We start from the raw sequence: 60948 nt of genomic DNA, 5'->3' as shown, positions 1-60948 counted from the left end.
TAAACATGGCATTATGTTAAATGAAAAAGCAAGACAGAAACTACCATGATATATGTCTCTGTGTGTGTGTGTGTATATGCATAATATTTATATACACGTGCATGGGGGGGAAGGACACACAAATATGAGGATCACTTTGTGAGCATGGTAAAACTAAAGGTGACCTTTTTTCTATAGTTTTTCCATATTCTAAGTTTTCTTAATGTGATACTTTCTTTTATACTAAATGAAAATGTTTAATGGAGCGTCTACTACAGGTTTACAGAGTAGCATGTAACAGTATTTTTGAAAAAACAGTATATTTTATCTAGAATTGTTCTGGCAGGAGACATGAGACTCCTAAGAAAATGAAGCTGATGATTATTACAAGCAGGTTATTTTTTCTGCTTCAAGAGTTGCATCCTGGTGAAAGGGAAGTGAATACGACATGGAAGTCAAGAGCACAGTGGTCTCAAGTCATGATTTTGCTGGTGCTGGCCCAAAGCTGTGGAGCGTAGAGTCCACGGGCTGCCTGTGCCAGCCTGTGCCTCCTTCCTGGACACAGTGCTCTGGGGGCCAGCATGCCTTGTGGTTCTCCTCCTGATCATCATTCAGCTGCAAGTGAATGTTAAACTCAGGAAACCAGAGCATTCAGTATTTACCAGGCCTAAAAAGAACAAAAAGTATATTTTTGAACAAGTTAATTTTTCTGAGCGTCTTTGGTAAATTAAACATAAAATTATTATGAAGACTAAGTGTGAAAGTACACAGCATACTGCTGTATGCAAAGTAGTATTGATCACATAGTAGTTTTAAAAATTAATTCTGAATCTGCTTGAATATTGCGCAGTGCAGTATAGTAAGTGTCAGTTAAGTCGTCAACCGGAACAACAAAGGATGAAGAAGAGCTAGTAATAGTTGGATAGCCCATCAGAGTTTACAAAGGCCTTTCAAGTATATTCTACCACCTGATTCATGCAAAATCCTAGGGAGGTGGGTGTAATGAAATACCCTTTAGCTGGGCCTTCCTCCTAGCCAGGCATCTCCTCTTCTGTGAGAAGAGCACAGAGCAAGATGGTAGACAGCTCAGTGGCTAGAGCTGAGGATTGTACTGGGTGGAAGTCTGGAAATACAAGGATGGAAGAGGCCGAATCCTGGGTAATCTTGAAGGGTGAATAGTGACCAAGCCAGTCACTCGGGTCCTGCACCAAAATGAGTAAAATGGTCCTGTCCCCAACAATCTAACAATCCTCCTTGGCTTTGGAATTCATAATGTGATTTCTTCACTTGTGGATTTCCTTTCCTAATATGCTTTACTGATTCTAGAATTAAAAGTTTGCATTTCCTGAGCTTACTCTGGCCAGGTCCCAAGAGGAAGTGGCCACCAGCCATTAAGAAGCCAGGAGAGAAACTGGGCTGGGATTAAAAATCACCTGGTGTGCTGACAATCTGTATGCCCGTAATTATCAGGAGAAGGTTTATAATGGTTGTCAGTGATTTATCTTTCTTTCCCTTTCCCCTCATTGCTTTTTTTTTTTTTTTTTTTTTAATTCCCTTGAGGTCAAAAGAAAAGGACTTCTGGATGCTTTTGTGCTGGGCCCTATTTATATATGCTTTTCAGAATGGGAGCTGTAGAGACTTTAACAACCCTTTTCCTTTCTTTGTTTTTTTTCCTGCTTTTTCTCCCCAAAACCCCCAAGTAGAAGTTGTATATTTTAGTTGTGGGTCCTTCTAGCTGTGCTATGTGGGACACCGCCTCACCGTGGCCTAATGAGCAGTGCCATGTCCACGCCCAGGATCCCAACTGGTGAAACCCTGGGCCGCTGCAGTGAAGCATGCCAACTTAACCACTTGGCCACCGGGCCGTCCCCTACCCTTTTCCTTTTAAATTCCGAGGACTATCTTGTTTCTCAAATGCTAAGAATGAGCAAGAACAGGCCTGCAGTTTGGGGTTTCCTGAGCTGGGCACTTTGGGGGCTCCTCAACTTGTACCTGCGCGCCAGCCGCTCCCACCTCTCCCCATTCCTACTGCGCAGACCTCCCCAGTTGCCCAAACGTGGAGATTAAACTGCTTTGCTGTTTCTCCCTTCCAGGCCGTCCTTTTTGTTTTCCCTGCCTTGGCCTTGGTTTCTAACAGCCTCCCTCCCTCTGTTCTCATCACTTCCAATCCAGCTTCAACACTGCTGCCAAAATGACTTTTCTAAAAAGGCCAAATTTCTCAGCTGCTTGTATTGCTTCAAATGAGAGCAATAAAGATAAAAATAATAAAACTCATCTAATCACGTCACTCGTCTGCTTAAAATCTTATATTTGAGGCTAAAGTCCAAACTCCTTAGCCTGACCCACAGGGCCCTTCTCCATCAGCTCCTTATGCTCCTTCAATCTTATCTCTTGCCAGTCCTCAGCCCACACCCTGCCCTCCAGTCCAGCTGAATTTCTTAGTCCTTCAGTGCACTGCCTTGTTTCAGACCTCCCTGCCTTCCTACTTGGTGCCTTGTGCCTGGAACCCCACCCTGCTTTCTCCTTTGCACCAACTCCTGTTCATGCTTTGAAACTTGGTTCACGTGTCCTGTTCCAGGAGGCCTCACCCGATTCCCCAGTTTTTAATTGTCCTTCTGTCTGGAGCGCAGTTACAGTATGAATCTTTGTGTCGAATCCCAGGTCTCTGGCTACAAATTCCAGAAGGCCACTTGCTAACTTGGATCCTTAGGCAAGTTACTGCACCTCTAGGCCTCAGTTTCTACATCTGCAGAAAGGGACTCATAATAGAGCTTACATGATAATGTTACCATGAAGATTAAATAAGGCAACATCTACAAAACCCTTGGCATAGTACCTCACACAGAATAATGTTCAGTTAGCATTAATCATCACTACCTCTGTCATAGTTCTTACCACTATTAAAGGGTAATTTTCAAAATGGTGAATCATGATTCTCATACAGATATCAAATGAAGATATATTTATTAGCTCATTAATTAAGGAGGAAACCAGTAAGATTTTACAACTGTTTCAAATGAGAATTGGACTTACGGAGATTTATTCTCTACTAAACACAATTCACTTGCGTCACCATGGAACAGGAACACTTTGCGTTACACATCAGACAGGAAACATCCACACCATCGGCCTCCACAGGTTACCTTCTACCTCCGGGGAGGTGTAAGACAGCCCTACGAAGACAAGCCCGTGTGCAGATCCCCACAGAGTCAGATAGCCCAGCGGCCTAGATAGCTCGGCATTCCATGGAAGGAACACTCAGTACTCCTTTGCCCACTTTAAGGTCTTTCACAATTTTTCCTAGCACCACAGTGCACCGTACTCATTTGTTTGCTTTTCTAAATCCCTACCAGACTCTGAGCTTCTTGCGATGGGGAAACAACACAAAAAGTGAGAGATCCCTTTTGATTTATGGGCTCTGGAAGTTTCTGCAGGAGGGGACATGAGGTAGAGACAAGGGAGGCAACACTGCTCTTGGAGGAGGGCATCCAGAGAGAGCTGTGGGGCCACGGAAGAACCAGCTGGTGAGCATGTGGGAAACAGTGTGCCAGGCCCTGGGCGGGGCGAGGAAGATAAAAAGATGAATGAGGCCTGGTCTCTGTTTTCAAGAAGCTCTCAGACAGTTGGGGCAATAAAAGAAAATCAGTGTTTAAAACACTGTAATGAGGGCCCTAAAAGTCCCGAAGTCGAACTTGAGGAACTCGAGTGAATTGAGGGCAGAGTGCTTCCCAAGCCCAGGTCTGATGAAGGGCCTAAGACAGAGGAGATGCCTGGAGCCTCTGGGCCGCCTCGGAGGCATGAAGGAGAGGACTTGTGTTCTACAGGCGCTGTCAGGCTCCCTCCCCTTCCCACCTATGGGCTGGACTTGGTTGGCAGATGGTGGCAGTGAAGAATTAATGACCCAGTTCCCTCAAGTCTCTGGGAATAGAAGTCCTCACTAGAGGCAGGAGCAACCCTGCAGCATTCCCAGAGTCTCACGTAGGGAACTGGCACACACACAGTCTGCGAAGAAAATGGTGTTCACTTGCCGAAAGGCAATATGTTGGAAAGGGGGACCAGTCAACAAGGAAACTCAGGAAGCTATGCCCTCCCCTGGAAGGTAAGCTCTGTGAGGCAGAGATTGTGATAGCACTCATTGGGTGAATATATAAATGAATGAGTGAATGAACGGAAACTCGAGAAGGAGGATGTGTCCAGGGAGAGGCGACTGGCCCACTGGCTGCGCTGCTTGGTCCCCTCAGCTGTAGTCAGCCAAAGACTGGTGTCCTTTAAATACCTGAAGCACTTTTCTCCTCACTAGACAACCCTTGGCCTCCCCTATATTTAGCTGCCTAATGGGAAAGAACATGCTCAGCATGCTGGCAGGAACATCCAATCTGAGCGCCTGCCATACTCTCCCTATGAAGTCTGGTACATGCGTGAGCTCAGATGCGTGTCAGGCTCCCCGGCTCCATTCAAGCCTGACATATTGACAAGACCAAACCACTGTAAGTTCACCAAGCTGGTGCCACCCAAGTTGGCCTCCTGGCTCATGGGCCTGGTGACACCTCCACCTCACCATCACCTCTTTTTGACTTTACACCCATCACTGAAGTGTTTCTCCAAACCCTGCTGATCTGCTCCACCATGGGAGGTGACTGACGTGGTACCCAGACAGCTTGGCTCTCTCAGCAGCCTCCCTGCCCCACACACGCCATCGGGGTCAGCCCCAGCCTCTGGGACAGTCCCCAGGAACCTGAGCTGCTTGTGCTTCCTGGAGAAGAACAGACACCTTGGGAACCTGCTCAGGCCCTGCCGTAGGAGTCGCCCAGCCCTCTGCCCGAAAGCTCGCTGAGCCTCCTCCCACACCTGGCAACATCAAGACCTGTTCACGGAGACAAGATGGCGGGGTGGGCTCTGGGCTCAGAAAGACCTGGCTCAGAGCCTGACTCTACCACTCACTGGTTGTGTGGCTCTGGGAAGGTCACTTCACTTCTCTGTGCCTCAGTTTCCTCATCTGTAAAATAAGGATAATAATAGTTGTATTGGCCAGAGTTCAGTGCAGGAAATAGGAACCACTGGAGGTATTTTGAGCACAAAGCAACTTGATACAGAGGATTGGGTGCTTATGGGATGGAGTGGCTGGATGCGGGGAGAGGAGAAGGTAAGGCTGGGTCTCTAAAGGATGTGCTCCTTTGGCCTGGGCAGAAAAGGAAGGTGGGCATCTGGAGGTTGCCACTGGTACTATGAGTCCTGGGGTACGCTGACAGGGCTGTGACCCAGGTAGCAGGCAGGGCCTCCAAGGCTGCTGCCAGGGCTGAGGACGGCACGCTGGACACGCTGCAGGAAAAAATGCACGTCTGCAGGAAAAATGCACGTCGCCAGAGGGAGCAGCCAAAGTAGCAGGAAGGTGGCCTCTGGCTCCCTCCCACCTTCCAAATCCCATGTGAGGGTCTGTGGTTGGATCAGGCACCCGCCACTCTCGAAGGGCTGAGAAACGCAGCATTAGCTTTCTGCCTCCAAAGGACAGGAAATAGGTGGGAACGGATCCCAAGTGCTACTCAGCCCCCTGAGGATTACCTATATCCGTGCCTGGAGGGCACTCACAGTCCTGGCACCCCGCACGTGTGCATGCACGTGGGCTCTGGGGAACGTTACAGTGGTCATCACTACATGCCTGCCACGTGCCAGTGCCAGGCTAGGCCCTGGGAGACACAACAGTGAACAAGAAAGGGCCCTCCCCTGAAGAAGTGCTGAGACGCCCGGGGTGGAGCGGGTTGGGGGGGGGGGGTGGAGCATGAACAAGAATCATAAAGGAGAGTGGTCAGTGCAAAAGTGAGTCATAAGAGCACAGAGAGGGGCCCCCTGGCCAGTCCGGGGGAGGGGAGGGAGGTCATTGCCAGTTTCCAGTATGGGTGGAGTCTAATCTGAGGCTTGAATGGAGAACTAGAAATTAACCAAATGGAGCAGGAGTAAACAAGGGGGTATGTGTGTGTGACAAGGCTGAGTTCCACCTTGAGGGAGCACATACACATAGAAAACCAGGAGGAGGGAGGGTGCTTGGCATTGTCCACGAGAGGACAGTTCAGTGTGACCAGTGCTTAAAGAGATGGGTGGGGGTGGTGGGTAAGAAATGAAGCTGGAGAGGAAAGCAGGGGCAGGGAGAGCCCCCGGGGACTTTACGCCTCAGTGTGAAGAATTTGAGCTTTACCCTGTGGGCAACGGGGAGCCACAGGAGCTGTTTAAGCAGAGGGAAGGATCATCACCATTCCAGTTTCAGAAATGTCACTTTGATGTGGTCTGTGCAATAGCCTGGAAGAAGGCAGGACTACGAGTGAAGATTCCAGCCATGGTGTTTCAGCAGTCCAGGCTGCAAATGATGGCTGCCTGGAAGAGGACACGGGAAGAGGCAGAGCTGAGTGAAGGGAGTTTAGGAGGAGGCAGAGTGAAGAGGAGGGGTGGGAGTGGGAGCAGGGAGGAACCCGCGGTGGCTGCCAGTTTCAACAGGAGGCACACCCAGAAGGGTGGGAACTCTATCTACTCCTAGCACTTGTTCCGGGGTGGTGCCCACCCTCAGGCTCCCGGCCGCCAACTGAGTTCACTAAAAGCCCCTGCCCTCCCATCAACCTTGTGGCCCACTGGTTGGCAGTGGCAAACCAGTTCCACCAACATTTACTAAGCAGCTGTTATGTGTCAGGAACCAGGGGGGCTTCTCCCTGCCTCACCTAGGGGAGTTTCAACCAGATGACTGAGAGGTTCCAGAGCAGGGAGGGGAGGCTGAGGGTCGGCAGAGAGAAGGGAAATGCTGTGGACACATAGCCTCTGTTCAGGCCCTCTCTCTTCCCCCAGCACCGGAGGAACCTCACCCCTGACCTCTCACCCCCATGACAGGAAAGGTACAAGGGACATCTGCAGGGCCTTAGACAAAGCCCCTGGGCCCCCACCTCTACTGGAACAGGCAGCCACCCTGGTCTCTTTCCATTCTGCAAGTTCTGTGCTCCCTCTGCTGTGAGATCTAGGATGAAGGGGGAGAGCTGCCTGCATGCTGACCCACAGGACTTGCCACCTGCATCCAAGAGATTCACTCCATGGAATTGAGGCGTTTTCCCAGAGGCTCTCGTGCACAGGGAGACAGAACCCACCACTGCCTGGGGAATATAATTTCTTACCAGTTCACTATCGCAGGAGTGCAGGTGAATTATAGGATTGCTGTCCTCTGAGCCTAGAAGAGAGGCCTGCTTTATAGAAAGGTGAGAGGCCTGGAGCCGTCCTACGGGGGTCTGGGCACTGGAAGATGATAGTAACAGCATTTACTATTGATTGAGCACTTTACATTCCTAATTTCTAAATCTTCATGATTCTGCAAGGTAATTATTGCTCCCTTTTTGCAAATGGTAAAACTGAAGTTCAGTTAGGTTAAGTAATTTGCTCATTTAAAGTCACATGGCTACTAGGTGACTGAGCTGTAATTTTAACCAACCCAGGCCTGATACCAATGCCACCTTCTTTTTTTCTTTCTTTCTTTTTTTTGGTGAGGAAGATTAGCCCTGAGCTAAGATCCATTACCAATCTTCCTCTTTTTGCTTGAGGAAGATTGTCACTGAGCTAACACCTGTGCCAGTCTTCCTCTATTTTCTATGTGGGACACCACCACAGCATGGCTTGATGAGCAGTGTGTAGGTCCACACCCAGGATCCAAACCTGTGAACCCTGGGCTGCTGAAGCAGAGTGGCCGAATTTAACCACTACACCACCAGGTCATATGCCACCTTCTTGATGACTACATGGTCACTTAGCCTTGCTCCCTGGACACCCTGCTCCCTGCCAGCTCCTACTCCCTGGAGAAGTCACTTCCCAGAAGGATGCTGTTCTCTTGGTTATTTGGCTGGACCGGGCTGCTGAGGGGAAGGTCTGCTGGGGAAAAGTCTGGACAAAGACAGAAGGATCAACTGGAGCCCTGTGAGTTTTGGTTCTGCTCTCCCATTTCCAGCTACTGCAGCATCTTGCTCTTGTCCCCAACATGCTTCAAGACCCCAGGACTCCTGGGGCTTACTATTTCTCCTCTTAGTCTGGCTCTGAGAAGCCTCAGAATTTCCTCTTCCTCCTGCTCTGGGACACTGTCCAGGGCCGTAGCCTACTGGCCTGAGGCCCCCACCCTGCTTTAATTTCCACCAACTCTAATGCTCCCAAATCCCGGCTGAGACGCCAGACCAGGGTACAGCCTCACAGCTTATTCACGTGCACCAGCTGCCCAGAGACCATGGCGGGAGGGGGAGAAGCCTCTAGCCCCTGGTAGCTGTCCCCTGTAGGAGGAAAAATAACTTGCCTCTACACTTCTGAGTTCTTGGCTAAGAGCACCCTAATAAAAGACAGAATAATGAGAAAAACAAACATTCGTTTGTTCCTATGTATACCTCGTGTATATATGGGAGGCACCCAGGGAAAAATGAGTTAACTCTCCCAGGTGGCCTGAGCTAGCAGTTTAAATACCATCTTCAGCTAAAGACAAAAGAAAGAAAGGTGGGGGGTGGGGAGGTCAGTTGTGGGAGGTGACCATGAAAAAGCAGGGTAAACGGGTAAGTTTGTTAGGCAGATTTAAGTCTCTGCCTTTGTGGGAGATAAGATTCTCCTGTGATTTAGTCATCTTCTCTTCCTAGTTCAGAGAGGGAGACACTCAGACAAATGGAGATTTCCTTTATAAATGTAAATTTCCCTTTCTTTTCTTTTTCTTTTCTTTTTTTTTTTTGAGGAAGATTAGCCCTGAGCTAACTGCTGCCAATCATCCTCATTATGCTGAGTAAGACTGGCCCTGAGCTAACATCCGTGCCCATCTTCCTTTACTTTATATGTGGGATGCCTGCCACAGCATGGTGTGCCAAGCGGTGCCATGTCCTCACCCGGGATCCAAACGGGCAAACCCCAGGCCTCTGAAGCTGAACGTGCAAACTTAACCTCTGCGCCACCCGGCGGGCCCCTAAATTTCCCTTTCAGAAGAGTAATTTCTACTCTGTTTTCAGAGCTTCTCTCATGTCTGTTGCTTCGCAAAATAATCAGCTCAAAATAATCCTTATGCCCAGAAGGCATATTCGGGGAAGCGTATTCTGCTACCCTTCACCTCCCTCCCCAAACCTGGGCTCTCTGCCACTGCCCTAGGCAGCTTTCAGGAGAAAAAAAATGTCCTGGTCTAAAGTGAGACCAGTGTTGTTTCTTGGGTCACAAGACCTTTATGGGCTATGCCCCTGGGCACATCTTGGTGACACCAGGTTCTGGAGCAGCAGGACAGGGCAGCCTCCAGGGCCTGGCAGCTGCAGTGGCATCCTAGCCTTTGCTCGGTAATGAGCAACCACTAGCAGGCTTGAGGGTCTGAAGGCCCCAGCCAGCAGCCAGGCTGAAGGCCAAGGCTTAGCCCTCCTCTTTCAGATGCGGACCCCTCTGATGGGGAAAGCCGGCTGAATCCACCTGGGCTGGATCTTGCTTCATCTTGCTTCAGGTTCCCCTCCTTGTTAGTACCAGCCCCAGCCCTGGGGAAGCAGGAGCTACTCCTCCCCACGCCCCCTCCCACCCTCCACTATATCCCTGGAGAAACCCATATACTTATAGACAGTCACTCCCAACACAGCTGACGCATGCCACACACACCTCAATAAACAAACATTCCCTCCTCCCCACGCAGGCAGCCCTGACATACATATGCATGAATTCCTCAGGACCTGAAAGCCAGCTGTGTTTCCAGTTGCCAGAGGGACCTAAAACAGACCTCTTCAAGGTTTGGACACACGAGAAACCTGGAGAGAGGGGCCATTCTGCGGGCAGTCAGGACCCCTCCTTCCTGCTGTCCCAGCGGAAGGCCCCCTCCGGGTCTTCCCTCCGTTCCAGCCAACCCCTCTTCTCCCCCTTCTTCCCCCCCCCTTCGGGCCCCCCCCCCCAACCCCGGCTGGATGTGGCAGTGTGGGGCGCCCTCATGCGGGCCACAGCGGCCCTGCAGCCTCGCCGCCGGCATCCCAGGCTGCCCTCCTCCCCCTGCACCCACGCCTCCCTTCCTCCCGGAGCCCTGGGCCGTGCTGTCCCACGGGGGTCACGGCTGTGCCACAGCCCTCGCTTACTACTCCAACTGTCCTGCCTCCAACCCAGATTCCCTAATTTTACCTCTGAATATTTTCTCATTTATATTTTAAAATATAATGTTCCATGCATGCAAATAGACAATTTAACAAAATGTTAATCATCCGCGAGCCTGCCCCCCACCACCTCCGCAGGAGAGCTGAAACATCACTTAGTAACTTGCATCTTCCTTTGTGTTCCTCTTCAGCCACTCCCTCCTGTCTCTCCCAAGAGGTAACCACTGTCTTAAACTTGTGTTTTCTCTTGTGGTATTAAATACATTCAGAATGTTGTACAAACATCACCTCTGTCCATCTTCATAATTCTTTTCATCTTGTGAAACTGAAATGTTATGCCCATTAAACAGCAACTCCCTATACCCCCTTCCCCAGTCCTGGCAACGGCCATGCTACTTTCTGTCTCTATGAATTTAACTACTCTTAGTATCTTATATAAGTGAAATCTTGAAGGTTTTGTCTTCCTGTGACTGGCTTATTTCACTTAACATAATGTCCTCAAGGTTATCCATGTTGTGTCTTGTGTCAAAATTTCCTTCTTTTTTAAGGCTGAATGATATTCCATTGTCTGTATATACTACATTTTGCTTATCCATTCATTCCCAATGGATCTTGGGTTGCTTCCAAGTTTTAGCTACTGTGAATAATGTTTCTATGAACATGGGTGGACAAATATCTCTTTGAGACCATGCTTTCAATTCTTTTTGGTATATACACAGAAGTGAAATTGCTGGGTCATATGGTACTTCTATTTTTAATTTTTTGAGGAACCACCATACTGTTTTTCATGGCAGCTATACCATTTTACATTCCCACTAACAGTGCACAAGGGTTTCAATTTCTCCACATCCTCGCCAACACTTGCTGTTTTCTGTTTTTTTGGTAATAGCCATCCTAAAAGATGTGAGGTAGTATCTCACTGTAGGTTTTTTTTTTATAAAGATTGGCCCTCAGCTAACATCTGTTGCCAATTTTTTTTTCTTCTTCTCCCCACAGCCCCCCAGTACATAGTTGTATATTCTAGTTGTAAGTCCTCCTGGTCCTGCTATGTGGGGTGCGACCTCAGCATGGCCTGATGAGTGGTGCTAGGTTTGCACCCAGGATCCAAACCAGTGAAACCACTTGGCCATGGGGCCAGCCCCTCACTATAGTTTTGATTTGCATTTTCCTAATGGTTAGTGATGTTGAGCATCTTTTCATATGCTTATTGGCCATTTTTATATCTTCTTTAGAGAAACGTCTATTCAACTCCTTTGCCCATTTTTGGATCAGGTTGTTTGTTTTTTGTTGTTAAGTTTTAGGAGTTCTCTGTATATTCTGGTTAGTGATCTCTTTTCAGTTGTATGATTTGTAAATATTTTCTTGAATTCTGTGGGTTGCCTTTTTACTCTATGGATAATGTCTTCTTTTTTTTTTTTTTTGAGGAAGACTGGCCCTGAGCTAACATCTGTCCCCACCTCCCTCTACTTTATATGTGGGACACCTGCTGCAGCATGGCTTACAAGCAGTGCGTATGTCCACACCCAGGATCCAAAGCAGTGAACCCCAGGCCGCTGAAGTGGAACATGTGAGCTTAACTGCTGCGCCACTGGGCCGGCCCCCCTGGATACTATCTTTTGATGCACCAACTTTTAAAATTTTCATGAAGTCCAACTTATCTATTTTTTCTTTTGTTACCTTTACCTTTGGTGTCATATCCAAGAAATCATTGCCAAATCCAATGTTGTGAAGCTTTTGTCCTGTTTTCTTCTAAGAGTTTTATTGTTTTAGTTCTTACATTTAGGTCTTTGATCCGCTTTTGAGTTAACTTTTGTATGTGGTGTTAGGTAAGGGTCAATTACATTCCTTGTATGTGGATATACAGTTTTCCTAGCACCATTCGTTGAAAAGATTGTCCTTTCTCCCACTGAATGGTCTTGGCATCCTTGTTAAGAATCGCTTGACCATATACACAAGGGTTTATTTCTAGCGTATGCTGTTCCATCCGTCTATATGCTTGTCTTTATGCCAATACTACATTGTTTTGATTGCAGTAGTTTTGTAGGAAGTTTTCGAGTCAGGAAGTGTGAATCCCCTCACTTTGTTCTTTTTCAAGATTGTTTTAGCTATTCAGGGTCCCTTGAGATTCCATGTGAATTTTGGGATGGGTTTTTCTACTTCTGCAAGAAACATCATTGCGGTTTGATAGGGATTGTACTGCATCTACAGATTGCTTTGAATACTATTGACATTTTAACAATATTAAGTCTTCTAATCTATGAACATAGGATGTGTTTCCGCTTATTTGTCTTTAATTTCTTTCAGCAATGTGTTGTAGTTTTCATTGTATAAAACTTTTATCTCCTTAAGTTAATTCTTGAATATTTTATTCTTTTTGATGTGATTGTAAATGAAATTGTTTTCATAATTTCCTCTTCAGATTGTTCATTGTTAATGTATCGAAATGCAACTGATTTTTGTGTGTTGACCTTGTATCCTGTTACTTGGCTGAATTCATTTATTAGTTCAAATAGGTTTTTTTGTGTGTCTATGGAGTCTCTAGGGTTTTCTACATATAAGGTCACATCATCTGCAAATGATAATTTTACTTCATTCTTTCCAATTTGGATGCCTTTTATTTACTTATTTTTCTTCCCTAGTTGCTTTGGCTAGAATCCCCAGTAATATATTGAATAGAAGTTGTGAAAGCAGGCATCCTTGTACGTTCCTGATCTTAGAGAAAAAGCATCCTTTCACCATTGAGTATGAGGTTTGGCTGTGGATTTTTCATATACGGCTTTTTTATGTTGAGGTAGTATCCTTCTATTCCTAGTTTTTGGAGTGTTGTTGTTTTTTAACATGAAGAGGAGTTGAATTTTGTTAAATGCTTTTTCTGCATCAATTGAGATGATCATATGGGGTTTTTTTCCCCTACATTCTGTTAAAGTGGTATATTACATTGATTGATTTTCTTATGTTTAGCCATTCTTGCATTCCAGGAATAAATCCTACTTGGTCATTGTGTATAATCCTTTTAATATGCATCTAAATTTGGTTTGCTAGTATTTTGTTGAGGATTTTTGCATCAATGTTCATAAGGGATATTAGTCTGTAGATTTCTTTTCTTGTAGTGTTTTTGTCTGGTTTTAGTATCAGGGTAATACTGGCCTCAGAGAATGAGTTAGGAAGTGTTCCTTCCTATTCAGCTTTTTGGAAAAAGTTTGAAAAGAATTGGTCTTAGTTCTTTTTTAAATGTTGGTAGAATTCACCAGTGAAGCCATCACATCCAGGGTTTTTCTTTGTCAGGAGATGTTTGATTACTAATTCAAACTTCTTATTAGTTATGGGTCTATTCAGATTGTCTGTTTCTTCATGATTTAGTCTTGGTAGGTTTGCTGTTTCTAGGAATTTGTCCATTTCATCTAGATTATCCAACTCATTGGCATACAATTGTTTATAGTACTCTCTTATAATCATTTTTCATTTCTGTAGCATTGGTAGTAATGTCCCCACTTTCATTTCTTATTTCAGTAATCTCAGTCTTCTCTCTTTTTTTCTTAGGCCATCTAGTTAAAAGTTTGTCAATTTTGTTGATCTTTTCAAAGAACTAGCTTTTGGTTTCACTGATTTTCTGTATTGTTTTTCTACACTCTATATCATTTATCTATGCTCTAATCTTTATTATTTCCTTGCTTCTGCTAGCTTTGGGATTAGTTTGTTCTCTTTTTTCTAGTTCCTCAAGGGATAAAGTTAGCTTGTTGATGTGAGAGCTTTCTTGTGGTTTTTTCTGAGGAAGATTAGCCCTGAGCTAACTACTGCCAATCTTCCTCTTTTTGCTGAAGAAGACTGACCCTGAGCTAACATCCATGCACATTTTCCTCTATTTTTATATGTGGGATGCCTACCACAGCATGGCTTTTTGCCAATCGGTGCCATGTCTGCACCCAGGATCCAAACTGGCAAACCACGGGCCGCTGAGAAGCAGAATGTGCAAACTTAATCACTGCACTACTGGGCTGGCCCTGGCTTTTTTTTTTCTTTTTTGAGGAAGATTAGCCCTGAGCTAACTGCTGCCAATCCTCCTCTTTTTGCTGAGGAAGACTGGCCCTGAGCTAACATCCATGCCCATCTTCCTCTACTTTATATGTGGGCTGCCTGCCACAGCATGGCTTGCCAAGCGGCGCCATGTCCGCACCCGGGATCCGAACCGGTGAACCCGGACCACGGAAGTGGAACGTGTGCACTTAACCGCTGCACCACCGGGCAGGCCCCGCTCCAGAATTTCTTTTTGGTTTCTTTTTATGGTCTCTATCTCTTTATTGATGTTTCCATTTTGCTCATTTGTCATTGTCTTGACTTTCTCCACATCTTTCTTTGGTTCTTTGAGTATCTTTAAGACAGTTGTTTTAAAGTCTTTGCCTAGTATATCTGCCATCATGTCCTTTTCAGAGACGGCTTCTACTATTTTATTTTTTCCTTTGAGTGGGTCATATTTCCCTGTTTCTTTGTATGCCTTGTAATTTTTGTTGAAAACAACATTTTAATCAAATAATGTGCTAACTCAGGAAATCAGATTCTTCCCCTTCCCCAGGTTTGATACTTATTGTTTTTGCTTATGGTGTGGTTTTTTGGAGGCTGTCTTGTGCCAAGGATTAACCTGAGGTGTAACCTTAAGGTCTTTTCAGGTATTTTATGAGCCTTTCCCTTGGCATGCTTGGTCGATTTCTAATTTTTCTCAGATATGCAGTTGTTTTTTATTTTTTGTATTTTCATGGTGAGGGAGATTGGCCCTGAGCTAACATCTGTTGCCAATCTTCCTCTCTTTGCTTGAGGAAGACTGTCATTAAACTGACATCTGTGCCAGTCCTCCTCCACCTTGTATGTGGGACATCACCACAGCATGGCTTGACAAGTGGTGTGTAGGTCCACACCTGGGATCCGAACCCATGGACCCTGGGCTACTGAAGCAGAACATATGAAACCAACCACTACACCACCGGGCCTGGCTCCCAAAAAGGGAAAAAGAGAAAAATGAAGGGAGGAAAAAGGGAACTGGTGCTTTAACCTGAAAGTTACTTTAGCCAGAGAGAGTGGCTTGCAACATTGAGGGGAACTGCAACAGTGGGTGCCCACCTCTTTGTCTGCAAGTCTGTGATTAGAAGCAGCAATCAGTAATCAGAGCACAGATCCCCAATATCTGGAGGACAGGATTCTTTGTGTTTTTTTTTTTTTTGAGGAAGATTATCCCTGAGCTAACTGCTGCCAATCCTCCTCTTTTCGCTGAGGAAGACTGGCCCTGAGCTAACATCCATGCCCATCTTCCTCTACTTTATATGTGGGATGCCTACCACAGCATGGCTTTTGCCAAGTGGTGCCACGTACACACCTGGGACCCAAACCAGCGAACTCTAGGCTGCCGAAGTGGAATGTGCGCACTTAACTGCTGTGCCACCAGGCCAGCCCCTGGAGGTCAGGATTCTTATTGTCCACCCTGGCTCCCATGATCTGTGTGCCAGCTACTCCAGGAACACATGCAGAGCTTCCTGCCACATGGCTGAGAGTGGGGGGTGGCTAGCTACTACTGTGCTAAGAGCTGAAGTTGACTGAGATTAACCACAATTTATGGTCCATGTTGTCCCCCGGAAGTTGCAAGCCTTCAGCAGACTCCAGAGTTTCAAAATAGTTGCATCAGATTTTGCCAGTGCAACTGTAGTCTAGGTGGGGTTCCTGGTGCTTTCTAATCAGCCATTTTCACAGAATCCTCTCTTCCCTTGCTTTTTTACAAAACTATTTATTTCATCAAATAACTAAATATGCCTAAATTATATATTTGTGGAGATCTGCTTATTTTTGAGGTTTTTAGAAATGCTATGCTTGATATCATCTTCTGGGATTTTCTTTTCACACTCAACATTGTTCTTTTTTTTAAAAAGATTTTATTTTTCCTTTTTCTCCCCAAAGCCCCCCCTGTACATAGTTGTATATTTTAGTTGTGGGTCCTTCTAGTTGTGGCACGTGAGATGAGCGGTGCCATGTCTGCGCCCAGGAGCTGAACTGGCGAAACCCTGGGCCACCAAAGCAGAGTGTGCGAACTTAACCCCTCGGCCACGGGGTGGCCCAACATTGTTCTTAAGATCTGGCTCTGTTGTTACATGCAGTCCATTGGCCATTATTTTCACTGCTATGTAATATTCCATAGTATGTGTGCCAGTTATTCACCTGTTATCCCTGGGGTCCCAATCCACCCTTTTAAACTCTGATTTATGTGCTGGACTGTACAAACCACATTTCTCCATTTTCAGTGGCATCCTGCTAGGTTCTGGCAACAGGGACAACTTACAAAAAAAGATTGAAGGGTGGAGGAGGAGAAAAGGGACTGGCTTCCTGTTTATCTCTATTTATCCCTGTTCCTTTCAGTGAGGCGTGTAGCTTCAGTCTCCAACTCTTTTCTCATGGTCAGAACCAACTCTTGCTTCCTCTCATAGGCATGGTCACCAATGGGTGGTGTCTCCTCCTCAGACGTGAGGGCCTCACTTCCTCAGAGCCCCTCCTCCAGGCTTCTGAGTCTATAAAACCCTTTCCTTCCCTTGTGTTTCCACATCCTGGAAGGGGTAGCTGTTTCCTGCCTTCCTATTCAGGCGTCAGCTCAATGCTCCCTCTGTCTTCTTTCAGCCCTCCAGTGCCTGTGCTACTAATACCCTGTATTAAATACTCGCTGCTTGAAATACTTAGTGTGGCTTCTGCTTTCCAGAGTGGATCCCAACAGATAAAGTGTGAATATGCCATAATTTATTTACCCATTCTTCTTTTGATAGATGCTGGGTCTGTTTCCTCTCCTTTGCCATTTGAACAGTGATGCTAAGTACATTTTGTACATGTGTCCTGGGACACAGTTGTAAAGTCTCTCTATGTATATATGAGAAGTGGGATGCTGGGTGCTTGGGTATACAAATGTCCCATTTAACAAGATACTGTCAAATTGTTTTCCAGTTTACATTCTCACCTGCTATGTATACAAAGTCCTGTTTGTTTACTTCTTCTCCAAATTCCACATATCCCTCCCTGAGGATGTGTGTAGAGGGGAGGGGAGGTCCAGCACCTGGGAGGCATAAGAATCTGAGGGCACAGAGGCTGGCAGTGGGAGGAACCATACGCCCTTGGATTCCAGCCCAACTCAGCCAGATGAACTTTTGTGTCCCTGGGGAAGTGTGAGACTGGCCTCACCTGAGGAAGTCTCATTGATGCCCCAAATGAAGATGCACACCTTTGCACCCAGTTCTTGTGTTGGTCAAGGCAAATCACATATGTCCTCCCTATCTATAAGATGGGGTAACAGGCCCAGTTCACATTGTTGTAAAAATTTCATGAGAGCCCTTGACAAAGAATCCTGCTGCACTTAACAGATGCTCACTAAACGTGAGTTTCCTTTCTTCTTGTCCTGTTCCTGCACTGCAGCCACTTTTTTGAGAAAGTGAAAGAAAATGAAAAAAAACAATCTCCCAAGCAAATCACAGTTCTGATCTCCATCATTATTAACAGCATTCATTCATTTCTTACCCACAACAAAAGGAAATAGGAGTTTAAATTTTACTTAGGCCCCTTGCATGGTGGGAATTGGAATGAGCTGGTTTTTCTTGCAACATTTGGTTGACAGTAAAAGGGAAACCTCTGACTCAGCATTCCCCTCCCTTACTCAACCCTACTGCACACCCACCCCAGCCTAACCCTTGATCAGAGGAAGGCAGAGAAGAGGGGGTAGTGGAGACAGAACCCCTTACCCCGCCCTCAGGGTCAGGTCAGCAGGGATGACCCAGCTCAGTTAGAGGAACAGGGAGCTGTTCATGAGCAGTGATTTCAGAAACACAGGCCTGGATCTACAGCCAAAAAACCACCTTCCTCACTATCACCTAAGAGTCCACTGTGGGCATTTTGTTAAAATGCCATGAGAAGGAATTCGTGCTAAGCCATTCACAACTTACAGAAGGCATCCAGCCCAGCCTCCTCCCAGTACAGCAATACATTTAGCATCTGAGCCAGCTAATGGGGGCCCAGCTTGAACGCTGACTGTGACAGGGGCTCGTCATGTCAAAGAGCGGCCCTTTCGGTGCCTGGACAGCTCTGACTGCTAGAAGGCTCTTCTCATGCTGGTCAGCTCCTGCCAGACAGAGCCACAGAGCAAGGGTCTATGTGGGCGCCAGGACTGTGCCAGACTGTGAGGAACAGAGGATGGTGGAGACCCTGTCCCAGGCCTCAGGATAGACTAGGTCCAGAGAAAGGATTGGGGCAGCGCCCTGGCTCCCAGCCCCCGTGGCAGCCCTGAGGATGCACACTTGACCCACATTCAAAGTGCTGCACCATCCCCTGGAAGATGAAGCACAGACACCCAGTGGGACAGTCACCTGATGGCCTGGACACTCCATCTCAATAAGCGGCCTGGTCACCAGCTGGCTCATGGCAGACATTTCCAGGTACCTTCTGAGGTATTCTTCATTTAACCCTGACCCTGTGTCCTGTCCTCCAGCAGCCTGAGCCCCAAAGCTGAGGTTGTGCTAAGCTGGAGCACATTGCCTCCTGGGTGTCAGGAGAGGCTGCTGATTGGCTTGGGGGTTACCCCAGTTGTTCTCAAACTTTCAGGGGCAACAAGGAGGAATTGTTGCAAGACAGATACAGCCATGAGCACTGCAGACATTTTCCTGTGCTGCTTGGAGGTGACAGACTAATATGGGAGAAAGAAAGACAAATTCACACACTCAGGGAGTGCCCCGAAGCACCAGAATAGGATGCAGGTGTGTGTGTGTGGGAGACGTTGGACAGGCCCCCTGCCGGGCTCTGAGAGGCCAAGGAAGGTTCAGAGAAAGTGAGCTCTACACTTGTTACTGCACCAGGTTTGTTTTCACGTGCTGCCCAGAAAGCCAAACACCGAGATTGCAGCAGAGAGGTGGTTTTAATCACAAGGCAGCCATGTGAGGAAGTGAGAGAATGAGTCTCAAATCCACTTCCCCAAAAATGGGGACTCAGGGATATTTATGGATAAGGGGCAAGGTGGTCTGAAATGTGGAGATAGATGATTGGAGGTGAGGAGAGGGGATGCTCTATCTGTGCGAGCATAGTCAGACTCGCATGTGCACAAAATGGCGACATTAGCATGATCTGAGGGTGGAGTTTTTAGCCTCTTGATGCCAAAAGGTCACTTTTGGGACATCTACACAGGCCCAGTTGGTGAGTTGGTGGTCTTAACTGGCTGGAAGTGGACAAGGGGTTCTAATTCCTCACACACTCATTACCACGGTGATCCAGGCTCCAGGGAGATGTTGTTTATAGGAATCTAGTGGAAGTCAGATAGCTTATTGCCTAAACAGCACAGTTAACAATGGGTGGATTAAACAGCTAAAAGCTATAATCACTAATTGCAAAAAGGAAAAAACTTTAGTTCCTAGCTAACTTAATCATCAATGGCTAACTGTTCGCTGGTTTCAACTCCCCCTATTCTTTGGTCATTCCTTATTCTTGAGGGATTCAGGGTGATGACCGATCTAGCTACTTCCTGCTGAATTGGGGCATAGATCTGGGTTAGAGGAATGAAACTGTTTAGCACTCATTTGGAAATATTCTCTTGTTCCAGGCTTCAGGTTGACATTTTGCATTATAAGAATTTTGTACCTTGCTCAACAGTTTTGGAACAAAGTCTAAAGGCACATTTTATAATCAACTATTGGTCCAGAAGGATAAGAAGTATAGACAACCCAAATTTTAACAGTCCCTGAAAAATGGGCCTAATCCCAGTGGGGCCTCCATCTGATCTCCAAGTGGGGGCAGACATCAGGTCTTATTTCCTGATAGTCTTTTGTTTTACTGGATATGCATCAGAGATGGGGGAGCAAAGCCCTATACCCTGATCTTTCAGTCGTTATTGACGATGGCTATCAGCATAGACTCCCTGCCTGGGGGTCATCACATTCCTAGGGAACTCAAAGGAACAAAGTTATCAACTTATAGCAGCTGAGAGGGTCCATAAAATCTACAGAATATGTCTGGGTTAGTTAACCAGAGGTCATTCAAAGCTACAATATGGTTTCTTTTCTGCGATATGGCTTCCCTTATGTCAACCTTGTGTTGAGCTGGTATTACACTGAGGTTGGAAGGAAGGGTCAGAGTTCACCAGGCAGAGGAGACAGGGAGGAATGGCCTCCTGGAAGCTTGGAAGCAGGGAGGAGCCCTCCTTGAGGTCCCAGGGCTGCAGGTCCCACTTCCCTCCACACCTGGCACAGGGCTGGGCGGTGGTGAGGGACAGCCCAGCTGTCTGGAGGATGGAGCCCTGAGAGAGGAATCCAGTCCCGGAGTCCATGCCGAGCTGCACCGGAACCTGCATGTCTCGGCTTCCTTATGGGTCAGATGGAGTTTCAGACTCCAGCTTCTTCTGCAGCCCTGAGAGGTGGACGCCACCCTCTGGACTCTCAAGTGAGCACATGGAGGCCCAGGGGGCGCACCTCGCAGGAGACCAGAGGCAGGAGCTGAGAACAGAGCCCAGCACACCTCTCCTGGTCTCTCGGCTGAGTCATGCTCTGGGATCCCCAGAGGTTTCACCAACTTCACAGGGATGACGGAGAACAGAGAGTCAAATGATGGTCATGGGAAACGTGCCATGATGTCACATGGCAGTCATGGGAAAGGACATGCCTGGCAATGGTGTTGGCCTTGTTTTCTTCTGGGATGGGGTCACTGGGCTGTGCTGGGACTGAGAGGATCTGGATCTGAGCCCCCAGCTGTGACAAAGCCCTGTGAGCCTGGGCAAGGGGGAGGCTGCATTTGCTGGGAAGAAACTCCTTTGATTCCAGTGTGGAGAAAGAGAGAAGCGTGCAGATTTAAACTGCATCAGGAGAGTTCAAGCCAGACACGTGGAAGAACATCCAGGCTGAGGGTGCTGAGAAGGAAAGGGGAAGTAAGCACCTGCCCACTTGACAGTGTTGAAGGGGAGCAGAACTTGTCACCCCAAAATATGCCTTTTTGGCATAAAGATTATTTTAGACTGATTATTTTTAAGAAACTGCAAACACTGGAGAAGCTATGAAAACCAATAAAAATTACCCTCTTGTAAGAGACATTTACATTTATAGGGGAAATCTCTATTTGTAAAGATGTCTCCCTCTCTATACCAGGAAGAGAAAGATGACTTTAAATCTGTAGAAACTCTTATCAACGGAGAAGGCAGACTTCAATCTGCATTACAGCCTTACCCTTGTTTACTTGCTTTCCTGTAAACCTCCCCTAACGGGCCTCCCCACTACAACACCTTCTTTTGTCTTTAGCTGGAGATGTTATTTAAGGTGATGTCGGTCAACATCTTGGGCCATTTCGGGGAGTTACTCAGTTTTTCAGGGTCTCTACCACATATACAAGAGGTGTACATGTTATTAAATTTCTGTTTGTTTCTCTCCTGTTAATCTGTCCTTTTTATTGTAGGGTGGTCTCAGCCAAGAACCTAGAAGGGTAGAGGGAAAATTATTTTTCCTCCCCCACAGTGTCATCAGCTCTTAGGACAGGAAATGGCAAAGCCAGTTCCCTAATTAGGACCCCGTAAGAGTCAATTACCTGGAGCTACAGCCAAGGGGAAAATCAATCAGGGCAGAGATGAGCTTTCTCAAAGATCTTTCTGGCTTTGGGCAGGGGAGAGGGTGGCAGGGATGGGAAAGAAATGTAGTCTCCCAAGCTGAGGTCCAGGCCTATCTAAAGGCTTAATATTTGTAAAGGTCTGGAATTGGGATGGGGGCAAAGGAGGGCTGAATAATTTATAAAGAAAGCAAGTGGAGAAGTGGCTGTTGCTGATGCTGAGGTCGTGCCTTGTTAGTCTCAAAGCAGTACGCTTGCCCTCCTGGGACAAAAAGCGCATGTGGTGATGTTGGAGGAGGCGGGGTACTGTTACCAAGCCCTAAGGGACCGGTGACCTGAAAGTGGGTCTTTTTGCTCTGAGTCGCTTGTGCCAACAGAACGAGACTGGGCTCAGAACAGCAGAGGAGAAATTTTAGTCGCACATTGAGGACTGGAGAAGAGAAAGCTTGTGCTCTACAGACAGCTTCTCCTTGAAGATGAGGAAATGGAGAACAAGGAGGAGGAGCCACGGGATCATCAGGACTCTGGAAAAGGGGCGGAGACTTCCAGGAACAGTTGGTACATGCGCAGTTCTCCAAACTCCTGTGCACATGGCGCCAAGGTGCCTAGCAAGGTGCGTTGCCACCCCCATCCCCACTCCCTTACCTCTGCTCCTGGCCGGGCTTTTAGCATGGTAGGTAACGAGGCAAAGGTGATTTCAGGGTCCCTCCAGGTCCTTTTACACAGGCGCTGCTCCTGTGGTTAGGGTAGAACCGGTTCAGGGCGGTTTGCTGCTGTGGGTTCTTTGAAGCATGGCTGAAAACTATCTCACATGAAACTGTCAGGTTGGGGCCAGAGTAAGTGTGGGCCAGAGCTAAGTTTCACTATTAAGAGTACAGGTTGGTATGCCAGGAGTATGTACGGGTGACAGAGTGAGCAGAGAGCCAGCCTTTTAGTGCAGCGTGACAGGCTTTGTTTGTGGAGGCATTTGTATTAGTTATCTACTAATGCATGATAAAGCCCCCAAAGTTTAGCAGCTTAAAACAACGAACATTTATATCTCACACAGTGTCTGAGGGTCGTGAATCTGGGAGCTAAGTTGCTGGCTTGTTGGGGCTCAGAGTCTCTCATGAGGTTTCACTTAAGCTGTCTTTCAGGGCTAGAGTCACCTGAGGGCTTGACAGGGACTAAAGAATCTAGGACTGACATAATGTTGTATAATGATCCAAACATGGCCTGATATTGGCCCCTCATGGTAGGCTGAGACTGTGGGCTCAAAAGCCTGCTGGCACAAAATTCAAATTTTTACACACCCAATTGTATCAAATACAGCCCAAATAAACATATTTTTAGTCATTTAAAGCCTTCCTGCTTTGCATGCCCCATGAAATTGCACCTCACATCTACTAGCCATAGGTGTGTTGACACAAATAATTGGTTCTGACCAATCTTTAAATCAAAATTGGGGTGAGTTTATTATGAGCCAGATCTGAGGACTAGCCCGGGGCCTTCCTTCCCCAAGGAAGGAAGGGCGCCAAAGAAGTGGGGCATACAGAATGGTTATATACTGTTTTGGAACAAAAAGCATACGTCACATATGTTAGGAATGTCCCTTTTACAATAGTCATGAGATTGCCCTGTCAGCACTGAGTGACACAGCAGGTAGCAGGTCTGTTGTCTGGAGCTGGGTGGTCACTGGTGAGTACAGCGATCAATTCCTAACCTAGGGAGAGATGCTTGTCTTTAAGGAAGTTCCCATGTGGGAGAAGTTACATCTGTATCTTAAGGGCATTTGTTCTTGTCTTTGGAACATAGCAAATGCTTAAAGCAGATATACAAGGCATGCTCACTGGCCACGTCAGGCCCTTTTGGAAAAACAAGGTCCAACTGAATTAGTCTTACACCAAATGTCTTCCTCACATCATCCAACTTATCCTATTGCTTCCCATTTATTTATCAGGTACAATAAACTCTGTGCTACAGAAGATCCCAAGCCACCAATGCCTCTTGGAGCTCTCTCATCCAGAGGCTCCCCATCATGATGAACATCATCATCTATACAGGAAAGAGCCTCTCCATCTCCCTCTCCCAAAGGTGCTTCCTGACCCTCCTCCTCTTCTGGGTGGTGGCCCCAAGTCATTGCCTGTGGGAGCGCTTGAGCTGTAAAGGGCTTCCCCTGCGTGCAGATAGGTCAAAGCCTAAATAAAGCTCATTGTCGACCACAGTCAACCACCTGATCACATCTTGTGCCTTCATCAGCCCCGAGATCCCGCAAATTTACTAACATAGCTATGGGCTGGAGGCCTCAGTTCCTCAGAAGGGCCTCTCCGCAGGGCTGCCTCGGTCTTCTCACGACTGGGCAGCTCACTTTCCCCCAGAAAGAGAAATCCAAGAGAGAGCGCAACTGAGATGTAAACAACAGTGCTGTTTTATGACTAGTCGCACACCATCACTCCTGCTTTATTTTGTTAGAAGTGAGTCACTAGGGGCCGGCCCCGTGGCTGAGTGGTTAAGTTCTCGAGCTCCGCTTTGGGGGCCCAGGGTTCTGCCGGTTCGGATCCTGGGCACGGACATGGCACCGCTCGTCAGGCCATGTTGAGGCGGCGTCCCACGTGCCACAACTAGAAGGACCCACAACTAGAATACACAACTATGTACCGGGGGGGGGCAGGGGGGGGGCCTTTGGGGAGAGAAAGCAGAAAAAAAAAAAAGATTGGCAACAGTTGTTAGCTCAGGTGCCAATCTAGGGAAAAAAAAAAAGTGAGTCACTAAATCCAGCCCACATTCAAGGGAGGGAGGGGAGTGAGGCGCCACTTCTTGAAGAGAGGAGCAGCAAAGAATATGTGGGCATGTTTTAAAAATCACCACAGCTCTTTCACAGGCCTCCTCTCTCACCTCACCCCTCTTCCCCAGCGCCCCGTGAGGTGAGCAGGGCAGGTAACCAGACTCAGGGAGGTTGAATGACCCGGCCGTGTTCATGTGCCTGGTACATGAGACTGGAACCCAGGACCTCGTCAGCCTCCTCTCCCCATCCCCACCCCCCAGGCAGGAACCCTTGCCTCTGCGTGGCGTGTCTCGCTTTTCACACCAGTTTCTCTTCTATCTTGTGGTCCTTGTGACAATCCTGTGAGGTGCATCAGAGATTATGAAACATAGAGCAGCCAAAAAAGATCTGGGTTCTGAGCATGGCTTTGGCACAGCTAACCCGTGTGATCTTGGGAAAGTCCCATCCCCTCTCTGGGCCTCTTTACCCTTCTCTATAGGATGTTAAAATTTAGATTAATATTCAAAGAATATACAATGGCAACTCATAGATATAATATGCAGCTGTGTCAAAGAGTGAACTCATTAACTAATGAGGAAGCCCTGAAATATTACAACCTATTCTAAGGAAAATTCAAAGAACCACAAGTTTATAGTCAGATAAGGAATGCTGAAGTGAGTTTATAAATAGTCCGGAAAGTGGAAGAACTGGCAAAGTTGGTCAATATCCACAAGAATCAATTGCATTCCACTGTGTAATGGCCCTGATTTGCGTTTCCTTAGAAAGGAGTTAATTGCCTTACTATCAGTTAACTTCTACCTCTACAGAGTTGTAAAGTAGCCTAGTCGAGGACAAACCTGGCAGAGATAAGCAGGATGGCTGCACTCTCCAGGTCAGGACTCCCACTTCATTTCCGAGCCTCACAATTTTGCCTCACAAGGATAGAAGTATGGGCCTTGATCTCTGGTTCCTTTGTAGGGGAGCAAAATTTGTCATCCCAAAATGTGTCTCTTTGGCATGAGGATAATTTTAGGCTGATTATTTTTAAGAAACAAAAGACTCAGGAGGAGCTTTTACCTCTCCCTTAACTGCCTAAAGAATTTAGATAAAGGGCCTGCTCCAGGAAAGGAAGTATCACCAAAGATAACTATAGTCTAATAGGAACTAGGGATGGTTGGCAGGGAGGAACCTAGCAAAGTCTCTATTAAAATTCCTCTCTGTGTCCTCTTGTTTCTGTGTGGCTCAGCAAACATTTGTTTATTAAACATTTACTCTTTATTGTTTTTCTGAATTGCCTTCCTTCTCTCCAGGCCCCTATGCCCTTCTCCTTAGTCCAGAATGGCATATATATCTCATTTTGCTTGATTATCTTTGGAATCTCTCATGTTAATGTGGATTCCTTGTATGTACATAATTAATTCTTTTCTCCTGTTAATCTGCCTTATGTCATTTTAATTATTCAACCAGCCAGAAAGAACCTAGAAGGTGTAGGGGGAAGACATTTCCTCTACCTTCTCTGGGTTCATCTGGCCGGAGAACGAATTAAATTCACATGAGACAGAATAGCAGGAGAAAATTAAACAAAGCTTTATAAGATGTATACATGGGAGAGGTCAGGCAAGCTGAGCAACTCGCCAAAATGGCTGAAGCCCCCACCTTAAGTATCATATCCAGCTAAAGACAAAGGAGGATGTTGGGGGTGGGGGAGTCAGTTACAGGAGGTTACCAGACAAGCACAATAAGCAAATTTAAGTCCTTGCCTTCCCCATTGATTAAGAGTTTCTAGAGATAAGGTCATCCCCCCTTCTTCCTGGTAGAGAGGGAAATATCTTTACAGATAGCGATTTCCTTTACAATGTAAATGTCTCCTAACAAAGGGCAAGTAAATTCTACTTTTCAGTTGCTTTCCTGTCTGCAAAGTAACCAGCCTCAAATAATTATCATGCCAAAGAGACATATCTTGGGGTGGTCAATGCCAGTCCCCCACAAAGGATGGGGGGTCGATTTTTCCCTTCCCCATCACCTAGCGCTGAAATTTTCTGCCCCTAAGCCTGAATTAGCAGATAAGGCAACAGGATCAGCTCATGGGTGGCCTACTGGGAGTTGTGTCCTTCCAGTTGCCCCCACCTAGGTCTGCCTCCCCCTTCCCTCAACTCAACCCAGGAGCGTAAGAATGAAAGACCCTCTGTCTGCTCTAGACGCCAGAGACTCCTTTTGAGAAGAATTGGGTTTTCTGGCTCTTTCTTTTGTTCTGGCCCAGAGGTAAGGACCCTTATTTATATTGGCTTAAAGTATGTAATGAATAGCACATAAGTCAAAACCAGCCTAATTATCAAATGCAGTCGTGTCAATAAATGCCTTTCAATCCATGCAATGAGATGACACACTCCGAATACAAAGGGAAGAAAAGCCATTATCCTGAAATGTCTGGCTGTTACCTGGGCCAAGCCCTGTTAAATCATTATGGGTAATTATAGGTTATTAGATGCTATCATCCCAGCAAGAGAACCAGCCTCAGTTGTTACATTAATGCCTTGGGCAGTGCATGGACCCTCTGAGTCAGGGAAGTTGAAGGTAACTTCCTGGAGTTTTGTTGTTTTACTTTTAAGATTTACTCTCTTAGCAATTTTCAAATATACAATACAGTATTATTCACTGTTGTCACTGTGCTGTATATTACAGTCACTTTCTGCTTCTAGTCTCTTTCCATCCTACTTCTTGTGAGCGCCCCCACAAAATCCTTCTGAGACAGGAACCAGCCTAAAGAGACAAGGCCTAACAAGATAAGGCCCTAACAAGATTGGCCCTAACCAATCAGCAGGCTAGGGGAATCAGCTGGAGGCCACCAAGATCCACATTCCACAGCCTCTGGACTTTCCTGGGTTTGCACATGTGCCCTAGTACCCAGGAGTCCACTGAAGGTGACCCTAGCCCTATTAGCATAGTAAAAATCACACCCAGGGGTGGAGAGCTAGCATGCTAATGATACCTGTGTCACATGAGGTGGCATGTTGAACAACAGTGCAGGCGCAAGGAAAGCCCCACCTCTACGTGCAAAACAAGGCTCCCCGTCCCCAGCCTTTGCCTAATAAAAGCCCCACAGTCCTGTTCCCTAAGGAGCCGGTCACCTGCCCCTTTCCTTTCCGCACTGGCTCCGTTGTCCCTCTCCTGTGCACAAGCTAACAAACTTTTACTTTTCTAATCCCGTTTGTTGTCTCTCTTGATCTCTGTCCTGAGGGACAATAAGAACCCAATGCATCAGGAACACTTGTGCTTCATCGTTCAGGTTTTACCCAACAGATTTGCTATCCCAAAAGATTTATTATTCTTTCCTAACAGGGAACTCCAAGAAGCCTCAAAGAGCTTTCCTAATTCTCCAGTCAAGTCACTCTGAGCTGGCTTCTTCTTCCCAGAGGGAAAGTTGAGGAGGCCTCTAGCGTGTGAAGTGGGGAGAAAAATGAACATCTGAGTTGGTAGGACTAGAGAGGAAAAGTGACATAGCCAAGATCACACAGCTTGGCTGCAGCTGAGCTACAGAGCAGAGAGGGGGCGGCAAGAAGGTGAGAAGGGAGAGAAGCTGGGAGCTCAGGGTGGACAGCTGAGGCTTTGGCAGATCTCCTTCCAGAAAGGGCAGGTGGGAAGGTGGGGAGGTGGGGAGGGAGGTATATGGCTCCTTTAAGACTCCAGTTCAGTAAGACAAAGGGCGGTTCTCCTTCACTGACCAAATATTCTGATCAAACCCTGTGGTAGATGAAATATGGCCGCAAATTCTTTGATGTTCCTCCCCTCAGATGCTGAATCGATTTCCCCAGTCTTTGAGTCTGGCCTTCTCTTGTGACTTGCTTTGAGCAGCAGAATGTGGCAGAAGGGCTACTGCATGAGTTCCAGAGCTGGGGTCTCTAGACCCCTGCAGCTTCTGCTTTGCATCAGAATACAGCCGGCAGACCACAGAAGAAGGGAGCAAGTCCAGCCTCCTGGAGGGTGAGTGCTGTGGGAACCCGTTGAGACCCCCAGAGCTGGTAAAGTGAAAAAATTTGAGCCACAGAAGATAGAGAAAGAAATCTTATCTGAACTTCCCTTATCTGACCACAGCAGAGGCTCCCAAAAATACCATTACCCCCTCCCCCCAGGGAGTTTCTTGTGAACTCAGTTGCCATGGAGACAGACGTCTCATTTCTATTAGCATGAAAAAGCCCAGTAGAACTGCTCATACTTTCCTATTGAAGTCCCAGTAACCCCCCTTTTGTTAAGTTGATATATATAAAACCTTATTATTGAGAGCTCCTGTGCACACTTAAATAAACCATGTCTACTCTCCTGTTAATCTGTATATTGTCAGTTAATTTGCAGGCCCTCATTCACTGGACCCAAGTTGGGAGAGGAAGAGTTTTCCTCCCAATAGAGGCTATGTGGAAAAGAATAGAGAAGCCCCAACATATAGCCAGTCCCAAGACTCTAGAAGAAGTCTGGGTGAGGCTATCTTGGATCTTCCAGCCCAGCTAAGCCCAGTCAGCAGCTGAATGTATCTACATGAGAGCCCAGGCAAGACCAGCAGAACTGCCCAATCAATCCAAAGAATTGTGAGAGATAATAAATATTTGTTGTTTTAAACCACTAAGTTTTGGGGTGATTTGTTATATAGCACTAGGTAACTAATAAACTCAGAGTTTCCATTTCCTACACACTCTGTACTTTTCTCGTTCTGTTTCCTGCTTGGAACGCTCCCATCATGGCCCTATCTGCTGACTGAGACTCTCTGCTTGACCAAACTTCAGTCAGGCTTCTGAAACTTAGCCTGGCTCTATCTGTGCGCATCCTTGTAAAATCCAGTTTCTGCAAGAACCCCGCCAGGTCAGTTTAGCAAGAAGCCCCCATCTTCCGTATCTGAACACTGTCAATATCTGACTGGGTTTCTCATCCTCTACCATCCCCCAGGTGATGTCTGATCACTCTGGCCTGTCTTCAACAAAAATCCTGTTAGGTTGGTTTAGCCAGAACCCTCCTTATTCCTGATGTTTCCTCTTAGTAATTTTCCATCCACTGACCCATTGCGATGGTCCTAAATGAAGTCTGCCTTGCCATGCTTTAACAAATGTCATTGAATAATTTTTTCTTTAACAATATGGTGCTGTGACTTGGATAGGATCAGATTTGTCATTGGACCCCTGGACCGCTCACCCAGGACCCTAATGTGCATCTTTGAAGCTTTTGTCTTCACTCCTCATCCATTGATCTGGAATCCATTGGTGAGTCCGACTTTGGAACCATTGCTCCAGACAAATATCCACTGAAGCCAGCAAAGACAGATTTTAGTTCTTAAGATTCTGAAGCTGGGTTACAGTCCCAGGGTCATTTTGAAAGATATCCTCTGGCCTGGAAGGACTTCTTCCTGGCTCCTTGTTCTGGGTGGGGATTATTCCCTCACTCCCTGGGCTGGAAGTCTGTCTTCCTGGCTCTCTGTGAGGCCTCTGTGTTCTCTCTATTGGGTCCTGCTTCTCCCATGGGAACTTCTCAGTTGACTGAAACCCCCGTCTTGAACCCCTGCTGGCTACATGCTCCACCAACTCTATCCACCTCCTTCTTCTTAGCACAATTTTGCTGAGGATAATAGTGAACTTAATTGGTTTCTTTGGAAAACATGAAATCTCCCCAAACTGGCTCCTCTAAGAACTTTTCCTTCGTGTTGGTTCCGCTCCTTCTTCCTCCTTTTGCCCCCTTTGATCTTCCATTCAGTTCCCTTGAATCCGTTATGTCCCCATTCAAGCCACTGTCTCCTTTACCCCTCTGTCCACCCCTGCAAGACTTTTTCTCTTTCCACTCCAGCTCATCAGTCAAACTTTAAAGAGCCCCCTACCCTCCATCCGGGGCTCTCAACTCAGGAATCCCTGAAAGCAACCACTTGAGGACAAAAAGAGGAAAAACATAATGATTTGGAAACAGAACTGGATGTTTTGCCCACTCAGATGGGCTTTGAAGATGTCCAGGCACCTGCTAGATGTCTCCTCAGTCACTCACCTAAAAGGCAGCCCACACCGTCTATAGGGTTACACATCAGTGTAGAAGAAAATCTTAGCAGTCTTCTCCACAAATAGGGGTGAAAAGCATTAGCCCTCTTACTGAGTAGGGTAACCTCAGCTTATTCATTTTTCTCAGACGCAATTTGGATAAAAATATAAAGTGGAGCAAAGACAAGTGCTAACTATTTTATGTAAACCAATGAGTTTGTATGACTATGTTTTACTGACTCATAGCTAAAATGTTACAAGGAAAGCTATAAGATCTATTTGTATCTGTCTGTATGTTGATGGATATGTGTATGTATGTAAGTAATGTATGCATGATATTTTTCTACCTTTGGATGGTATTACTAAGTTAACTTATAAAATCCCTTAAAGGAATTCTATTCAAATTGGCTTAGAGAGAAATGAGCGCTTATATAAAGTCAATAAATATATAAATTAAATTAATTAAATATTCCTAAAACTCCCAGAGATGTAGAAACTAACCCAAATGGTTTGCAAGCTCACATGACTTGGATAAAGCTTTGGTAAGTAAAATTAGTTTCATACAGCTATGTCTTCTGAGTTGTCAGCATTAAGTGTACCATGAAAAAACATTTTTATTTCACTTGGGTTTATGAGTCAAACATGCTAATATTATATCTACTGGATGTTTAAGATTATAAAAATTATAAATTCAGAGCCAGCCCAGTGGCTCAGTGGTTAAGTGCACACATTCTGCTTCAGCGGCCCGGGGTTCACCAGTTCGGATCCTGGGTGCGGACATGGCACTGCTTGGGAAGCCATGCTGTGGTAGGCATCCCACATATAAAGTAGAGGAAGATGGGCATGGATGTTAGCTCAGGACCAGTCTTCCTCAGCAAAAAGAGGAGGTTTGGTGGCAGATGTTAGTTCAGGGCTAATTTTCCTCAAAAAAAAAAAAATTCAACCTCAGAACAAATGTACAAGTAAATATGTAGTAACAGTAAACTACTTGATATCCATTACTTCATGTATATCAAGCACAGTAGTAAAATAAAAAAACCATGAAAACTCACATATTTAACTTTTCACGGTTTTTGCTTTTGTGATGCTTGCCCAACATATATATGCTGTAAAAATAGTTCACCAGAAATAACTTGAGATGATGGCCAGATCTGTGTGATGTTATAATTTGTCTACCTAAAGTAAAAATCAGTATCATTTCTATGTAAGATAAATTACTCTATGTAAGATAAACTATATTAATTATTGAGTATAAGTTTAAATATTTTTGGCTTCTTGTTTTTATACAGTGTAGAAAAGCTAAAGGTATTTGGGTCAATTAATAAGCATGTCCTTGGGGCTGGCCCAGAGACATAGCGGTTAAGTTCGTGTGCTCTGCTTCAGAGGCCCAGGGTTCGCTGGTTCAGATCCTGGGTGCACACCTAGCAGCACTTGTCAAGGCATGCTGTGGCGGCATCCCACATAAAGTGGAGGAAGATTGGGCCAGCCCAGTGGTGCAGAGGTTTAGTTCACACGTTCCGCTTCTGGCCGGCCCAGGGTTCATGGTTCAGATCCTGGGTGCGGACATGGCACCGCTTAGCAAAAGCTGTGCTGTGGTAGGCGTCCCATGTATAAAGCAGAGGAAGATGGGCATGGATGTTAGCTCAGGGCCAGTCTTCCTCAGCAAAAAAAAGAGGAGACTTGGCAGTAGTTAGCTCAGGGCCAATCTTCCTCACCAAGAAAAAAAGTCCTTTTTGCCATATTGAAAAATTGCATACTATGAGGAAACATATGCCACTATAAATTGTGAAACAGCGTATTCATAAATTTGATAGTCTGCTTTAGAAAACTGGTATGTGACAGATAAATCACAATTATCTACTTCCTAGTTTTCTCTACAGAAGAAAGGTTACGGATGGTTAAAAGTAATAACCAATTTATGAACTAGAACTACTAAAAATAATAAGGGAAATAACTTTTTATACAAATTGTGTGAGGAAAGTAAGATGTGTTTTTGATAAGGAAAAGTATATAATGCAAGAAGGATAGATTTTTGTCAAGGAAAAAAGAAAGTAATTTTGTCATAAGATAGAATGACTAATTATTCCAGAATAAGAAAGAGGAAAAATATAAGACAAAAGCTGAATAGATTTTTTTTTTTAAGTTGTAGGTTTGTGGGAAAGGAAATTTATGTATAATCAAGCTGGCTAAGATTTGAATTGATGTATTTATAAATTTTTCTAAAATGACTCAATATTAAAAGTGTACTGATACAAAACTAGAAAGACGAAGTTTTCTTGGATTATTGGTCTGCCCTCAATGAGAAATTGTAAAAAGATTTTTCTTTGCCTTTTAAGTAATCTGCCTAGGAAACAAAGTTTTTGTGTCTGATCAAAATAATTTCCTGTGCTTCATGTTGTCTTTATCAGGTCTCTGATTACTTAAGAAAACCAAGTCTTCTCAATATTAAAAGAGCTAAGAGATTTTTTCATCACCATTTAACGTCTGTATTTGCCTTAAGAATCTTTTATTGTCACTTTGGCTATATAGATAATTAAGTATTGTTTCATAGTTATCTGTGAGCCTATTTAATCACCTCAAACCTTTTTTTACATTTGTGACAATTTTGCCTTCCCAAAATCAAATCCTAAATGGAATCTTCTTATTCCCAACCTGACCTTGAGATTTCCCAGCAGGACCCTGGAAAACCTCAAAGGATTTATTCTTTCACCTTGTAGAGAGAAATGTTAAAAATAATTCAGTTTATTTGATATGGCTAATTTAATAAGAAGCATCATCAAATAAGAAGTGATTCTAAACCTTCTTCAGGATGCTTGTATGGGTATATATTATTACTATAACTGTTCCAGGAATTGTATGAAGTTCACATAAATTTGTCATTACCCACACATTATGATATGTGTGGCATAGCGTCATCAGTTATTAGGTTAAAATGTATGCCATAGAAATTACTAAATTTCCTTACTGAATGAACTCTTATCAGATCTTTAACTATGGCCATTTTAGTCTTTTGTCATTCACAAGCAGTTTTTGCTTACTCTGAAAGCATTTATAATCAGCTACAGGCAAATGCTTTATGACGGCATCACTTGACTAATGTTGAGACCATACTAAGAATCTCCAAGGTTCAAGTGGAGAAACTGGATTCATGAAGCTGCTAACCAAAGAGCCAGCAGAGCAGGAGTTAATTACAGGAGACTGAACGAATGGACGAAGGATGATGACAGTTTCTGGCTGGCACATTGCTGGTTCTTTAGTGTTCTGTTTTCAGGCTCTAAAGAACCCCTTTCTCTTTATTCTTGAGTTGTGTAGAACTTATAACAATTTAGAATAGTTTTATAAACAGAAATGAAACATTTATTTTTTTCTCCCTACCTGATCCCTCCAAAATTTGAAAACTGTTACTGAGTATTCTTATTTCCATGGCAGCCAATACAGTTATTTGTGTAAGTTCAATAAGAACCTGTTCTCTTTGTAATAGGACACAGTTGGAAACATGGGTTATGTTACCAAGGCTTTGACTGGAATGTCGTATTTGAGAATGATGCATAGAGGCAGGTAGGACCAGATGGTTTAAGGAACTAAGGTTGACTTGACAGACCCAATGCTTTTCCTATTGGAAAAAAACCAAAAAAATCCTGTCCTGGTACCTGGCTTACAGAGTTCCTGGTCTTACAGGTGAGTAAGGAAGGTCACTTCCTGGCAGGAACAAAACCTTAAAATATCTTGGGAACCTCTTAAAGAGAAGAATTCACCCAAATCTGTAAGTTCTGATGGTGAAGTCTGGTGATGAGTTCTTGGTTTGGCTTCCTAGCCTTAAGAGGCTTTTAAAAATCTAGTCTGAGATTCCTTATGAAAAGTTCCAGCAAAGCAAACTAAAAAAAGGCCATGCGGTTAATTACCATTCTTGCTGCATTTATAGAAATAATTAGGCCAAGTTGAATTAGACTAGACTTATTTTGTGAACAAATTAGTCTCACTTTGTGAATTAATAGATTATTAGTCATATTCTGTGAGTTATTAGATTCTATCCCTGTTCATTGTCTTTGAAGTTTTGTTATCTACCTGAAACTGGACTGGGTCCTGCTCAATTCTTCTAGCTTCCTCCAATATCAGCTACAACTCTCCAAATTAACATTTTCAGTTTTCTCCCACCCGTCTGACTTGGAATCTTTGAGAACTAAAACTGCCCTTTTCCTGAAGCTCTGCAAGCTGAAACGGGATGATCTGATATGATCTTCAGTGAAATCACCACAATAGATCATGTATAGACAGTCAGGTATATTCATGCCTGTTCCTGGGTGGGCCACTCAGAAAGTTCACCAGAACACCTGATGACATCACCAGAGACTTTCAAACTGCAAAACAGGAGAATCTGTCAGATTGGCATTCTCACAACACCACCTACAGGTGCTCTGAGCCCCACATCTAGAAGTCTTCTTGACTGACTACCGCCTGGACTCAGAAAGGGGGTTTCCAGCTATTAATCTTTGCTTTTCTTTTATTTTCATAGAAACTCCCCTCATTAAGTGCCTGACTTCTAGCATCATCCAGCAAAAATCCTTTACTACCAGGTCCCAACATGATTCAGCTGGTCCTTGATGAATGAAAGTCAACCAAACAAGAAATAAACTTATATTATTCAGAGGAAATAAGGATGTCTTGTTTCCTTGAACAAGAGTGTGGACTGACAAAGATTCTTTGCTTGACCAAACTTTAGTCAGGCTCCTGAACCTTCTCCTAGGCCCATTTGTGCACATCCTCGTAAAATCTAGTTTTAGCAAGAACCGTGCTAAGTTGGTTTAGCAAGAAGCCTCCACCCTTGATATCTGATTGGATCCCTCCTCATCCACCATCCCCCCTGTAATGTCTGATCACCTTGGCCTGTCTCAGCAAGAATCCTGTTAAGTTGGTTTAGCTAGAAGTCCTTTATCTCTGATGTTTCCTATTGGTAATTTTCCATCCACTGACATCCACCCTGCTCCTTGGCTATAAATTCCTGCTTGCCCATGCAGTATTTGGAGTTGGGCCCAACTGCAAAATCCCGTTGCAGTGGTCCCCATACCTATCACAATGGTCCTGAATGACGTCTGCCTTACCATGCTTTAAAAAGTGTCATTGAATAATTTTTTTCTTTAACACTTTATGTGTCCAATCATGCATGTACCCCAAGGCCTAGACCAAAGAACCCCACCTCTAGGCAACAATCCCCAACTCTCTGGTTAGAAGAGATATCTTCGCTCCTCTGAATTCCCACAGCCCTTCGTCTGTACCTCCTTTATCATGTCAATGCCTTTCTATTTTGTATTGCAGATATTTATGGATTGCCCAATTTCCTCATTGGATGATTGACTCCTTGAGGGTGCAGTCTCTATTCATTCATGAGCACCTACTAGGAGCCAGGCACAGTTCTAGTCATTGCCTATATAGCAATGCACAATACAGACGAGTCCCTGTCCCCATGGAGGGACATTTTCCTTTGGGAAGACAGCCTTCCACTTCAGCCACATCAGCCACAGCAGACAATGACCACAACCTTCAACACTGAGGCAGGCAGACATAGAAGAAGCTGTGGACGTTAGTGACCTGCCTGCCCTGATGGATTCAGAGGACGATGAGATGTTAATAGATGACCCTCTTCTCTCTCCCACACCCCGGTCTCCTGCATGTCTTACCACCTCAACGTCTGACAACTCAGCCTAACACACCGTCATCACCACCACCACCTCTCAGCCTTCCAGTGTGCTTGCTGTCTTCCCAATTCTGGTAAGTGAAACTACACTGTGCAGGCATAATTTCTACTTTATAGAGGCTGTGTATTTATCATATCATTCTTGCTTTTACTGTGTGTTAGTATTACTTTAGGTTTTTATGTGTTTTTTGGTATGATTTGGTAGGTTATTTTGGGAGTCTGGAAATGCTCAAAAACTTTTTCCACATAAATTAAATGTAATTGCTTCTTCATTTTATGCCATTTCACTTATGAAAGCTTTAATAGGAACATTCTACTTTCAAATATTCGGGAGAAACCTGTATAAGTTTGTCAAAACTTGCAGTACTATGCCCCAAAATGGGTACATTTTTCTGTGTATAAATCTTACCTTAATAAATAAAATGTAAGGGCCGGCCCCAGGGCTGAGTGGTTAAGTTCGCATGCTCCACTTCGGTGGCCCAATGGTTTCACCGGTTTGGATCCTGGGCACAGACCTAGCACCACTCATCAAGCAGTGCTGAGGCAGCGTCCCACATAGCACAACTAGAAGGACCACAACTACAATATACAACTATAAACTGGGGGCTTTGGGGAGAAGGAGAAGGAGAAGGGGAAGGAGAAGGGGAAGGGGAAGGGGAAGGGGAAGGGGAAGGGGAAGGGGAAGGGGAAGGGGAAGGGGAAGAAGGGGAAGAAGAAGGAGAAGAAGGAGAAGAAGGAGAAGAAGGAGAAGAAGGAGAAGAAGGAGAAGAAGGAGAAGAAGGAGAAGAAGGAGAAGAAGGAGAAGAAGGAGAAGAAGGAGAAGAAGGAGAAGAAGAAGAAGAAGAAGAAGAAGAAGAAGAAGAAGAAGAAGAAGAAAGGATTGGCGGGGCTGGCGTGGTGGCGCAGTGGTTAAGTGCGCATGTTCCGCTTTGGTGGCACAAGGTTCGCTGGTTCAGTCCCGGGTGCGGACATGGCACCACTTGGCACGCCATGCTGTGGTAGGCGTCCCATATATAAAGTAGAGGAAGATGGGCACGGATGTTAGCTCAGGGCTAATCTTCCTAAAAAAAAGAGATTGGCAACAGGTGTTAGCTCAGGTGCCAATCTTTAAAAAAATAAATAAATAAATAAAATCGAAAAAATGGTCAGGTTTGAGATATATTTTGAATGTTGAGCAATAGGACCTGCTGATGGATTGACTAGGGTGGGGGATGATGGTGACTCATCCCATGGCTTGGGTAAAATATGCCCACAAATTTTTTGATACTGTCTCCTTCAAAAGGTAGAGCCTAATTCTCCTCCCTTTAGGTTGTGGGCTAAGTTTCACAATTTACTTCTATTAAATAGAATATGGCAGAAGTGGTGGTGTGTGACTTCAGAGATTAGGACACAAAAAGCATCGGGGCTTCCTTCTTGCTTTCTCTCTCCTGGATCCCTCACTCTGGTGAGGGGCCAACTGCCATGTCATGTGGACACTCAGCAGGTCTCTGGAGAGGTCTCCATAGTGAGGGGCTGAGGTTCTGTCAACAGCCAGCACTGACTTGCCAGGAGAGGAGGCGAGAAGAAGATAAGGGAAGTAGGTGGTGAGGGGAGTGATGAGTGGGGAACTTTGAGGAAGGCTCTGTGCAAAATTGTAACTGTCACATTGGAACCCCCAGCTTGTCCTTTAGAAGCCTCTTTAACTGTCTACCCAAAGCCTCAAACTCTCTACCAAAATCTATTCTCATCTCCTTTGTTCACACACAGCTTGCTTGATGACGGATTAAAGTGTTTGCCTTGCCAGGGACATTTGCTTTCTCTCAAGATATATACATCTGAGAAGTAAAATAGGAATTATTTGATGGAAGGTGGGAAGATTTCTTGAAATCCCACACTTAATTGTTTTTCAAGGACCCAAGGGTACTCTGAGTGGCAAGGCTTTCTCCCTCACCCCAGGAGCTGGCTCCTGTGGGCTGACTTAGAGCCAAGGGGTAGCTGAGTAAAGCAAAGATTAAGGGAAGAAGGTAGCAGCTAAAAGAGCACCATATTGGAGAAAGTGGATCCATCTATCATCTCTGAGATAAGAATGGAGGAGCCTGGAGCTGACAGTCAAAGAAAGTGGTAGTGAAAGAACTTGAGTGGCCTAAGCTGGTGGAAGGATGGCAGGCGCAGCAAGAGGCAGGAGAAGTCAGCGTTCTCTAAAAACTAGGATGAAAAGCCATTTCGTTGTTCAGCTGGGCTTGGACTCAGAGAGTAGAGATGAGGGAGATATGTCCATCTTGGAAATCACTCTCCCCACATCCATCTTTGGTCCAGGCAGGGGAGAATACAGGGAGGCCTTAATGGAACTGACACTGCCCTTCCTTTCAAATTGAACCTAAGATTAGACTTGTATGGGGTGGGCAGTAGGGGAACTTCAGAGATCTGGGAAGTAGAAGAAGAGGGTTTGGGGACACGAGTGATGGGGGAGACTAGGCAATTCAGGAAGGCTCCTTACCAGGGCCACGATTACCTTGTGGCAAGGAAGCATGAAATTTAAGGAGGCACTCACTCTCAAAATTGTGCAGAGGTAGAGTTGTCCCTGAGAGTGAGTGCTTCCTTAAGTTTTATGCCCTAGGTGCCTCACTTGCAGCACCCTGGTCCCAACCCTGATCCCTACACCAATTCCTCTTTGTCTCTAACCATGTCCTACAAACGAGCAAAAGAGGATAGAGCGAAGCAGCAAGGTCTAGACTCTCTTGCTGGACTGCTGTTTTCATCATTTTAAGTCTCTGACACTGCTGTCTTTGATCTGTGCTCTCCAACCCAGTGATCATTCCAGATCTGTGCAGGAAACAAACCACTCTCCACATTCTAAGCAGAAAGGCCCAGATTTACTCAGTCCTGTCAATTCACCCTTCAGACTCTTCCCACCCTCACCTCCTACCAATCAGGACAACATCTTCTCAGACATGATTTATAGACTTATCAGCCATCTCTATATTGACAGGATATCTGAGTAGAGCCTTCCCAAACCTCCATTTATCCAGGCTGCTCCTCCCATCACATATTCCTGTATTGCAGAGATCCCTACCTCCAGTATTGGGTGGGCCGCTTGGTGCTTCTCCTGGAACTCTCAGTTTGTGTTCTACATCTAGCCTGTGCAAAAATGTGATGAAACCTGAGTACACCACTGAATTGGACTAAAGCCCTGGTGACCATTTAAACTGAAACACATGTTTAACTCTGAATATTTCATGACAGGTGATCAGAGTAGAATAACCAGCATGATTTATTAAAGGCTGATCACCTATTATGGGTATTTAATATATTTTGCTGTACAGTGTTAGACAGAAGGATATTGACTTCAAGGGGCGGGTCTAACGTGGTCAAGTGGTACTGATGCGGGGTCGGTGAGTGGAGGAGTCGAAAGAAAGATTTCTTGGACTCTCAAGATCTGGCAGTAGTGCTCTTTTATTTAGAGAATAGTATGGAATAGCATGGGGACAGGACCCATGGGCAGTCAGAGCTGCTGCTGCTGCCATGGGGACACGACCCATGGCCAGTCAGAGCTGCTGTGTGGGGACAGGACCCATGGGCAGGCAGAGCTGCTGCCGGCATGTTGCTGCTGCCACTTCTGCTGCAAACATGGGTGGAGAGTAAGGCTAAATTTAAGGCATAGGTATGTGAGTTATCTCTTTACAAGACAAAAAAAGTTAAAATGGTACCAGTGCGGGTAGGGTCCAGCCATTGGGCGGTCCCACAACTTTTAGATAAGAATCAAATCGGATTGAGTAAATGGCAGAAGCCACCGCTTAAATATTATCCTCAGCCAAAGACAAAGGAGGATTTTGGGGTGGGGGGGTCAGTTACATGAGGTTGCCAGACAGTAAACAACTTAAGTTCTTGCCCTCCCCATTAAGAGTTTCCAGAGATAAGGCCGACCCCTCTTCCTTCACAAATGCAAATATCTCTCATCAAAGAGCAAGCAAATTCCAGTCCCCTCTGCAGTTTTAAAATTAACTAGCCTAAAATCCTCATCAGTACTGATGAGGATTTTTAGGCTGCTTAATTTTAAAATGGTTTATGATGAGGACTTTTAGGCTGCTTAATTTTAAAATGGCTTATGATGAGGATTTTTAGGCTGGTTAGTTTTAAAACTACAGATGAGATTCAGGCTCCAAGGAGTGGAATTTGTTTGCCCCTTTGTTGGGAAACATTTACATTTCTAAGGGAAACCTCTATCTGTGAAGATGCCTCCCTCTCTGTGCCAGGAAGAGGGGGGGATGGTCTTATCTCTAGAGGCTCTTGGTCAATGCCAGAGGCAAGAACTTAAGTTGGTTACTGTCTGGCAACCTCATGTAACTGACCCTCCCCCCCACAAATCCTCCTTTGTCTTTAGCCGAGGATGAAATTCAAGCGGTGACTTCTGCCATTTACTCAATCCGGCTTGATTCTTATCTACCATTTTAACTTTTTTACATATTCTTTGTCTTGTAAAGAGATAACTCACATACCTATGCCTTAAATTTAGCTCTAACCCTCAACTGGGGGCAGCAGGAGCTCTGACTGCCCATGGGTCCTGTCCCCATGCCAGCGGGGGCAGCAGCAGCGGCTCTGCCTGCCCATGGGCTCTGTCCCCATGCCAGCGGGGGCAGCAGAAGCGGCAGCAGCAGGAGCTCTGACTGCCCGTGAGTCCTGTCCCCATGCCAGCGGGGGCAGCGGAAGTGGCGGCAGCAGAAGCTCTGACTGCCCATGGGTCCTGTCCCCATGCTATTCCACACTATTCTCTAAATAAAAGAGCACTACTGCCAGATCTTGAGAGTCTAAGAAATCTTTCTTTCGACTCCTCGGCTCACCGACCCCGCATCAAGTACTATCCAACCTTGCTTTAACTTTTGACAAAACTTCTTCCAGGGACTCATAATGAGGGCCTTTCAACCACCGTTCAGTGGGAGAGGGAGGGCCACGGTCATATCCCAGGCACAACCAGGCTGGCCTAAGATGTCGCTTTCTCTAGCAGAGATGTTAATTTCTAATGTCTGAATTGGAGCTCAACAATGTGACTGTTCAACAAAGGATTGAAAAGAAGTAAACAGGCTTAGCTGTATTAGGAGGGATTGAGGTTGCCAGGAGAGAAGCGCGCAGTAATCAGCAGTTCTAGTGTCTCTTGCTGGAATGCTGTTTCATCCTGTGGATGTTCTCACACTGCTCCTTTGGCCTACGCTGTCAAACCCATTCAGCAGTTAGTGCTGTGTGCAAGGAACCGAAACCCCCCTGGGCGTCCTGCCTATTCCAAATAGAAAGAGATTTGACACAGGACCGTTCAAAATTGCTGGAGGGGCTGGAGCCCTGCACTCCACAGATCTGATCACCCTTGAGGCCCTCAGGCCAACTTGACCGTTCCATAGTTTGTTGTCATGTACATATTAACTTACGGTTTAGGAAACTGAGAAACAATTAAGCATATATTCCGAGAATAGCATCAAACCTATTCCATTCTGCATTATGTTTTCAGGAAATTCTGGCTTTCCAATCCTGTTCTGTATCAGCTTGAGCTGCCGCAGCTCTAGATGTTGTGCCTGTGTCACCCCAGCTTCGGCAGAATTAGGCATTTTCGGTAGACATTTTCTCTACACTTTTTAATTGAGACATTTTCATTTAAAAAAATTACTCTTAAATCATCTTAGAAGACACCCTACCCAAGAAAATCCCAACAGGATGGTGGATCCCAGGAGCACAGACTGAGGCAGGAAATGTATTTTTTTCCCCCTTTAATTAAATGCCATCACACTTCAAAAAAAAATTCTTAAAGATTAACGTTTTCCCTTTCACTTGTGTGTTGTGGTCTACTCTTTTCATTTCCTGTTTGTGAGTTGTCTCTTCTTATCTGTTGCCCATCTATTGAGTGACTATTTTAACCATAACTTGGAATGAGGTATTTACGTAGTATAGATTTTAACCCTTTGGGACTTCTTGATAATATACAATACAATATTGATTATATACAATACAAAACATATGATATAATACAAGTATTATATCATGTGTTTTCCCAAACAGGCCCTTTCTTTTTGTCTTCCGCTAGTACAGGATTCTACACTGCTCCTTTGAGAATGTAAATAACAAGATATTCAAAATGGCTATCATGTATTGGGTCCCTATTCTGTATTAGACAGCAGGTTGTTGATATACAATATCTCCTTTAATCTTCTGAACAATTCATTCTACAAAAGAAGAAATAGTCCCTGAAAAAGTTAAGCAACTTGCAGGATGTTTTATGCCATGGTCATGATTTGAATGCAGGTCTTTCTGTAAATCCTATGTTCAAGTCACCTATGCTCTTCTCTTTCCTTTTTTTTTTAAGATTTTATTTTTCCTTTTTCTCCCCAAAGCCCCCTGGTACATAGTTGTGTATTTTTAGTTGTGGGTCCTTCTAGTTGTGGCATGTGGGACGCCACCTCAGCGTGGCCTGATGAGCGTTGCCATGTCCGTGCCCAGGATTCAAACTGGCGAAACCCCCGGCTGCTGAAACTGCTGAAGCACGAACTTAACCACTCGGCCATGGGGCCCACCCCATACTCTCTATTTCTAATTAAATATTCCTTTAGTTACTTTTTTGTCAATATTTTTTTCTGCATTTATTGAGTTGGTCATATGATTTCTCTTCTATAGCCTGTTTATGTGGTAAATTACATTGATTTTTAAGACAATTTATTTTTCATATTAATATTTTTAAAAGATTTACACTGAACATGAATATAATGAAAAAAATGAATATTACAAAATTAAATTAAAACATTCCATTATGATTTAATTAATCAGCATAAATGGGCTATGCTGCAGAAGAAAGTGTACAAAAAATTTTTAATGACTTACAAAAACCAAAATTTAAGTTCTCTGATGTGGGTTAGTGGGAGCTCTTCTCCATCCAGTGACTCAAAGTATTCTTTACCTCAATATGTTGCTACTATACTTTTAATCTTTCTATTGTTCTTTCTTCCTTCCTGATGTTCCTAGATAACTTTTTAAAAAATCATTTTCTAGGGCCAGCCCGGTGGCGCAGCAGTTAAGTTCACATGTTCCGCTTCTTGGGGGCCCGGGGTTCACCAGCTTGGATCCCATGTGCGGACATGGCACCACTTGGCAAAAGCCATGCTGTGGTAGGAATCCCACATAGAAAGTAGAGGAAGATGGGCATGGATGTTAGCTCAGGGCCAGCCTTCCTCAGCAAAAAGAGGAGGATTGGCAGTAGTCAGCTCAGGGCTAATCTTCCTCAAAAAAAAAAATCATTTTCTTTCTGTTTAGAGAACTTCCTTTAGCCATTCTTTTAGTGTATGTCTGCTGGACAGATTCTCTTCATTTTCCTTCCTCTGAGAACGTCTTGATTTCTCCTTCATTCCTGAAGGATATTTTTGCTGGATATAGAATTCTGGGTTGACAGTTCTTTTCTTTCAGCACTTCAAAAATGTTGTGTCACCTCCTTCTGGCCTCCATGGTTTTTGATGAGAAAACCTGCTGTTGTTCAAATTATTTATCTCCTATAAATAATGCATCTTTTTGCTTTTGCTGCTTTCAAGGTTTTTTCCTTGTTTTTAGTTTCCAGAAGTTTGACTATGATGTGTCTTGGTATGAATTTCTTTGGATTTATGCTATTTCTGATTCACTCAGTTTCTTGAATCTGTAGCTTTGTGTCTTTTGCCAAATTTAGGAGATTTTTAGCTATTATGTCTTTCAATAATTTTTCATCTCTGCCCTCTTTCTTGCTTCTTCTGAGATTCTGGTGACACAAGTGTTAGATCTTTTTTTACAGCTCCGTAAGTCCCTGAGACTATGTTCATTTTTGTCTGTTTTCTCCTTGTTGTTTAGACTCAGTAATTTCAATTGTTCTGTCTTCAAGTTCCTGGATTCTTTCCTCTGTTCCCTCAGTTCTGCTGTTGAGCCCATCCATTGAATTTTATCTTGGTTATTGTATAAATTTCCATTTGGCTCTTCCTTCTTTTGTATTTCTTTACTGAGACTTTCTATGTTTTCATTGGTTTCAAGTGTGTTCATAATTGCTCATGAAATGTTATTATGATGGCTGCTTTAAAGCCCTTTGTGTGATCATTCTAACATCTGTGTTATCTACATGTAGCTGATTGTCTTTTCTCATTCATCTTCAGGGATTTTTCCGGTTCTTTGTGTGAGTGATTTTTTTATCAAAACATGAACATTTGGGTGTTATGTTATAATACTTTGGGTTTTGTGTACTTTTTCTGACTTAGGAGACCTCCTCTGGCACTGCTGCGGTAGGTGCCACCTTGTTACTTGCTGCAAAGAAGGCTTTGCATGGGCTCTTGGATTTCCAACATGGTTTGCAAAGCCCTGGGTGAGTTTTCAAAGTATTACTGTATGCAACAATAAAACTGCTGTTGGAGGGGGTAGGGAACTCCTGGTAAGTCAGCCCAGGTATGCCTACCTGGCTGACTTATTTAAGAAAGAATTAGTTGATAGCCAATGAGAACAGGCTCTGCTATGGTCTGATGTTTGTGAACCCCTCAAATTCATATGTTGAAATTCTAACCCCAAGGCCCTGTTAGTAGGTGGGGCCTTTGGGAGGTGCTTAAGTCATGAGAGGGAAAGCCTCATGAATGGGATTAGTGCCTTATGATAGAGGCTCCAGAGAGGTTCCTAGCACCCTCACCATGTGAGAATACAATGAGACGTCTGCAACCTGGAAGAGAGCTCTCATCCAACCATGCTGATATCAGACTTCCAGCCTCCAGAATAGTGAGAAATAAATTTCTGTTTGTAAGCTATCCAGTCTGTGGTATATTGGTATATTTTGTTACAGCAGCTCAAAAGGACTAAGACAGAGTCCCAGTGAGAGGGAGCCCAGGTCAGGGTGAAAAGGTAGACAAGAAGGGGCATTTTACAATTTGCTAGGGTTTGAATAGCACCAAGTTTTTTAAATCAACACCAAAAAAGTTGTTATAAACCTATTATTAGAGGAGAGAACTTGATCAGCTCGAAACTTACATAATGGTTGCTTTTCTATTGTCAGCTCATCCATAGATTACCAGGAAGCCTATTAAGCAGACTTAAGTTTATTAGACCTATTGCAGTCAGGGAGAACACCACCTTGACAGAATCTTATAGTGTCTCACAAACAGTAGGTCAAGGAAGGATATTTACAAGGCTTTGGATTCTAGTGTCAAATGGTTTAAGACCATCAAAATTGATTTGGACTGGGCAAGGGTTGTGACATATTGTTTAGGATTAGTGGACACAGCAAGGAAAGATTCTTGAGGTGAGTCTTAATAAGTAAATTGTTTGATAATCCAATCGTTTGTCCAGATGAGCCACTTATTTGTCTAAAAGAAATTGGATTGTGTCTGGCCTGGTGGCATAGTGGTTACATTTGCATGCTCTACTTTAGTGGCCTGGAGTTCACAGATTGGGATCCTGGGCACAAACCTAGCACTGCTCGTCAAGCCACACTGTGGCAGAATCCCATATAAAATAGAGGAAGATTGGCACAGATGTTAGCTCAGTGACAATCTTCCTCACACACACACACACACAAAAATTGGCTTATAGTAACTTCATGACAAGAACAGTGACACTATTTACTGGTTTATAGCCTAATGCTCCTGGGCAAGAATTTCCTGGAAAAATTGTTAAATTATGTTAACACGGGTGATGTCAGTTTTCGGTCCTGATTGCTAAGCTATGTGGATGCAAAATATCTCAATTACCTTCTCCCATCTCCACCTCTACCCCTAGTGGCTATTCTTTAGCCTGAAATGGAGGCTAGATCATTACCATCTGGAATTAATATCGTTTCAGATCTATACTACTGTTTGAGGTGTTGCAATAAGATTCTGGTGGTGATTATTTCAACCTCTGTAAGTGTCAAGTTTCTTTCCCTAAAATGTGTCAATTCATTTGATGAGAGAGTAACTCCTCAATAGTGTTTAAATTACACATTTGACGACTGTAGCATAAACAAGTATTAAGAGAAGAATCATGATCAGAGTTTATAGTTTACTTCTAAGACAGAATCCAAATGTGTCCAAATTAAACCAAGAGAACAAATATCATCCCCAATCTGAAGAGCTCATAGAACCAATTATGGGGTTATTAGTTAAGTTAACTAATCTTATGATTTCCTTTTTTCCTGGATCTTTCATTAATATTGAAGATCCTAGAAAAACCTATAGGGATGTCAGTAAAACATTCTTGCCTTACAACAGCACATGTTCCACCTCAAGAAGCCATCATTAAACCCAAAGCAACTCTACGTTTCATGTCCTAATTTCATGAATCTATTGGACGAAGCACTCTACGGCCTTAATGTCATTGTCTAGTTCTCCTGCTAGTCTCTGAACCATCAAACGTAGGATTCTTTGCATTTGTCTTGCATCTTGTAAATTGTTTATATTAGCCAAATCACAAGTAAGTTATAGCCAGGAATTGGTTTCATACCAAGAAATGATCTAGAATGCAAAAAGCATTATTAAGCATAGGGATTTTGTAGGTATATTTAAGAAGTAATGAGTGTCTGTTAACAATCCAGAACCTTATTCCAGCAAAGAAAAAGGAAAATAACTAGGAAAATAAACAACAAAAGCATGTAGATTAAAGGATGACAGTCTGTGGTTCTGTTCATCTACGTCTTGTTGCATGAGTCTTCGGTGGAAGCTTTCTCCTTCATACAATTGTCCATATGGTCCAAAGTCCTTGGGAGGAAGTTATCTTCTGCTAATGATGCTCTGCTCCAGGAGATTTTATAAGGGATTTCAGTTTTAAATCTAATGGTAGAAAGGTGGTTGGTGAGTCTGAGGGTGAGACTTTGTGTCTTTCCAGCTGGGATGAGAGAAATCCAGGCATTTACACCCTACAGCTACAATGCTTAAAGTACCGGATAGTGTCCTTTCCTTTTTTTTTTTTTTTTTAAAGATTGGCACCTGAGCTAACATCCATTGCCAATCTTCTTTTCTTCTTCGTCTTCTTCTTCTTCTTCTCCCCAAACCCCCCCAGCATATGGTTGTATATTCTAGTTGTGAGTATCTCTGGTTGTGCTATGTGAGATGCCACCTCAGCATGGCCTAACAAGCAGTGCCATGTCTGCGCCCAGAAGCCGAACCAGTGAAACCATGGGCTGTCAAAGCAGAGCTCACAAACTTAACCACTTGGCCACAGCACCAGCCCCTGGCCTTTCCAATATAGTTCTGAGATGTGTGTGTATGTCTTAATGTTTTTTCCACGGGACAACGCTTCCAAGTTTTAGGTCATGTAGAGACTTACCTGGGAAAATATGCAGAACAGGCAATTTGTACCTGTCAGCCGTAAGACAGTATATTTCATGAGTCCTTTGCAAATCTCTGCCATATGTGCCTAGAGTAAGATAGAGTCCAAAATGGAGAATAAATACCCAACTTCATAAAACAACTTGTGAAGAATTCACATGGTGAGAGTTGATGAGTACCAGAGCTAGCGGACATTATGGTCATGAGGCCCAGAAGTAACATGCACTGGCCAAGGAAGCCCAAGAGTGTCAAATACAGTCAATTCCAGTTTTAAAATTCCATTAGCTTTCTCTTCTTTTCCTAAAGATTGAGGATCATGGAGACAATGAAATTTCTGAGGAAGAAGCACTGGTGTTTTTTTTTATTATTGAGGTAAAAAAGCATAACATGAAATCTACCCTCAACAAATTTCTAAGTCTATAGTACAGTATTATAAACTATATGTGCATTGTTGTGCAGCACGTCTCTAGAATTTTTCATTTTGTGTGACTGAATCTCTGTTTCCATTCAACAGCAACTCTCCTTCTCCTTTTCCCCCCAGAAGCAAGGTTTTGCAAAATTCTTTCATGACAGTCCCAGTAATGACAGTCCCATTGGAGAGATAGGTTGGAATTCTCCATATTGGAAATATAAAAGCAAGAAATTTTTTCTACTACTATTAGAGGCATAGCTCTCTGACAAGGAAGGGCTTCAATCTTGAGAAGAAGGAAACAATGATCATGATATGCTCAAAACCCATTGCTAGAGATAGTCATATGAAACCCATCTGGAGATGTTCAAAGGGACATTGAGGTGTAGCCTCTTTTTTTAGTATATTATTATTTTTTTAATTTTTCCTTTTTCTCCCCAAAGCCCCCCAGTACATAGCTGTGCATTTTTAGTTGTGGGTCCTTCTAGTTGTGGTATGTGGGATGCCACCTCAGCATGGCCTGATGAGCGGTGCCATGTACGCAACCAGGATCTGAACTGGCGAAACCCTGGGCCGCTGAAGCAGAGCGCGTGAACTTAACCACTCGGCCATGGGGCCAGCCCCCAAGGTTTAGTCTCTTATACACGTCCCGCCCTTACACTTTGCCAAGGTTATATTGGGATAGATGACACATACATTGGGACAACCTCAGCAATTTTAGTAGTATTCCCATCAATTTTGATTGAATACCAGTGGCCAGTTTGTCCTTGCTGTGGTGGTTAATTTCATGTACAAATTTTTTTTTTTAAAGATTGGCACCTGAGCTAACAACTGTTGCCAGTCTTCTTTTTCTCTTCTTCTCTCCAAATCCCCCCTAGTACGTAGTTGTATATTCTAGTTGTAGGTCCTTCTGGTTGTGCTTTGTGGAATGCCATCTCAGTATAGCCTCATGAGCAGTGCCATGTCCGTGCCCAGGATCTGAACCAGCAAAACCCCTGGCCGCTGAAGTGAAGCATGCGAATGCAACCACTTGGCCATGGGGCCGGCCCCTGAAAATGCATTTAATACATCTATCCTACCAAACATCATAGCTTAGCCGAGCCTACCTGAAATGTGCTCAGAACATTTACATTAGCCTACACTTGGACAAAATCTTCTAACACATAACCTATTTTATAATAAAGTATTAAATATCTCATGTAATTTATTGAATACTGTACTGAAAGTGAAAAACAGAATGGTTGTATGGGTACAGCATGGTTGTAAGTGTGTTGGTTGTTTACCCTCATGATCATGTGGCTGACTGGGAGCTGTTGCTTGCTGCCACTGCCCAGCATCATGAGAGAGCATCGTACTGCATATCACTAGCCTGGGAAAAAGTCAAAATTCAAAATTCAGTGGCCAGCTCAGTGGCGTAGTGGTTAAGTTCGTGTGCTCCACTTCTGTGTTCTGGGGTTCGTGGGTTCAGATCCTGGGTGTGGACCTACACACCACTCATCAAGTCATGCTGTGGTGGTGTCCCACATACAAAATAGAGGAACAGGGACAATCTTCCTCAAGCAAAAAGAGGAAGATTGGCAACAGATGTTAGCTCAGGGCCAATCTTCCTCACACACACAGACACAAAATTTAAAATTCAAAGTATGGCTTCTACTGAATACATATCACTTTCACACCATCATAAAGTCAAAAAATTCTAAGTCAAACCATCGTAAGTCAGGGATACAGTAAACTTCTTATCTCTAGCTAATCATCAAATTCTGGGAGGGCGATGAATTCTGCTATCTGGGCAGATTTTGCCTCCTGTCATTGGTAATTCTAGAGATAACTTTAGATCTGTTGTGGAACACCCTGCCTGGTATGCTCCTGTTCCAGGTTTAAGATGTAAACATTTGATACATAGGATTGAGTCCAGATTTTCTAGGGAAGTTTCTAATAAGTCTGTTTGAGGAATAGACAGTTCTCAATGAGAAGTTAGGAATTTCCCCTTCAGGGGAAAGAGAGTAGCAGGATTTAAAGTATCATAATGATGAAGGGAAGGGTGGGAGGGATAAGATAATAGAATTTCTTGGGAGGTAGGCCTACTTGTTGAGAAATGTTGTACCTTTTCAGCACAAGACACTATTTAATTTAAGGGAGTTCCTAAGACCCAAGTCAACAGAAGCCTCTACTAGTTGAGCTGTAACTATTATTGCTCTGAGACGAGGTGGTTAATGTTTTGCCATGGGGTCAAGAGAGAGGCTGTGGTAAGCAATTTGTTTCTGATGATTCCTGTGAAATTGAGTCAGAATACCAAGGGCCTGTCCAGATTGCTCATGTACTAACAAAGAAAGGTTTATAAAATTAGGTAGTTCCACTCACACAACTCAACAACAAAAAAACAAACCACCCAATCAAAGAATGGGTGGAGGATATGAACAGACATTTTTCCAAAGAAGATATACAGATGGCCAATAGGCACATGAAAAGATGTTCACCATCACTGATCATCAGGAAAATGCAAATCAAAACTACATTGAGGTATCACCTTACACCCCTTAGAATGGCTATAATCACCAAGACAAAAAATAACAAATATTGGAGAGGATGTAGAGAAAAGGGAACCCTCATCCTTTGCTGGTAGGAATACAAACTGGCACAGCCACTATGGAAAACAGTATGGAGATTTCTCAAAAAATTAAAAATAGGGGCTGGCCCAGGGGCCAAGTGGTTATGTCTGTGCACTCCACTTCGGTGGCCCAGGGTTTTGGTGGTTCAGATCCTGGGCGTGGACACGGCACCGCTCATCAGGCTATGCTGAGGCAGTGTCCCACATAGCACAACTAAAGCCACGGACAACCAAAATACACAACCAGGTACTGGGGGGCTTTGGGGAGAAGATGAAGAAAAGTAAAAACAAAAAGATGATTTGCAACAGTTGTTAGCTCAGGTGCCAATCTTAAAAAAAAAAAATTAAAAATAGAAATACCATGTGACCCAGCTATTCCACTACTGGATATTTATCCAAAGAACTTGAAATCAATAATTCAACGAGACTTATGCACCCCTATGTTCGTTGCAGTATTATTCAGTATAGCCAAGACGTAGGAGCAACCCACGTAACCATCAACTGATGAGTGGATAAAGAAGATGTGGTATGTATATACAATGGAATACTACTCAGCCATAAAAAAGACAAAATCGTCCCAATTGCAACAACATGGATGGAACTTGAGGGTGTTATGTTAAGCAAGATAAGCCAGACAGAGAAAGACAAACACCACACGATTTCACTCATATGTAGAAGATAAGCACATGGACGAAGAGAACAAATTAGTGGCTACCAGAGGGGAAGAGGGTTGAGGGGTAGACACAAGGGATAAAGGGGCACATTTATATGGTGATGGACAAATCAAAATGTACAACTGAAATTTCACAATATTTTAAACTATTATGATCTCCACAAAAAAAATCAGTTGGCCATTTGTCAAAAAAAAATTAAGTAGTTCCAGATGGAGGGGGGTTGTTGAAGAGCTAAATTTATATCACATCTTGCCTGTTCATCTTTAGGTTTTCAAAGAAGAGGTTGAGTTACCAAGAACGTCATTAAATAGCAATTTCAGAAAAGTCGGGAATCCATTGCTGACAGTAACGAGGAGTCCTAGGCGGGAATTCTCGTTCGGTAGTGAGCCGGCAGAATGAATGCCATGCAGTTAGTTTGCAAGTGAGGGCTTTACCTCCTTCATATAAAAATCATGCTCTAGGCAATGCACTCTGGTTTGACAAAACTGTAACATTTCCTTGGAAACATGATATTCTGAGCTAAAAAATTAAATAAATTGATATCAGTCCTTGAGCTCACTTCATCTTTAGAATATAACAAAATGTTAACTATATATTATATAAACATGAAATAACATGGTAGTTTAAGATTCTTAAAGTCCTAGTAAGAATTTGTGAAAAGTAGGAGGGTGCTTCAGTTAGGCCCTGAGGCATGACTCTCCCAGCATACTGTTAACCTCCTGAAAAGGCAAGCAAATACAGACAACTTGATCTAAAGCAGAACTAAAGAAAACAGACTTAAGAATGTAAAACATGTATCCTCAAGTGGCACTGAAGTTAAACTAGCCTTTGAGTGTGGGGCCCCGAGGAAACCTGTAAGGGCTATTTTATTTATGGCTCTAATGTCCTCAATGCAGGTATGTGCTCTCCTATTAGATTTCTTAACTGGCAGGATAGGAATAGTACAAGGAGTATAAGGTATGATCAGCCTGCATTAGGATTTTAAGTATTGGTTTTAGCCCTTTTTTAGTTTCTACTTTTTTTTTTTATCTCCCCCCACCCTTTTTTTTCTAACTTGATTTTTTTCTTGATGTTATTTAATTGTAATTTTTTTTTTAAGATTGGCTCCTGAGCTAACATCTGTTGCCAATCTTCTTTTTTTCCCTCTTCCTCTTCTCCCCAAAGCCCCCCAGTCCATAGCTGCACACTCTAGTTGTAGGTCCTTCTGGTTGTGCTGTGTGGGACTCTGCCTCAGCATGGCTTGATGAGCAGTGCCATGTCCACACCCAAGATCCGAACAGATGAAACCCTAGGCTTCCAAAGCGGAGTGTGTGAACTTAACCACTCAGCCATGGAGCCGGACCCTCCTCCCCTTTTTTTTCATTTGAGTTCATATTAGTTTGCATCATTGTGAAATTTCAGTTGTACATTATTTCTTGTCTGTCACCACATAGGTGCTCCTCTTCACCCCCGTGCCCACCCCCCAACCCCCTTCCCCTGGTAACCACTAAACTGTTTTCTTCGTCCATGTGCTTGTTTATATTCCACATATGAGTGAAATCATCTGATGTTTGTCTTTGTCAGTCTGGCTTATTTCGCTTAGCATAATTCCCTCCAGTTCCATCCATGTTGTTGCACCTGGGATGATTTTGTCTTTTTTTATGGCTGAGTAGTATTCCGTTGTATATAGATACCACATCTTCTTTATCCGATCATTGGTCCATGGGTACTTGAATTGTTTCCATGTCTTGGCTACTGTGAACAATTCTGCAAGGAACATAAGGGTACTTATGTTACTTTGGATTGTTGATTTCGAGTTGTTTAGGTAGATACCCTGTAGTGGGATAGCTAGGTCATATGATATGTCTATTTTTCATTTTTTGAGGAATCTCCGTAGCATTGTCCATAGTGGCTGCACCAGTTTGCATTCCCACCAGCAGCATGTGAGGGTTCCCTTTTCTCCACACCCTCTCCAACATTATTTTTTTTTGGAGGATGATTAACCCTGAGCTAACATCTGCCACCAATCCTCCCCTTTTTGCTGAGGAGGATTGGCCCAGAGCTAACATCCATGCCCATTTTTGTCTATTCTATGTGGGACGCCTGCCACAGCATGACTTGACAAGTGGTGCTAGGTCCGCACCCGGGATCTGAACCAGTGAACCTCGGGCCACTGAAGCAGAACGTGCGAACTTAACTGCTGTGCCACCAGGCGGACCCCCAACATTTGTTATTTTTAGTCTTAGTGCTTATAGCCATTTTAACAGGTGTCAGGTGGTATCTTAGAGTAGTTTTGATTTGCATTTCCCTGATGATTAGTGATGTTGAACATCTTTTCATGTGTTTATTGGGCATCTGTATATCTTCTTTGGAAAAATGCCTGTTCATATCCTCTGCCCATTTTTTTGATTGGGCTGTTTGTTTTTTTGTTGTTCAGTTGTGTGAATTCCTTATATATTATGGAGATTAACCCCTTGTCGGATATATGATTTGCAAATATTTTCTCTCAATTGGTGGGTTGTCTTTCTGTTTTCATCCTAGTTTTTTTTTGCCTTGCAGAAGCTCTTTAGTCTGATGATGTCCCACTTGTTCATTTTTTCTTTTGTTTCCCTTGTCTGAGAAGACATGGTATTTGAAAAGATCCTTTTAAGTTCCAAGTCAAAGAGTGTACTACCTATGTTACCTTCCAGGAGTTTTATAGTTTCAGAACTTATCTTCAAGTCTTTGATCCATTTTGAGTTTATTTTTGTGTATGGCATGAGATAATGGTCTACCTTTATTCTTTTGCATATGGCTGTCCAGTTTTCCCAACACCATTTATTGAAGAGACTCTCTTTTCTCCACTGTATGTTCTTGGCCCCTTTGTTGAAGATTAGTTGTCTGTCGATGTGCAGTTTTATTTCTGGGCTTTCAGTTCTGTTCCATTGATCTGTGTGCCTGTTTTTGTGCCTGTACCATGCTGTTTTGATCACTATGGCTTTCTAGTATATTTTGAAGTCAGGGATGATGATGCCTCCAGCTGTGTTCTTTTTTCTCAGGATTGCTTTAGCAACTTGGGGTCTTCTGTTGCCCATATGAATTTTAGGATTCTTTGCTCTATTTCTGTGAAGAATGTCATTGGGATTCTGATTGGGATTGCACTGAATCTGTAAATTGCTTTAGGTAGTATGGACATTTTAACTATGCTTATTCTTCCAATCCATGTGCATGGAATCTCTTTCCATCTCTTTCCATCATCTTCTATTTCTTTCAATAATGTTTAATAGTTTTCATTGTATAAGTCCTTCACCTCCTTGGTTACATTTATTCCTAGATACTTTATTCTTCTTGTTGGGATTGTAAATGGAATTGTATTCTTTTTTCTTCTCCTCCCCAAAGCTCCCCAGTACGTAGTTGTATATTCTATTGTAGATCCCTCTGGTTGTGCTATGTGGGATGCCACCTCAGCATACCTGATGAGCAGTGCCATGTCCATGCCCAGGATCTGAACCTGTGCAATCCTTGGCTGCCAAAGCGGAGTGCACAAACTTAACCACTTGGCCGTGTGGCTAACCTCAGAATTATATTCTTGAGTTCTCTTTCCGTAAGTTCATTATTAGAGTATAGGAGTGCAACTGAGTTTTTTAAGTTGATTTTGTACTCTGCAACTTTACTGTAGTTGTTAATTATTTCTAATAGTTTTCCGATGGATTATTTAGGGTGTTCTATATATAAGGTCATGTCGTCTGAAAACAGTGAGAGTTTCACTTCTTTGCTCCCTATTTGCATTCCCTTTATTCCTTTCTCCTGCCTAATTGCTCTGGCCAAAACCACCAGTATTATGTTGAATAAGAGTGGTGATAGTGGGCATCCTTGTCTTATTTCTGTTCTCAGGGGGAGGGTGCTCAGTTTTTCCCCATTGAGTATGATGTTGGCTGTGGGTTTGTCATATGTGGCCTTTATTATGTTGAGATAATTTCCTTCTATCCCCATTTTGTTGAGTCTTTATCATAAATGGCTGTTGGGTCTTGTCAAATGCTTTCTCTGCATCTATTGAGTTGATCGTGTGGTTTTTATTCCTCCTTTTGTTAATGTGGCGAATCACATTGACTGACTGGTGAATGTTGAACCATCCCTGTGTCCCTGGTAGAAATCCCACTTGATCATGATGTATGATCTTTTTGATGTATTGCTGTATTTGGGTTGCCAATATTTTGTTGAGGATTTTCGCATCTATGTTCATCAGTGATACTGGCCAGTAGTTTTCCTTTTTTGTGTTGTCCTTGTCAGGCTTTGGCATCAGAGTGATGTCGGCCTCGTAGAATATGTTAGGAAGCGTTCCATCTTCCCTAATTTTTTGGAATAGCTTGAGAAGGATAGGTATTAAATCCTCTCTGAAAGTTTAGTAGAATTCCCCAGGGAAGCCATCTGGTCCTGGGCTTTTATTTTTTGGGATGCTTTTGATTACTGTTTCAATCTCTTTACTTGTGATTGGTCTCTTCAGATTATCTATTTCTTCTTGACTCAGCTTTGGGAGGTTGTAAGAGTCTAAGAATTTATCCATTTTCCCTAGATTGTCCGTTCTGTTGGTATATAGCTTTTCATAGTATTCTCTTATAATCTGTTGTATTTCTGTGGTATCCATTGTTATTTCTCCTCTTTCATTTGAAATTTAATTTATCTGAGCTTTCTCTCTTTGCAAATCTGGCTAGGGGTTTCTCAGGTTTGTTTATCTTCTCAAAGAACCAGCTCTTTGTTTCATTGCTCCTTTCTACTACCCTTTTTGTTTCAATAGCATTTATTTCTGTTCTGATTTTTATTATTTCTCTCCTTCTGCTGACTTTGGGCTTTGTTTGTTCTTCTTTTTCTTATTTAGTTAGGGGTAGTTGGAGATTGCTTATTTGGGATTTTTCTTGTTTGTTGAGTTGTATTGCAACGAATTTCCCTCTTAATATGGCTTTTGCTGCATCCCATATGAGTTGGTATGGCATGTTTTCATTTTCATTTGTCTCCATTTAGTTTCTACTTGTAGAAGACATTATGCAAGCATGGGTAGAACTTTGAGTGGGTCAACCTAACCTTGAAGAGTTCAGCCTCAATAATTCTGACTGTCTCAGTAGAGCTTTTGGCCCATCAAGATCCTGAGACCCTGTGGAGGTCTTCAATTTTGGCTTCTTTAGACACAAGTATATAGGTAAGTGTGGGTCCAAATAGACTAACCTCATTATGAATGGAAGAATCCTTATGAATTTCAAGAAAGAGATAATTAGGAGAGTATTTATTCTGGCAATGCCACTTGCACTTAAGATAGTGGATGTCATGTGACAAAAGAGGAAAGAATGTTCCATGGTGTGAGATCTGAGTGTAACAATTATGGATGAGATATGGGGAATGTCTGAGGGTCATTACAGAAACTTCCTACCTGAATAGTTCGCTGACTCCAGGGGAGAGGCTTGATAAATAAATGGCAAGTAATATGATATATTGGAGTATATGAGGAAGCCATTTACTTGTTTTTCCAAAAGGGCCTGACATGGCCTTTGAGCATGCCTTGTATATCTGCTTTAAGCATTTGCTATGTCCCAAAGACAAGGACAAATGCCCTTATGGTAAAGATGTAACTTCTCCTACCTTGGAATTTCCTTAAGGATAAGCATCTCTCCCTAGGCTAAGAATTGATTGTTGCGCCCATCCTGTGACCACCCAGCTCGAGACAACAGACCTGCTGCCTGCTGTGTCCACTGAGACAGCAGACCTACTATCTGCTGTGTCCATCAATTGCTGTGCCGACAGGGCAATCTCATGACTATTCTAAAAGGGTCATTTCAATCATATGTGATACATTCTCTTTGACAGTATATAACCACTCTGTACACCCCACTTCTTTGGTGCCCTTCCTTTCTCAGACCTGGCTCATAATAAACTCACCCCAATTTTCATTTGTAGATTGGTCATGGATTATTTTTGTCGACAGGTTGTATAATAGTGTCCCAGCTTAAGGTTGATATTGTATCTCCTGTGTCAATAAAACATTTGCAAGATTATCCTTTAATATTTTAATTCCCTTTGAGTTTAAGGAAAGTGGGTGCTTAGTTCCTCCCTCACAGCATCTTCATTGCTTATCTTATTTCTTTCCTTCGATTTCTTAGCTAACAACAGTATAGTTGTTTCTCTAATGTTCCTTTGGCTTAAAATATTTACAAGTGTCTTTATCACAAGTTTCCCTCCTCCTGTTCTTAATGATTAAGGTGAGAGAATCTAGTTTTATTCATAAGGGCATCAGTTTATTCTGGGTTTTATTTTTATTTGATTCTAAGACTTTTTTTTTATTGGCCCTGAGCTAACATTTGTTGCTAATCTTTATTTTCTTCTTCTCCCCAAAGCCCCCCAGTACATAGTTGTATATTCTAGTTGTAGGTCCTTATAGTTCTGCTATGTGGGACGCTGCCTCAGCATGGCTTGATGAGCAATGCTAGGTCTGCACCCAGGATCCAAACCAGCAAAACCCTGGGCTGCTGAAGTGGAGTGTGCCAACTTAAACACTCAGTCATGGGGTCAGCCCTAAGACTTTAAAAAAAATATTCAATGACTCTTTCATTAAGATGGCTATAATAGGGCCAGCCCTGGTGTCCCAGTGGTTAAGTTTGGCGCACTCTACTTCAGCGACCCAAGTTCAGTTCCCAGGTGTGGACCTACACCATTCATCTTTCAGTGGCCGTGTTGTGGTGGCAGCTCACATACAAAAAGAGGAAGATTGGCAGCGGATGTTAGCTCAGGGTGAATCATCTTCAGCAAAACAAAAAAGATGGCCATAATAAAACAGATGACTATAGCCAAAATAACAAGTGTTGGAGAGGATGTACAGAAATTGGAACACTCATACACTGCTAGTGGGATTGTAAAATAGTGCAGACACTTTGGAAAACAGGCTGGCATTTCCTCAAAAAATTAAGCATAAAGTTACCATATGACCCAGCAATTTCATTCCTTGGTATATACCTGAGAAAACTGAAAACATGTGTTTACACAAAAATTTGTACATAAATATTCATAGCAGCATTATTCATAATAGACAAAAAGTGGAAACAACCCAAATGTTCACCAACTGATAATGGATAAACAAAATGTGTTACATCTATACAATGGAATACTGCTCAACAATAAAAAAGAACGAATAGAAATACAAAAGAATACATGCAACGACATGGATGAATCTCAAAATAATTATACTGATTGAAAGAAGTTAGACACAAAAGGCCATATGTTTTATGTTTCCATTTATGTGAAATATCCAGACTAGGCAAATCCATAGAGACAGAAAGTAGGTTAGTAGTTTCCAGGGGCTAGAGGGAGGGGAGAGTGGGAATGGCTGTAACAGGTGCAGGGTTTCTTTTTTGGGGTAATAAAAATATTCTGGAATTAGATAGTGGTTGTGATGATTGTACAACCTTGTGAATATACTAAAAACCACTGAATCACACACTTTATAAAGATAAATTTTATAGTATGTGAATTATACATTGATTTTTAAAACTGTTTAGTGAGAAGTTGGAGGTCTGACAACAGGAAGGGTTTTTCCCATTCAAAGTTTTGCTTGCATACTAAATCCCCTGTTTCTAGTCTAAAGCCATTAACAAAAGGGGAAGAGAGAGCTAGAGTCATATCTGCCTCAGGATTTGCTCCTGAATGCTCTCTAAAGGCATTAAAGAGCCTATTCCTGCTGTCTTCTTTGGTCTCACCCTTTCTTTGCTTGCAGGACTGAATCAGAGTTCAGTTTGTTCTCACAGGGAAAACTTTGGGGATACCTTCCAATAGATCTTCTCCAATATCTGTAGTTTTTCAAATCCCTCTGGCTTCCTCTGCAAGTTATGGTCTCCTACATTACCCTCAGAGTCTACTCACTCTGCCTTTTCCATCCAATAATTTTGCATCTGGAGTGCCTACTAGCATGTCACCCAAATGAAATGGATCTGATGTCTTGGATTATATGTTCCTGGAACTATTCTAAATTCTTCAGTAAATTTCTATGTATTTTCTCTAGACTTTGAAAAATCTTTGACAATGATTCTCAGTGGAGTTTGTAGTTCATCCACTAACCTTCATTTTGTAAGATTCTCCAAGAAAAGAGGCCAACAGAATCCTGAAGGAGCTGCTTCCAGAACCTTCTATGTGGCAAGTGGATCTAAGTGGTAAAGAGGGTGCACTGTAGTGGCTGTTGTAGTGCAGCTGAGACCTTCTCCTCCAGAGCTGAAGCACTCGTTTGCCCAGCTGCTGAAAGGGTTAAAGGCTCACAGATTTCAGGTAAGTCCCTCTCTGGGAATTGCCCTCAACTGAAGAAACCTACCTCACCTAATGTCATGTCCTTCTTGGTGGCAGGCTGCCTCCAATGACTGGTTGATGGCAAACTATAAAGGCCTGTTACCAACTGAACTCTCTCCCCAGCCAGAGACAGACCTGAGGAAGGGTCTCTTGCCTTCCTCTTGGGGTTCTTCCTCTGTTCAGTGTCACAACTTTGAAATGAGACCAAAACTGACCGTTCAATAGCACAAGCTTTATTCAATGGTGACAAATTGAATTGGAGTATATGAGGAAGCCATTTGGTATAAACCTAATTCTGCCTGACTTTGTTTTTTCCAAAAGGGCCTGACTGGCCATTGAGCATGGATTGTATATCTCCTTAGACATTTTGAGATAAAGGTGCAACTTCCTTCCCCCTCCCAACATTGGCATCTCCTTAAAGATTAAGCATCTTTTCTTAGCCTGGGAATTGATTGCAGCACTCACCTGTAACCACCCAGCTCGAGGCAACAGACCTGCCAACCTGCTGTGTTCACTGAGACAGCAGACCTATCTGCTGTTTCCATCAATCGCTCACTGTGCCGACAGAGCAGCCTTGTGACTATTGTAAAAAGGACAGTTCAATCATATGTGAAACATCCTCTTTGAGGGTATATAACCACCCTGTATACCCCTACTTCTTTGGAGTGCTCTGTCCCTTTGTGGAAAGACTCTCCTGGGTTTCCTCAGATTTCAGCTCAGAATAAACTCATCCAAATTTTCATTTATAGATTGGTTATGGATTATTTTCATTGACAATGGCCAAAGAATGGAGAAGTGGGAACTGAGTTCACAAATCAAATTCTCAGCTCCTGGGGCAATTAAACAGCTGTTATAAGGGGTCCTGAGAATGAAGGGGAGGAATATTCATGGTTATTTGGGGAACTGGGCAGGCTTTTCAGGGGAACAAGGGTGCCACCTCTTTTCCTTCCTTATTTGGCTATATTCTGCCCTTGCCATGGCAATCGTAAACTGTCACGGCGTTGGTGGGTGTGTTATATAGTGTGGTAATCTATTACAATGAGTGTATAATGAGCTTTGGGGTCTACATCATGTCAAGTCAGATTGCCATGATGTCTTCAACCAGTTTTAACTGGATTTGACCTATGTCTCAGCCATCTTCTCCTTCCTCTCTTTGTGGTTTCTTGTAAGCTAAAGAGAATGTGTTAGGTTTGTTCTGAGCAGGGCTGTGGTTAATGTCTTATGGGACTGGTGGGCTGGGCAATAGGCCCACTAGTTTCAGTTTGTGACATTTCTGACAGTCCCGCTCCAAATTTACCAAGAGATTGGCTAAGGCCTTTGGTGTGAGTGGGTTGTAGTTCAACTTCTTCTGCCCAGTATTGTCTTTTTTACTCTACCACAAGTATTATTCCTGAGATGGTGCTCCACAAGAAACTTCTTGCACACAAATCTCCATCTCAGAGTCCATCTTTTTGAGGTAACTAACTTCAGCCACAGGCAAACATAAACTTGGAATAGAAAGGAGGTCATTAGCCATTATTAACATAGTCATCTTCCTGTTTGCTATCTTACTCCCACTCATTAGCTTCCCTTCCCCTCAAGGACTTTTGCACGCCCAATCTGAGGGAATAATAAAATAACAATAAT

At 43.7% G+C, this 60948-nt stretch overlaps 2 long non-coding RNA genes across 4 annotated transcripts; one reads left to right on the top strand and one right to left on the bottom strand.

Annotated features, from left to right (window-relative positions):
• Window positions 1–219: 219 nt before the first annotated feature.
• Window positions 220–22435, bottom strand: LOC123277539 (uncharacterized). Of its 2 annotated transcripts, XR_011494906.1 has the most exons (6): window positions 22308–22435; window positions 7128–7245; window positions 6170–6345; window positions 4921–4975; window positions 3013–3152; window positions 220–646 (listed from the first exon to the last, which is right to left on the bottom strand). It is a non-coding gene; the product is annotated as an uncharacterized lncRNA (long non-coding RNA). The 2 variants fall into 2 exon arrangements; XR_011494907.1 differs by lacking the exons at window positions 220–646; window positions 22308–22435 and adding an exon at window positions 9647–9796 and having other exon boundaries at window positions 2929–3152.
• LOC106828583 (uncharacterized) lies at window positions 21988–29018 on the top strand. Of its 2 annotated transcripts, none has more exons than XR_006514522.2 (4): window positions 21988–22275; window positions 23602–23735; window positions 28197–28386; window positions 28745–29018. It is a non-coding gene; the product is annotated as an uncharacterized lncRNA (long non-coding RNA). The 2 variants fall into 2 exon arrangements; XR_011494905.1 differs by having other exon boundaries at window positions 22006–22275; window positions 28756–29012.
• Window positions 29019–60948: the final 31930 nt, after the last annotated feature.

The sequence above is a fragment of the Equus asinus genome, chromosome 16 (assembly GCF_041296235.1).
Source record: "Equus asinus isolate D_3611 breed Donkey chromosome 16, EquAss-T2T_v2, whole genome shotgun sequence".
In the NCBI taxonomy this organism is placed as follows: Eukaryota; Metazoa; Chordata; class Mammalia; order Perissodactyla; family Equidae; genus Equus; species Equus asinus.
The sequence above is the reverse complement of the archived record's forward strand: the minus strand, read 5'-3'. Positions and strand labels throughout refer to the sequence as shown.